This window comes from Myodes glareolus, chromosome 27, assembly GCF_982192425.1.
Source record: "Myodes glareolus chromosome 27, mMyoGla1.1, whole genome shotgun sequence".
In the NCBI taxonomy this organism is placed as follows: Eukaryota; Metazoa; Chordata; class Mammalia; order Rodentia; family Cricetidae; genus Myodes; species Myodes glareolus.
Window position 1 is genome coordinate 32,854,604 of NC_142052.1, and position 72,089 is coordinate 32,926,692.

General features: G+C 37.2%; 1 non-coding gene across 1 annotated transcript; it reads right to left on the reverse strand.

Annotated features, from left to right (window-relative positions):
• Positions 1-22,696: 22,696 nt before the first annotated feature.
• Positions 22,697-22,861, reverse strand: LOC125414251 (U1 spliceosomal RNA). The gene has a single exon (XR_007236208.1). It is a non-coding gene; the product is annotated as a U1 spliceosomal RNA (small nuclear RNA).
• Between the last annotated feature and the right edge of the window lie 49,228 nt (positions 22,862-72,089).

Below are 72,089 nucleotides of genomic sequence, written 5' to 3' on the forward strand. Positions count from 1 at the left end.
TCCAGCTCCACCTGTGTGGGCTCTGTGGGACGGGTAGGTGAGTGCAAATGGGAGGGAGTTCCTTGGTTTTAATAGCCTGCCTGCAGCAAGGTAAGACTGCAGGCAGGGAGATTTCTGACCAGCAAGTGGCACTGATCCTGTAGCAGAAGATACAATGGAGGGGTAAGTGTGTTCCTGACCCGCCACACAAGCCAGGTAAGGGAACGCACAATTTTCCCGCCATCCTTATCTCCCTGGGTATTCGGAAGGGGAGGCTTCCCCCAGCTAAACCCTCTCTCCTCCTACCCCATCCCCGCTTTCAGCCAGGAACCCTTTCCCTTCCTCTCTCCCTTTTTCGGAGCATAAAATCCTCCAACTCCGCCTGTGTGGGCATTGTGTGGGGCGGTTAGTGCAAATGGGAGGGAGTTCCTTTGTTATAATAGTCCGCCTGCAGCAAGGTAGGACTGCAGGCAAAGTGATTCCTGGCCAGCAAGGGGCACTAATCCTGTAGCAGAAGACCCAGCAGAGTGAAGAGCCATTGGAGAGCATCTGAAGGAAGAGATGGGTAGGCGACAAGGCAAGAATTCCTCCAACAATCTGAAGAACAACATGAAAACACCAGATCCCAGCGATCTTACTACAGAAGGACTTGAACACCCAATTCCAGAAGAAGTCGAAAACAGTGTCATTATGAAAGCAAGAGAGACTCTTAAACAGGTTATGAATAACTCACTTAAAGAAATAGAAGAGAAATATAACAAAAGGATTGAAGAAATGAGTAAAGAAATGGAAGAGAAATATAACAAAAAGTTTGAAGATATGAGTAAATTCATAAACGATACCCTGGGAAACCAAGAAAACACAATCAAACAGGTAATGGAATCAGTTCAAGAATTGAAAACTGAAATGGAGGCAATGAAGAAAACACAAACCGAGGGCCAGCTGGATATGGAAAATCTAGGTAAACAAACAGAGACTTTAGGAACAAGCATAACAAATAGAATACAAGAGATAGAAGAACGAATCTCAGATTATGAAGGCAACATAGAGAGAATAAACGCTCTGACCAAAGAAAACAGCAAATCCAACAAATTCTCATCACAAAACATTCAGGAAATTTGGGACATAATAAAATAACCAAATCTAAGAATAATAGGGGTAGAAGACTGAGAAGAATTGCAGATCAAAGGTCCAGAAAAAATATTCAACAAAATTATAGAAGAAAACTTTCCCAACCTAAAGAACGATATTCCTATGAAGGTTCAAGAAGCATACAGAACACTGAATAGACTGGATCAGAAAAAAACATCCCCTCGCCATATAATAATCAAAACACAAAGCATTCAGATTAAAGAAAGGATATTAAGAGCTGCAAAGGAAAAAGGTCAAGTAACCTATAAAGGTAAACCTATCAGACTTACACCATACTTCTCTATGGAAACCATGAAAGCCAGAAGGTTCTGGATAGAGGTACTGCAGAAACTAAGAGACCATGGATGCAAGCCCAGACTACTATACCCAGCCAAGCTATTGTTCACTATCAACGGAGAAAACAAAATATTCCAGGATAAAAACAAATTTAAACAATACATAGCTACAAATTCAGCCTTACAGAGAATATTAGAAGGAAAATCACAACCCAAGGAATCCAACATTCCCAACATGGCCTACAATAACTCAGACATCTAGCGACCCTTCACAAGCACAACTCAAAGAAGGGAAACATACACTCTACTACCCCCCCCCCAAAAAAATGACCGGAGTCAACAACCACTGGTCATTAATATCACTTAATATCAATGGACTCAATTCACCTATAAAAAGGCACAGACTTAGAGATTGGATATGAAAACAGGATCCAACATTCTGCTGTTTACAAGAAACACACCTCAACCACAAAGACAGACACCTACTCAGAGTAAAGGGTTGGGAAAAGGTTTTCCAAGCAAATGGACCTAAGAAACAAGAGGGTGTGGTCATATTAATATCTAACAAAATCGACTTCAAACTAAAATCAGTCAGAAGAGATGGAGATGGACATTTCATACTCATAAAAGGAACAATTCATCAGGAAGAAGTCTCAATCCTGAATATCTATACCTCTAATATAAAGGCACCCAAATATGTAAAAGAAACTCTTCTAAAACTCAAGGCAGTCATAAAACCACACACACTAATAGTAAGAGACTTCAACACACCTCTCTGATCAATGGACAGGTCAATCAGACAGAAACCTAACAGAGAAATAAGAGAATTATTGGAGCTATTGAATCAAATGGACTTAACAGAAATCTATAGAACATTCCACCCAAATTCTTCTCTGCAGCTCATGGAACCTTCTCGAAAATTGACCACATACTCGGTATCAAAGCAAACTTCCACAGATACAAAAAAATATTAGTAACCACCTGTGTCTTGTCAGATCACCATGGATTAAAGTTAGAATTCAACAACAATGCTACCCCCAGGAAGCCAACAAACTCATGGAAGCAGAACAGTCAACTACGGAATCACCCCTGGGTCAAGGAAGAAATAAATAAAGAAATTAAAGTCTTCCTTGAAAATAATGAAAATAAAGACACAACATACTCAAACCTATGGAACACTTTTAAAGCAGTGTCAAGAGGAAATTTCATGGAACTAAGTGCCCAATTAAAGAAAATGGAGAAATCACACATTGGAGACTTAACAGCACACTTGAAAGCTCTAGAAAAAAAAGAAGTTGATTCACCCAGGAGGAGTAGAAGACTGGAAATAACCAAACTGAAGTCTGAAATCAACAAAATAGAAACACAGAAAACAATCCAAAGAATCAATGAAACAAAAAGCTGGTTCTTGGAGAAAATCAAAAAGATCGACAAACCCCTCTCCAAACTAATCAAACGGCAGAGAGAGAACATGCAAATTAATAAAATCAGAAATGAAAAGGGGAACATAACCACAGACACAGAGGAAATTCATAGAATCATTAGATCTTACTACAAAAGTTTATATGCCACAAAGTTGGAAAATGTAAAAGAAATGGACATTTTTTTAGATAAGTACCATATACCAAAGTTGAACCAAGAACAGGTGAACAATCTAAATAGAGCTTTCAGTCATGAAGAATTAGAAGCTGTTATCAAAAATCTCCCTACCAAAAACAGCCCAGGACCAGATGGTTTCAATGCAGAATTCTACCAGAACTTCCAGGAAGAGCTAATACCTATACTCCTTAATGTATTCCACAATATAGAAACAGAAGAGTCATTGCCAAACTCCTTTTATTAAGCTACAGTTACTCTGATACCAAAACCACACAAAGACACAACCAAGAAAGAGAATTACAGGCCAATCTCACTCATGAACATCGACGTTAAAATTCTCAATAAAATACTGGCAAACCAAAACCAAGAACACATTAGAAAAATTATCCATTATGTTCAAGTGGGCTTCATCCCAGAGATGCAGGGCTGGTTCAACATACGCAAATCTATCAATGTAATCCATCGATAAATAAACTGAATGAAAAAAACCATATGATCATTTCACTGGATGCTGAAAAAGCATTTGACAAAATTCAACACCCATTTATGATAAAGGTGTTGGAGAGACTGGGGATACAAGGATCATACCTAAATATAATAAAAGCAATATACAGCAAGCCAACAGCTAACATCAAATTGAATGGAGAGAAACTCAAAGCCTTTCCACTAAAATCAGGAACACGACAAGGCTGTCCACTCTCTCCATACCTCTTCAATATAGTGCTGGAAGTTCTAGCAATAGCAATAAGACAACATAAAGGGATCAAGAGGATTCGAATTGGAAAGGATGAAGTTAAACTTTCATTATTTGCTGACGATATGATAGTGTACATAAGCGACCCCAAAAACTCTATCAAAGAAATCCTACAGCTGATAAACACCTTTAGTAATGTGACAGGATACAAGATCAACTCCAAAAAATCAGTTGCTCTCCTATACACAAAAGATAAAGAAGCAGAGAGGGAAATCAGAGAAACTTCATCTTTCACGATAGCCACAAATAGCATAAAATATCTTGGGGTTACTCTAACCAAGGAAGTGAAAGACCTATTTGACAAGAACTTGAAGTCTTTGAAGAAAGAAATTGAGGAGGATACCAGACAATGGAAAGATCTTCCTTGCTCTTGGATTGGGAGGATCAACATAGTAAAAATGGCAATTCTACCAAGAGCAATCTATAGATTCAATGCAATCTCCATCAAAAATCCCATCAAACTTCTTTACAGACCTTGAGAGAATAATAATTAATTTTATATGGAAAAACAAAAAACTCAGGATAGCCAAAACAATCTTATACAATAAAGGAACTTCTGGAGGCATTACCATCCCTGACTTCAATTAACAGCTTTAGTTTTATGAATGTGCTGCATCTGTATATGGGTAATTCATTTCAAATTTGCTTGCTTATGACAGATTTTGGTGTGAAATTTATTAATTGCTATAATCATGTGTGCCATACTTTTGTGATGTTTATTTCTTCCAATCAATTTTAATTATCTTTTAAAATCAATTTTAGAGCATGACAGTCTAATTTATGACAATTCTATCATCAATTAATAATTCAAACACTAATAAAATTTCAGACACTGGAAAAAAAAGAAATTGTTAGGAGTTGATGCAACACTATGCATGTCAGCAAAATGAATAGTAGTAGATCTTATTCTAGACTCTAGAGTCTATGACATGGAAATAACTGTACCAGGAATAGATTCCATCTTTCTGATAAGGACTTAAATCCAATCCGAAAGTGGTTGGCTACTCACATGACATTCATGACATTATTACACCCATGGGCATATTTTGTCAAACAGGTCAAACTTATAGCTCACAGGGATCACAGCTGGATAAGATTGAGGATTACTTTCTTCCCCTGTTATTATGAAAAGGACCTGCTAGCCCAAAGGAAAGTAGTCTTCTCAATAGGGATGAAGTTTCCAGGAAGGTGCCAGAATAATTTTTTAGATTTGCCTTGATTCAAATATGTGGTATTTTCAGCAGTAAAATCATGCAAAAATAGCATGTGCTCTTAGCTAGACCATAAGTTTGAATTTCTAGAAAATCCAACTTTTAGAAATACTTAAAAGAAAGAAAGGAAGGGAGAATGGAAGAAAATATTTAATATTTATAATGCTCTTTTGTTTATAAATGATAGAACATTTATACTATTACTGTTATTTTTAATTTTTCTATATTTCTTTTACTGAAAATGGATGTTTTAAAATAACACATTCTGATTAGGGTTTACCCTTCCTCAACTCCTCCAAGGTTCTCCCTTTGACATGTTCCCTGCTCCAGACAAAGTGTGTACAACTATTAAGTGAAAAACAGCTGAGCCTTCACTTTGTCCCGAGATGAAATCCTGGAGATCCTGCTGAAATCCTAAAGACTTTCAATTATGATGCAGGATAAAGCAGATATTTCTTTAGTGGTGTTAGCCAGCTGGCTATCAGCTAGTGAGCCTGGAGCAACTGTTCTCTTATTTTCTTGTCACTGCAGGTTTCTGTATAATTTGTCCTCAGCTGAAATCATACTGTTTAAGTCTTTTTTTCTGTTTCACTAGCCAACTTCCAAATAATGACATGGAAAATTCCTATTAATTAGGAAATCTTGACCCATAACTTAGACTTGTCCCTTACTAGCTCTTAATTGAAATTAATCCACTTATGTTAATCTACAGTCTATCATGTAGCATTATCTCTCTCCCATCTTGCACCTCCTCGTTCTTTTTTACGTCTCCTGGCTCCTCCTGTGCCTAGACACCTTCTCCTCTTCCTCTCTCTGCCTGAAAATTGCACTTATATCTTCTACCAAACTATTGGCCATTCATCTCTTTATTGCACCAATCATAGCAACGTATCTTCACATAGTGTACAAGTGGTCCACAACCCTGACCACCTGTGAATAAGCCCAGCTTATTACTGTCAACATGAGTACTTTCTCGAGTGTTAAAACTGGAAACATTGCCTCCTTCCTTGATGTTTCCAACACTTCATTCACACTTTAATCTCATTCATACTACTCAAGGTAATTGCGTACCTTATATTTCTGCTCATCCTGAGGTGAGGAAGGCAGGAATGGCTTTTAAAACTTGATACTTTTGTTCAGTAATAGCTCAGTAGCTAAAGACACTTGTTTTCCAAGCCTAGTAATCTGCATTCATTCTCCAAACCAAAAAGGCAGAAAGACAACCAGCTTCACAAAGTTTTACATGTATATGGTGGAACACGTTTGCATGCACGCGCGCGCGCACACACACACACACACACACACACACATACACTCAAATTAAAAACAACAATAGTAATAACGTTGATGCTTGTATCCATTTAGTGTAACACTTAAACTATTTCAAAGAGACTAATGCTAGAATACATTCATTAAGTATTTAGACTCACTTAAATTCTAACAGTATGGTAGATGTTAAGTGTGCATGTGTGTGTGTTGCAAGATCTCACTATGTTGCTCTAATTGGCCTGAAATGCACTAAGTAGAGTTCTGAGACTGATCTCATAATCACAAAAATCCACCTGCCTCTGCTTCCTGGGTTCTAGTATTAAGGTTGTGTGTCACCTTACTGAAAAATAGAAGCGTTTTAATTTCAAATTTCAAAAACACAACTACATTATTATATACTTTACACATTAATATTCATCTGAATTATAAGAATAAAGCTTGCAGCCAGTACATATGTGCTCATATGCAGAGAGAAATTTACGTTTAAACTATTTGTAACAGTTGTTGGTAATAATTTTAAAAATAACTATTAAATTAATACTTATACAATGTAATGCCCAGAAGGAAAACGAAACCATATCCTTCAAAGTCTAAACTTGAAATAACACAAATGTTTTGCATGATCTTTAATTCAAAAGCCACGACTTTATAAAACTTGACTATTTGCATGCAAATATCATCAAATTAGCTCATTACTTTCCTGTGAGTTGTTTGATATTGACCTTCAGTTAGACAGTGGCACTCATCCATTTCTTGAGCTCTGACTAATTCAAAAGCTTTATTGAACTAAAATTTTACCTCTGTCCTTTCTCATTGTGCTACATTTTAAACACAAGGGAAAGAATAAAAATTAAGGTGAGATAATAAGTATTAAAATCACCTGCATGGAGTATGCAGTGTGGTTTACAATAATTTCTAGTTTAATAAATAAGATTCATAGCAACAGGATATATTTTTACATACCTATGGAGTTCATTTATGTAAAATATTGTCTCTATGAACTCACGGGAAAGAACACCACAACAAACTATAAATACTAACACAACACATTCTTTAAAAATGTACATTTTAAGCCAGTTGTAATATAATAGAATTATAAAATTCTAAGAAAATATTTATTTACCATAGTATCTCTATACATGTATTTCTCATAAGCTCTCTCCTTTGATAACGTACTGCAGAGACAATCAATCTGGCAGAAGGAAAAAAGAAGCTAAAGAGCTAGCTAAGAGGCAATCTGCAGTCAGCAAAACATCACAACTACGTGTGCAGAAAGGTCAAAGCAAGAGCAAAGTGTCGCGTAACTTTGGCCAGCAAAGAAAATGCAACACCGGACTCTTCTCAATTGCAGTTTAATCAGGAAACCTTGAATAATCTTCTGACCCTGGGGAAAGCCAGCCCACATCTAAAATAGCCCCTGTGTAGCCAACTCCAGCAAGCCATGTGGGGAATACGGATAGGCCCAGGTACACAGAAACAAGCCAGATTCTTAGTTTTAGCCATGTATGGAGTTATTTACAGTTGAAAGCACATTCCACCCAGGGGGGTGGAGAGCAGCGGTCAGCACCATCTTTAAGGTGCGGCACTAAGCAGCTCACTACAGCAAAGAAAAATAGAGAACGGTATACACAAGGTATATGCAAAGAGGCTGAAGAGGCTAGATTCCATAATAAAGCATCAGACAGGTAGCTGCCAGATATGCTTCTCCGATTGGGATGATTAAAGATCGGCAAGGTCAATTATTAACAAAACCAGGGAAGTAATGCAAAGATAGAGACAATACTTTTATACCCTATAAAATGACCCTAATGCTGTCAATGTAGACTACAATGAGAAACACTTCGACAGTTACTTGAACAATGGAGATGATGAGGAAATATTAAATATTGATAAAGCGAGATAGAGGAAGCTATCAAGAGAGCAAAATGCAGGAAGGTACCAAGGGTGGATGACATCATACTGGAGGGGCTGGAGGTGGTTACCATAGGCTCAGGGGCTGACACACTACTCAGACTCTTCAGAGAGAGATGGGAACATGAAACATTTCCCACAGAACGGAAGCACTCAGTCATAACTCCCATACACAAGAAGAACAAGCTGGACTATGAAAATTACAGGGGCATTAGTTTGTTGGGCCAAAACAGTAAGATCTTCTCCTCTATTTTCCTGCAAAGGATCAAGGGCAGAAATCCTTGCAGAGCCCCAGTGCAGATTCAGAGCTAAGAGGAGCACTATTGACCAGATCTTCACTTTGAGGCAACTAGCAGAAAAATACATATATTGACTTATATGTCTGTTACATTGACTTTAGGAAGGCATCTGACAGCATTTAGAGAAAAGAACATGGGATTACAATGAGAACCCAGAGAAAATCATAGGAATACTATAAAATGCCTATAAAGATGCCATTGCATCAGTCAAAGCCTGTGGAGAACCAAGAGATTAGTTTAAGATTATCATAGTAGTGTTACAGGGATGTGTCCTCTCACCACAACTCTTTAATACATTCCTGGAATTAATAATAGCAACAACCCTGGAGGATGAGGAGATAGGAATGCAGAGAGGTGGTATGCAAATCAATAACTTGCACTTCAGCGACAAAATAGCACTACTTGTTAAAAGTCTAAATGATTGCAGGCCATGTTAAATAGAATGGTGGAAGTAAGTGAAAACCTTGCTATTAAAGTAAACATCAAGAAGAGTGAGATACAACACGTGGGAAGGCACATCAGGATTTTAACGTTATAATAAAGAAGCATCACCTCAAGCAAATAGTCAATTTTGTCTACCTGGGATGAGACTTCAGTTCAAAGTAGGGAACTATTTCAGACATCTAGAGTTGGATAGGGATAGTGAGAGCTGCATTCCAGGTACTAGGAAAGGACTGGTCAGCAAGAAGCATAACAACAGCAAAATTGCAAATATATGCCTTGAGCTGTCTCCTATACAACTCTGAATCCTGGACAATGAAACAGAACAGTGACTGAATGTGTTTGAGATGGTATGTCTCAGAAAGATTCTAGGTGTCACACGAAGAGATAGATTGAACAAAGAATACATGAAGAAACATTTCCATCCACAGAAGGAAGTAAACTACAGGATACAGCAACAATACTTGAGATACTTTGAACACATTGTGAGAATGAATGACGGCAGATACCCTAAGACAGCACTGCTTGAAGGAGTGAACGGGATAAGGCGAAGAGGAAGAACCCCAAAACACTGGATAAACAGCATAAAGGAAGACTGTGGAACCTTGGGTATGACAATAACACAAACATAGAGGACTGTCCAGGATAGGAACAACTGGAGACCTGCCATAAAAAGATTGCCCATGCATGTTCAAGCATTGCTGGGGCGAAAATGAATGATGATCTCCTTTGAGAAACACAATTTTGCTCACAAGAACAGGTAAACCTGAAAGTCATGCTAGAATGGAGAAGCAATTAGAAACTCTTAGGTAGCCTGCAGCAATTTAACTATTGGCAAGCCATCAGGGCAGAGCTTGGAGCCCAGAGCTTATGACAACACCTCTCCATCTTCCAGTTTGTTATATGTTTAGTGCCCTGTCATAGACTGTATTAATGTATCTTTTTAACAAAAAGATTAGTTTAGCTAGTCTCTATTATATGAGTTATGAAATAATTTTACTTAAATTACTATGGAGACAATAAAATTAACTTCTGTGTTAGAGGACCTAGAGAATTCATTTGTTAATATTTTCTTGCTGTTAACTGTATTTCTTTTCCAAAAACTCAGTGTTTCTAGGGAGAGAGGGTATTCTGGGGAAGCTGTATCTTCCATTCTCTACTTTTAAAGGAGCTACTGGGTGATGCAGAAATTAATTTCTTCCTTTATGGTGAGTCTAAATGGAAAAAAAATGTAAAAATCATTCCTGGAGGCTCTTTTCATCATGCGAGGGACCAAGAGTATGCCTTTCTAGTGATAGACGTGTCTTTTCTAATATACCTAGAATAAAGCTATTCTGTATGTATTAGCTAGAATACTTGTCATTAATTAGTTTTGGTCACCACCAAGGACAAATGAGGCAATCTTTGAAGATAAATCAGAGAAAAATATCACTAAGTAGTGATAGCACTGAGCTACAGGGCCAGGTACTTCCGGCTCTAACTACATGAACCTGTAAACACTTCAAGCACAGTGAAATCTCCTTTTCAATTATTGGTAGCTAAAAACATTTCTCAAATCTAAACTGAAATTAGTTCCTGTTATGCTCAGTAATTTACATTTAATTTTAGAGGCACCGCTGTCAGAGATGTGACCCATAGTTCTCATGCTATTATGAACACATTGTGTTACTCTACAATTCTACAGCTGCCTACTCTTACATAAGCTTTTCCTGGTGAATTCTCAATAGGCTCCCAATGCTTTGATCTCACCGTTGTGGAAAGAATCCATATCACTTCTTAATTTATTCTATGAGTGAATTCCTACAATTAAATGCTTTCAATCTCATGCATCCTTTTCTTAGGAAATATTTTCAGGTCTTTATTTGCTCTTTTAGGTCAACCTCAATCTTGTTCTTATTGTGGGTACATTACTCTTAAGTAGTTCCTAGAAGTGAATTAAATGCTAATATTATACTGAGGAAAATATTTCAGAAAAAAGAAACTTGAAAAATGTGTACATTTTCAAAAATAAACTTTTCTAGAAATGAAATATGCTTTCTAAATATGTTATATAAAATATTTTCCATCTGCTTATTTCATAGACCATTTCTTAAAATTAGTGTCTGTCTAAAATATTTATAAATTGTTCTTAAATTATGATATTGCTTACTTGTTTCAAATGTTTCCCCCCTACAATTTATAAAATGACATGAATTACCAAATATTTTCAAAGAGTGATCATAAGATACTAATGGCAATCACTTTCATTGTTACAAAATAAAGCAGTTTTGAGAAATATTAAATAATTAGAAATATTTTATAAAACTATTCATGGTATATCAATGAGTACTTGTCATTTTCCTGGAAATGCAGGGCTATTTCTAGGAACAATTAACACTAATGCCTACCATCTCTTATTGAAAAATTTATAATGAGTCAAACCTTTTTCTAAATGCTTTGACTAATAATTCACTTAATAGTTAATTACTGGTCTGATACATGTTATCTTTTAATATATTTCATGGAGAAGAAACCAAAATATTTTAAATGTCTGGTGAGACTTATTGAAAATCCTGAAGGCCATGCCAGGACTCAAGCCTGGCTTTGGAGCAGAATGGAATGACTTGCAGAACTGAGACAACTAAATAAATGGAAACACCAGCAATAGGCACAGAACAAAGCTCATAGTTTAAGTTCCAATTTCTTGAAAGAAATCCCCAGAATTAATCCACCTTCTAAATAAGGCTTAGAGTGGAAGATATTGGGAAAGTATATATCTCAAGCTTGACTTAGAGAGCCCACCTATGGAACAGCTTTCCTGAGTTCCCCATCTCAGATGATTGATGACTCTTAAGTGCCTTGTACAGCCCAGCTATTGTTACATGGATTTGAGAAGGAATAGAAACCTTTAAGTTTATTCTGCTTGTTCTAGAATTCAACATAATTATTTTTTGCTGAAATTTACCACAAATAGCTTTTTACTGGATTGTTTAGAAATGTCATTGATGATGGTAATTGCATGGCTCTATTACAATGTTATTCACCTTCTTGGCCTTGGATGCTGAAAAGACTTAACAGGAAAATAAATGATTTAATGCAGAGCAAAATCCAGTTTATCTTGCCAATAATAAAGGTGCTATCTTTTTTTTTTATAACTCTTGGAATTCCATTATCATTAAGTGTAATCTGGGAACTGTTTTTAACATCTAGAAAGCAATGAATATGAATCTCCTTCATATTCCTACTGAGATTACCATTAATATGACTGTCCATTTAAGTAATTTACAATCATTTGTTATTTCAATACTTTATCATACAAATTCCAAAAATGAAAAAGGAGTTAATGTTAGATTACAGTTTCAACTGTTCAAATCAAGTGGAATGATAGTCAATTAGAAGCAGTCAAAGGGTTACCTTGACTTACATCAGCCTGTACTTGGACAAGACAACATATCTAGAGAGATAATAGAAAGCTAGCCAAGGAAAACCCTTACTAAAAACTCTTCAGATGAGAGCCCAGGTTTCCATGGACTTGGAGCAAGGCGGCCTCCATTCCTCAACCATGATTCTGGGTGGGATGACGTAGACAAAGCTCATCTAAGTCCTGGCTCCAGCTGACTAGCCCTGTAGTGATACCATGTGCTGTGTCCAGCAGATTGTGGGATGCTCTTGGCCATTCCCATCAACATGAGGTGAAATTGAAGAAATTTGCAATAAGAGAGAATTTGGTAAAGTAGCAAACAAAGCACCTTTCCCAAAAGAAAATTTTGAGTAATGGAAGTTCTAGATAAGCAACATACTTTGACAAGGATGTCTCTATAGTTGAAGATACAGTACAGAGACATGCTTTAGAAGCCATGAGGAAAAACCTATGGGCAGACTCCTTTCAACTGTTTCACACAGCCCAAACCAATCAAGTAAATCAGTTATCTGGACACAGATGGTACCAGGCACTACAGTTGATGCTCTCTGTGAATAAAGCATTGGTGAGCTTCGCAACCAGACATCCAGGAAGAGTGTCCCTTTTGCACAGTTAGCCTTCATGAGCATCACCATGGGTGTGCCTTGGATTAAAGAGATCATCAGTGCTATCAAGGCCATCAGCTCTTCAAATATCACAGTGTGGCTAAACAAGGATGAAGATCTGATTCCAGGTACTTGCCGAAAGACAAAGAGTTGAGGAAACCCTCTAGCGGAGATAACTCTGGGCCTGCTGCTCGACCTTAGTGGAAACTGAATATTTGACAGTGGGCCACCAAGTTACCATGTGACTTGAATTGTCTATCATGAGCTGGGCACTCTCTGACCCACCCCGTCATAAAATAGGACATGCGCAGCAGCAACCTACGATCAAATGGAAGTGGCATGCATATGATAGGGCCTGAACACATCCTGAAGGTCCAAGCAAGTTACGTGAAAAAGTTGTCAAATGCCTATGGTTTCTGCTCCTACTAAAAAGACCTGTGCTGCCAAGCACACACGTAGAGTCTCATTGGGTATATCCCATCATTAGATTACTGAGGAAGAGAAGTCTATAGCCTGGTTTACTGATGGTTTTGTGTGCTATTTAGGCACCACCTAGAAGTAGACAGCTGCAGCATTACAACCTCTTTCTCAGAAAACTCTGAAAGACACCCACAAAAGGAAATTTCCCCAGGGAGTAGAACTTCATTTAGTACACATCGCCATACATGTTGTTGCGAAGAAGAAGAAATGGCCAGATGTGTAGCTATTCCCTGATTCATGAATTGTAGATAATGAATTGGCTGAATGGTCAGAGATTCGGAAACAGCTTAATTGGAAAATCGGTGAGAAAAACATCTGGGAAAGGAGCATCTCTTAAGATGCTTAAAGACTATGAAGACATCTGTGTCCAAAAGAAGCATCTCTTAAGATGCTCAAAGACTATGAAGACATCTGTGTCTCATGTAAATGTTCATCCAGAGGTGACTTCAGTTGAGGAGGTATTCAGTAATCATGTAGATAGGATGACCTATTTTGTGGACAGCCAGTTTCTTTCTCTGGACATGTATGTTATTGCACAGAGGGGCCCATGAACTAAGTGGCCCTGATGGCAGAGATGGGGTTATACACGGGCTCAAAAATATAGACTTTACCAAGACTTGACATGGCTTCACCTGCTGCTGAATGACAGATATTCCAACAGCGAACATAAATACTGAGGCTACATATGACTCCACTCCCCAGGGTAACCAACCAGCAACCTGGTGGCAGATTGACTACATTGGACCACTTTCTCCGTATATAGAACAATCTTTCTCCTTTACTGGAATAGCTATTTATTCTGGTTATGGGGCTGCATTTCCTCCAGGAAAAGACCAGAATCTGCTGAGATTTCTGTCAAGGGTGGAGGTAATACAAAATGGATAGTAGGGTCCAGTGGTTATAAATACCAGTTAAGGCCATGTGACCAGTTGCAGAAAAGAGGATTATAACTGACGTCAATGTTTCTGTCATACTTTGTGAAGAATGTGTTTGTATGGATATTTGAGTTTTCTTTCCTCAATTTCTTTCTCATGTGATGTAAATCAATTAAGATAATATCAATAGGAGGAACTGAATTCAATTCCTAGAATCCACATGCAGCTTACAACTGCCTATAACTTCAGCTCCAAAAGATTCTACACCCTCACAGAGACACACAAGGTAAAACACCAATGCACATTAACTAATTTATTAATTGATTAATTAATTAAAGATAATTTGTAGGATCTACAGAACTAAATAACCTGGGCTTATCGGGGTTTACAGATACTGAACCAAGAACCAGAGAGCCCACGTGAGACTGACCGAGGCCCTCTGCATATTTGTTAGAGTTGTGTAGCTTCATCTTCATATGGGACCCCAAACAGTGGGAGCACATGCTGTCTTTGACTCTGTTATCGGCTTTTGGGATCCATTCCTACTACCAAATTCCTGCATCCAGTCTTGATAGGAAGAGAGGTGCCTAGTCTCACTGCAACTTGAGATAACATGGCTGGTTGACGTACATTGGAGTCCCACCCTTTTCTGAAGCGAAACAGAAGAGGAGGAGTGGATGCTGGTAGGAAGAGGCAAAGTCGGCTTGGGCGGGTACTAGGAGAGGAGAAGGGAGCGGAAACTTTGGTTGGGATCTAAAAACAAACAAATAAATAAATAGAAATGTATGAAAAACCCTTCAGATGAGAAATTTCATTTGCTTACATTTCCTTCCCACTTAAAATTACTATTGTCAAGAAACTGTTTTCTTTGAATTCAAGAATGTTTTATTCCTACATACTTTGATTATCTGCTATAATATAGTAACTACCATTATGTGCAGAAGCTTGGGAATTTTATAGACCTCAATCAGTGTCATATCTAGAAATAGATTAATCAAACACACATCAATAGCAGATCTTCTTTATGACACTAGTCTGTTTATAACAGAATTTTAGATTAAAAGGAAATTCAATCAGGAAAGACAAAGGGTTTTAAACTCTAGACATCCAGAGTTTAAAATAAAAGAGGAAAGGGAAGTTACAGTTTTTGTACAAAGTCTTGTCAAAGACATTTAATTGTGACCTTAACTTCACCTTCACAGCATACCAGCTCAACTCAGGCTCTGGATACACTGGTGTTAAATGCCAGCCCGAGAAGCAGGACTTTTGTGCCCATGACTTGGAGTCAGGCACTATACTTTGCTCCAAGATCCTACCTTAGACCCTTGTGTTCTTCTGGAAGGTGTAAGGTAAGTATCGGGTCCTGAGTTCTGCTCCCTTAAAGAACTGCCTTGTTCAGAGACATATAGAAAAGAGGTCACTGAAGTTTTCAGTAGGTATAAAAGAGACAGCAGTAGATTTTATATCTCGAGGAACATAACAAATAGTTTGTCCCTCCTCCTCTAAAACCAATGGCATTTGTATCCTTGACTCAGAAACAGAGCTGTGAAAGTATCAGAGTCTGGTAAAGAGATGGCGAGCAACATGCTGGGCACAAACATGGCAAGAAATCCTGGGAACAGCCCCAAATGTCAGCAAAGAAGATAAGTATCTTCAAGAAGAAACACAAACAGTAGCAGAGGGAACTTGGGGACTTAAAGGAGAGGTGGCATTATGAAATCTGCCAAACAGTGAGCTGGTCCTGGTCCCTGAAATGTTGATGGTTTTCCAATTTCAGCATCTAGATCCATTTCCTCTAGCTAGAATGAAGTGTTCTCTTGCACAGTATAATACACTTTGCTTTGACAAGAAGGGGAGGAAGAGAAGGTAACACCGGATGCTACTACTCTCCTTGGTGTGCTACTAAATATCCTCTACCTACATCTGGGAAGCTCACGCTAGGTCCTCTAGGTGCCTGGTTGAATGTGACAAATGAAGCTGTTCTGGGAGCAAGATTTTTCCAGTACGGTATCTAGATTGCCTTAAATGTTCTAATTAGGTCATAGGTATTGCAAGGGCACCTTTACCTTAGTTTCTCAGGAAACTAAGATTCATGAAATGTGTTTTTCCACACTTTCAGTGTTTGATTGTAAAAATGGAAGCCGGTCCACATCACTAACTGTCTTTTAGGTAGGGATGCACTCTTAGAGTCCACGGAACATTGCACAGATGTTTTCAGTATCATTTCCGCCTTAAACAGAATATTATGGTGGCTTAACTAGTTCTGCTGGGACTGCTGAAAAATGCTAAGTCTATTTATTACTGAGAAATTTTTCTCATCAACAAGGTGTAGTTGAATCAAAAACTAAAAGTGCTTCAAGAAAGACTACCTCCGAGCAAGATATGGAATGCATATGTTGTTTCTTTTACTTTGTCACTGTTCTTTTATAATAGGGAAGCCAATAACCTTTACAAAGTAAAATGAACGGGAGATCTCGAATTTACCTATAATAGTACAAAATTAGACATTTCTTAAGGAGCTATTAATTGCTGTTGCATCATTTTATAAGTTAGGTCCTACTTAGACCTCCTTAAAGAGAGATAATTATCATAGGATAAAATTTTAACACTTAAACTAATTTTCAAAAGATTTTAAGCAACAGCAACACTAATCAGCTTAAATTCATTCTGTCGTCATTGATGCCCAGTGAAATCTCCAGAATCAGTCTCTAGAAATAATGGTCAGATTCTCTTCAAATCTTGAGAGCTGCAGCAGTGTATGTCAGGTAAACAGTTCCCTCTGACCAATGATGCTGAGAAGTTGGAACTCCATTTTTTGGTGTGTGTCTTTGAAGTCCAGAAATCTCACTTACTGTAAAATTTGCTTTCTCTGAAGACTAAAAACATAATTAAACAAAGGATCTTTGCACTTTATCATTCCCATCATTCTTAAATTATTCTAGCAGCTTTTAAATATCAATTAGACTATATCTAATTTTTATAAAAAAAATAAATCTTTATGTTCCATTTTACAAAATTTTTCCATGTTACATATCATCTCTAGTTAATATGTAAGTTTATTTTTCAATTACTTACATTACTTTCAATGACTTACATTGTAAGTCATTCAGCTTACTGACTTTATTACAAGTAAATAGTTTAGAAACTATGGTCCACCCATTTCTAACTTCTCTCTCATTTTATAAAATTGCTTGTAAAGGATAAGTTTATGGTGTGCTCATTGATATTGTGATGGCTTTATAAATAGACTCTCACTGTGTGCCTGCACGCGCAGGCTCTATCTCTATCATCTATCTGTCTGTCTGTCTGTCTGTCTGTCTGTCTATCTTTCTTTCTATCTATCTATCTATCTATCTATCTATCTATCTATCTATCTATCTATCTATCTATCTAATCTACACACACAAACACACACACACACACATATTGCTAAGGAGATGGTGAGTTGACTTACTCAGCAGGTGAAGCACTTGCTGCCAAGCTGACAGCCTGAGTTTGATTCCCCAGGTCTTACAGAGTAAAAGGAGAAAAGCTTGTACCATAGCATTACCCGAAAGCACAATCTCATAAGCTTCTTGCAAATAGAATGTCCTTAAGTTATGGCATAGTGCATGAACTCATACATTCTTAATTACATACATTAGGAGTTGCTTATTTGCTTAAATATCTAAGTAATTTCAAAATTACTTTGATTAGTATTCTATAGCAAGTAGACAAAAAAGTATTATATGTCAGAGAATTTGGTTTATTATCAAACTAAGATTCATTAGTTAAAACAAACATGCAATTATTAGCTGTTAGAAAAGAACAGTTTAGTTCAATAAAGAAGGATTAAATTGCATTTTTGAAAGAATGAAGAAACCCTTCATTAGTACTAAATCACACTTGTCAAAAAGTTAACTATAACCATGAATATTGAGTAGGTTTATATAATTTATAACCTATGTCTACTAAGTAGACCTCCTCAGAAAAGGGTTGTAGGGTATACATCTCTAAAAGTCAATGGACACCAGAGTGATCAAATTATAATAGGATAACTTTGGGAGGCAGCTGAGAGTCCGGGGCATGACCACAGTTCATGGAATATTTCAGCATATGTTCTACTACTGAACAGCACTCCCTGCCTGAAGTCTTAAAAAGAAGACCATGTCAAATCAAGTTCTTTGATAAAATATGAGGAAGTTTATTGACCTGTCCAAGGATGTATGAAGGAGGAAGAGAAAAAGGAGGGTGACAGGTGAATGTGATTCAGTACAATATATATGAATTATAATAAATTCAGAGTTAATTCATTATTTTTTATAAATAATATACATTAATTTTCAAAACTGGAGAAAATTTTTCCAAAGTAGTTGACATTTCAAAAAACTCTCTTTAGAAAATAAAATGCAGTTCTGCTGTAGCTCAATTATCTTTGACAATGAAATGACTCTATCACTTGGTTAAAGATATTTATAACTGGGGGCTGGAGAGATGGCTCAGTGGTTAAGAGCACTGACTGCTCTTCCAGAGGTCATGAGTTCAATTCCCAGCAACCACATGGTGGCTCACAACCATCTGTAATGAGATCTGGTGCCCTCTTCTGACGTGTGGGCATACCTGGAGGCAGAATGTTGTATACACAATAAATAAATAAATAATCTTCAAAAAAAGATATTTATAACTACTGTTACCCGCTCTGTATTATATATTAAATTATCATTCTGAAAATGTCTATAATATCCATTTTAAATGTTAACAGCATTTTTGACCCGTGTCATTTTTGAGTATCACTTGTAAGTTTATTACACAAGTATGAACATGCAATGTATAAGCTTATTTATTTTGTGTCTTGTTACTTATTTAAAGGATTTGACTTCCCAGGACTAAATTGTGAAAGGAAAGAACATACTTAAAATGATTTCCCAAGTCTTTCTGTGAACTGTGAGATCCACGAGCCCCTTTCCTGAGCCTCTTTTTTATCCCATGGAAACCAGACCCCCTCCACATCCCTGGGGTCACTACAATCTTATTCCTCAATTGCTTGTAGTTTTCCCTCCCTCCAAGGCTTTCTTGAGATGTGGTAGGAAGAGAAAAGTTACAAACTTAAATGATCATCTTTAGATCATTTAAATATAAACTATTACAGGTCACTTTAGATCTATTTCCAAGTTAGTCATGGTCAGAGCACAGAAATCCCGTGAATGTCTTTCCTCAGTCGGCTCATATTTCACGGTGACTTCATCATTGCAGATAATGTCAGCATCATCACCGTTGCCATAGCACCCATCATGCCCAAGCAAGGACAACCACACTGTCTCTGACTCTTCAGCACCTGAGTTACCCTACAGAAAACACTGCGCTCCTGTAATATCTGTCCCTCCCATGGGGAGTAGTTCTCAATTCAGATTCAGATTACCTATTAATCAGAATACCCCAATTAGCAAGCTACATCATTGCCAAAGAAAATTGATGTCTCTAGACTAGTTATATAGTATATAAGGGAAAAAACAAAAGTGTGTATATGTATACATATACACACATGCAAATATAAATCTTTGTACATATTTATATATCATATAATACATATAATTATATATAATAATATACACATTATATATGATATATAATATATATTTTATAGAACACGTCTGACCTGGAACTAGGAATTCTCCTGAACAGCCTCCTCAACACTGGGATTAAACCACTCCTGGCTCTCCTTTACTTATTAGAAATAATTTCATTTACGGAGCTGGAGAGAAAACTTGGTAAACAAAGTATTTTCTGCACAAGTTCGAGTTTTGATCCGTAACAGAACCATGAAGAGCCAGGTAGAGAATGTGGCTGAAAGCTCAGCACTGAAATGATGAAGAAAGTACATCCAAAACTGGTGAATTTTAGATTCAGTGCCTAGAATAATAAAAAAAATGACTGATGATCGTTTACAATGTTGACCTCTGCTCTTGACTTGCACACATACACATGTGAACATACACACAAACACAGCCATGACATGACAATACCACACACAGTTTTTTACAGTGATGTAAATCCAGTCTCAATAATCTGTTTTAATTGCCTGGAAATATGTGAAAATTAAGTTCTAAGGAAATTTGTAGAGCACCTATAAGACAAAAACTGAACAGTATCTTTTTGTTATTATTGTTTGAGGTCCTGGGTATTAAATTCAAGACCTCTTGCATGCTAGCCCTGAGCAATGTCTTAAATATATATTCTAAAATTGCAGTATGCTTTTATCTTTTACTATTGTGGCCTTTTCCTGATATATATATATATCTGAATGAGAGAAAATTTAATATTCAGTCAGTTATCTCTGTACTCAGTAGACATCTGAATTCTAATTTTGTTTGAGGCTTTATTCTAATCACAAAAAATACCAATCCACTTGGGAAGGTGCAAATATCTTTGTAATCAACAAAGTACCATGAAAGAAGAACTATAAAGTGTTTCAAATGAAAAAGGTATTATGATTAATAATCTAGTAAATATATGTATACACATTATCCAGCTTTAATATATCAACATTTTCATATGTTTATTTCACACTATTTTTGAAATGAAGTATTACTGAGGGGAATGGATGTGGCTTGAGAGGAAAAGGCAGGAGAATGGGGAGTTTAAGGCTAAGCTAACCTTGGGTACATAGAGTGTTTAAGTCTAGCTTGGACTACAAGTCTAGCTTGGACTACATAAGACCTTATCTCCAAAAATATTAACAAAGAGGCCTTAGAAGATAGTTTTAGTAAGAGTAATTTCTAAGACATGAGGATCTGAGATTATATTTTCTGAACCCACATGAGAAAAAAATAAAAGTTGGACACCTGTGCTCCTGGTGCTGGGGATTGGAGGCATGGAAAGGAGGAAGGGGAATCACAGGTGCTCCCTGTCCACCAGTCTAAACTCAATACCTAATAACCTCCTCTGGCCTCTGGGAATGCATACTTACATTCTCATACACACATGCACGCACACTATACACACAGTACACACACTGACGTACACACATACATAAATACTAAGAGTAATCAATAACAATAAAAAGGATTACCAATGCAATTGACGCTTTCTGTACAAACCTCTTGGGTTTTCCTCCTCTATATTCCCCAGAAGTAACCAACTCCCTAAATGTCTGCTCCATGACTTCCTTTTATTTATACTTTCAAGATATCTGGATCCCAGAATGAAGTATAGTACTAATTTGTGTGCTTTTGTAAACAGTATCTTGCTTCTTGCATCTCTACTTAAGTTTTTATCCATATTGGAATTATACATGTGGGATTTGTGCATGTTCAATAATTTCCTAATAAAAGCATTAATATTGTGAGCAATTGTTTGCATATTTCATTGTTGTCTTGTTTGTACAAGCCTCTCTAAGATGTGTTCCTAGAAATGTAATTGCTTCATAGCATATAAGATAAATTTATTGTATCCTCCACAGTGCCAATAATTACATTACATTTTATGGAATTTTTTTGCATCTTTGCCAACTATCTTGGTTTTGCACTTTATATTTTTCCAAACTGATGAAAGTGGAAAAATATTAAATATAAAAATAGTACTTTTTATTTTGATTAAGAGAGAAATGAGTTCCTCTTCTTAGGTTTATCAACTCCTCAAATTACTTTTGTGTGTATTTCCAGATTATATTTATGGACTGCTTTTCGCTGAAGCTGTCTGTCTGATTTTTAACAGACCCTGTGTGTTTTAAAGCTAAAAGTCTAAAACCATGGGTGGATATTCGTATCAAGTGGACCATCACAGTGATTACATCATACCTTTCAAAGTCTTTATGGCTGATTTTACAACTAAATCATCTAAACTATAAAGAATTTATGGATGACATGTTCACAATAACACTAGCCACTATCATCAGTTTGTTGTCTTTATTATTAAAATTATATCCTATTGACACGCATGATTACACTAATTCCAAACTATGTATTTAATTAGCAAATATTCATTTTGTTTACTAAATGATTTGAATATTTTCTATTCCCTTACTCCTGCAACTTTATGCGATCCTCTCTTGCATGTGTGCTGTATATGCAGCACACAGTGATTTTTCTAAATGTGTTTGTTTCTTAGTAGGCAAGGAAAATCCATTTACACTCACGTGATTACTAAAGCAGGTAATTGAATTCTCTCACTTTTCTTCATACACCTTTGTGACACATTTTGACTATTTCTGGTCCTCTTGTCTACACTTGACCTCATAGTTTTCTATGTACCTCTGTTTCATCTGTGATGTTTAGAAGATGGTTTCTGTGTTTTCTTTATCTGTGTCTGCTTTAAGAAAATTTATATTCCTTCCTTCCTTCCTTCCTTCCTTCCTTCCTTTCTTCCTTCCTTCCTTCCTTCCTTCCTTCCTTCCTCCTTTCCTCTCTCTCTCTCTCTCTCTCTCTCTCTCTCTCTCTCTCTCTCTCTCTCTCTCTCTTTCTCTGTCTCGTAGGGCAGAGTGTGAACACAGTCCCCTGCTACCATAAATTATACAATCAATTTTTTTTTCATTAGGGGAAATCATTAGGGAAAACAACATCAGGACTGTAATTGACAAGCCTCACTTGGGGAAACTACCTACATGATTGTGGTTGCTTTCCTGTCAGGTGAGTATACATTTTATATACACTTGACTACAAATATTTTTGTTATGTTTGAACCTTAGCATTAGTTTTATTTCCTTCCTGAACACTACAAAGAAATAGGCATGCTTTAATTGGTCATTGTCTATCCATTCAATCTTGACATATCATTTAAAAATTTTCAGTTCAAATTGTTTGCAGTTAGAGATTGCTGATTTGTGTTTTTTCTTTTCATTCTTGATCTCTCTCTCTCTCTCTCTCTCTCTCTCTCTCTGTGTGTGTGTGTGTGTGTGTGTGTGCAAATGGTAGAGGTTCAGTTGTCTTTATCTCTGAAAGTTTTAGTTCACAACTATTCCTAAACATGTTGTGAGCCTCACACCTTGATGACCTTGATAATGTCGCATATTTAATCTGCAAAAGTGGTCATTGCTTGATTTATGGAACAAAAGATAAATATTTTCTTTCACTCTCCAAACTGAACCTGTCTCTCCAGATGGAGTTCCCCAGATTGGAGTCACTAGAATGTTTTTGCAATTTAGTTTACAAGTGAAACGCTTCAAGCTACCCATGCTTAAGCTGCAAACAATAGGCGAGTTCTGATCACCACAATCCTCATGTCTTGATAGTCTTTTAAAATTCAGTCTCTCCAAAGGACCAAAGTGATAAATTCTGATATTGGCTTTAAATTCAGAACCTTCAGTTCAATGGTATCAATCTTACCGATTCATCTGCATTTCAGCAAGGTTGTGTTACTTTTTTTTTTTTGAAACACTTGCTTTTTATTGTTGGAAGAAGTCGCTTGTTCATTCCCAGCCGCCCGGCTAGCTCTAATCCAAAATAATGACACAGAAACTATATTAACTAAAACACTGCTTGACTGATTTGCTCTAACTTCTTATTGGTTAACTCTTACATCTGAATTTAACCCATTTCTATTAATCTGTATATTGCCACGTGGTAGTGGCTTACCGGCTAAAGTTTTGGCATGTCTGTCTCCAGCAGCTCCGTGGTGTCCCTCCGACTCTGCCCTTCTTTCTGCCAGCATTCAGTCCAGTTCTCCCCGCTACCTAAGTTCTGCCCTATCACCAGGCCAAGGCAGTTTCTTTATTCATTAATGGCAATCACAGCACACAGAGGGGACTCCCACATCATTTTATAATGGTGAAAAAGTGAAATTTTTCACAATGATGCAAGTGTTTACATGAAGGTAAATATTTTCTTTTCATGTATCAAATAAAATAAATCATAACTTTTGATAAATAAAATACTTACCTCATATTGACTTGTTACAGGCTGAGAGTTGCTTAGAAAACCCTTTGGGAAACAGGATATAATAATAATTAGATGAAACAAAAGAAAACTGTTGTTTCCCCTTCTGAAAATGTCACAACTACATGAACCATACCATACCCATCCCATTTTAGTCTAGAATGTATATTTACATTCTCTTATTTTCAAAAATCAGAAAAAATTTCTTCTTTTAAAATGCTTTTATACAATTAACACAAATTTAAATAAATTCAATTGCCTTCAAAATCCAAATTGCCATCATATTTTGAGGTACAAATCAAGCTCTTGTTAAGAGGAGGGTTCTAAAAAACTGCTTTTCAATGTTTTCATAAAACCTATATTATACATACATTGATTATGGTCATGAATTTTTTTTAACTATTACATCTCACACTTGGAAACCACAACCTTTATTAACTTCTGTAGAGCTAGGCAGTACTGCTAAATTCAGAAGTTACTTACTAGTGTATTACATGCTTCATTGTTTCTAAGAACATGAGAGCAGAAACTACTTCAGTGGATTCTCAAAGTTTGAGAGATGCAAAATATGAGCACATCTCTTCAAAGTTTATAAACTAAGTTTAGCATGCTATTACTTGTCTGCCCACCTAAGATAATGATGAAAAATAACACCCTGATATGATGATTTTAAATGTTTCTGTTCAGAAGTGAGAAAATGTTAAAAACATAAATGAGTAAACCTTTGAAAACTACAGTGGATAGGAATAAGAAACAATTACAATAAATATCATTTCAATGCAGTGACAATTGAAAGATGCAAAAATAGGAAGATAAACCTACTGTTCCTGCCTGTTTAGATAATTTCAGACAATGACAGTTAGTAGACGTCTGAAAATTCACCTTGTAAGAGGCTTAAATGCATCTTTGCAAGGTCAATTGCTTTTAAATATTTTCATTTATTTATTACAGTGGGAGGGCCACACCTGCATCTGTGCACATATGGAAATCAGGAGAAAACTTGTAGTCTCTGTCCACTGTGTTGGACTCAAGAATTGAACTCAGGCATCAAGCTTGGTGACAAGCACTTTACCTGCTGGACCATGTTACTGGCCCAATATTATTTATTTTTGTTACTATGTTAAAAATAATTGAGCAACACACATGATTTAAATGACTTTGGTACACTTAAATAATTTTATCATATTTCTATAACTTTGTTAGAGACCGCCTTCCAGTGGATATCCACACCCGACCCAGGCGCGCGCCTTCCCGAACTCGGGCCCACCAGAATGGACGATTGTCCTGAGGGTTAAAAACAGACACACACAAAAAAGAGACCTTTGCTCATTTACCAAGAGTAAATGGCCACTTTATTAAACTCAAGTCGGGTATTTATACCAGTGGGCAACCAGGATCAAAAGGGGCAAGGCCTCTTCCCAACAGAAGCAGGAAGGAGAATAAAGGCCCCAGTAAAGGAAAACTCCTCCCACCCAGAGAGGGCTGGGGAAACTGGCCTCTGTGGGAGTTTTTCCCCAGGCAGGTGGTCGAGGGTTCAAGGCAATGTCAGACAGGTTAGATGGGCCTTGGCGCCTGAGCTTCTTTGAGGCAGGTTGAGAAATTACCATTTTAAAGTAAAATATATCCATCAGGCTGATGTACCAGGCTGTAGCAGAACCAAGGATGGAACTAGCAGGAAGCTTAGCTGGTTAGTGTAAACATTATTTGCATCCAGTATTTTGGTCTCAAGGATCAGGGAGGACAGGGTCCCACATAACTTCTGTTTCCTATTTTATTTCTGTACTCATAGTTAATCTTATAAGTCATACATGAATTTTCCTGTAATTAATTTGTCCATTTTTATTGTTGTATTGATTAAATGTAAAAAGCTTCAGGTAATAAGATTTTTTATGTATAATATGCCTGAAGACATAATATTGAAAAATCTCTGCTATTACTATCATTAGAATAACAATGCTATTTTTAACTAATAGGCTTACCAGAAAATGAGAGATTAATATGTTGATCCCATAAGATTTCTATAGAAGACAACTATTAATGGTCTCTTGGACTCTATTAAAATTTAGATTACAGTTTTCAAGACTATCTTAAAATCAGGAATATTATTGCAAACTACCCAAAATGAATATCATTTCTTAACAAGCTTAAATCCTGTAGTGAAGAAAACATATAGTTCAACTATATATCATTTGTTTTTCAAGTAATAGCCATGCTTATTTTATAATAAATGTTCAGGACAGCTCTTCTTGAAGAGGCTGGGCATAAGTAGGCCCACGTTTGCCTCAATCAACAAAAACAAATGTAGCTATTTTTATATCTCTTATCTTCACATTTGAGAAAAAATAAAAATAATCATTAAAAGATATCACAAAGTTTTATGACTAAAAGGGTGTTATCAACCTTTAAAACATCATTAGTGTGCCAGATTCCAATCTGAAAAGCCTTATAACCATCCTTTCCTGTCCACTAAGCTGTAGACAGAAATAATGAAATCATAAGACAAATGAAAACCATTGATACATATCTCTAAACAACATGGTAAATGCCAGAGCATTCTGAAGAGACAGGCAAGAGCGGTTTAGACAATAAATATTGAGGAAGCCTTGAAGCAAAACTGAAGGTTTTAGACTATTAAAAATCCAAAGGGTAAGCTTTAAAAGGGAACTACTTCTATATATTAGAAGATATAAATGTCAAATACAATAATAATTTGGTCATGTTAGTACTCATGAAGGATAATAAAACACATAAAGTGTATTTAACATGAATATCTCATTTAAAGGCATAGGTAGAAAACACATGTGCTCTTTTACCTATGGAAACATGTATTAATCAATACTTCCAGCATGTACATTTTCTCAAAATGCTTATTTAGACTCTAAGGATTCTGAAATTAAAACAGTTTGTTTCTAATTTTCAGTATCTAGTAATCATGAAAGCAGTGCAGTTTCCCAACTCCTATAGTCAGAGATGAGTCAAATGTTCCTCATTAGCTACACTTTAGGAAGAATGTGGTTCTAACAGAAGCTGCTGCTCATTATTCAGTTCTGGAATTTTCTTTCTTGCTTTCTGATTGGGTTGTTGATTGACTAACTGTGAGACAGTGCTGTGGGATGATGCTCAATCACACTGCAAAGACATGTCACCTGTATTGGTTTAATAAAATGTGATTGACCAATAGGCAGGAAATACAGACAGAGTGACCAGATGAGGACAGTTCTGAGAAGAAGAAGGCAGAGATGCAATCACCAGCCAGATGCAGAGGAATCTAGATGAGAATGCCTGATTGATAAAAGGTACCAGGATAAACAACTAAACATAGATAAGAATTATAAGTTAATTTAAGTTGTAAAAGCTTGGTAATAATAAGCCTGAGCTAATCGGTGAAACAGTTTATAATTAATATCAGCCTGTGTGTTTCTTTGTGACTGAATGACTGTGGGACCAAGCAAGGCAGAAACTTCTGTCTACAAATGGCACCAAAACATTCAGCAGTAGTTTCCACATCAAACTCAAGAAAACTTTAAAAAGAGAAAAAAAAATTCTAGACAGAGAAGAACCCAATCAGGCATGGCTTCTTGGTGGGAGCATTGTCTTAGATGGATTCTGCTGGAGGTGAGCAAAGGTATGACTCCTTTAAGAGGGACTTCTTGACTCAACATTAGTGACAAATACCTTGAAACTCTTTTAAGAGGCTAGACCACCAAACATTTAAATGATGTTTGTGAGCAGCCAGAATCAGGTTTCTTGGTGGTGACATGGACCTAGAAATGCCACGGAGTTATAATAATAAATCTGGTTCCTGCTATAAAGCTCTACCATAAAGCTAGACTCTCAAAACACTAAGGAATGATGTGGAGTTAGTTGCCAAATCCGCAGTCTTAATCCCAGCCATATCACTTAGCAGATTAAAAGCTCATGTGATCAGCAAAAGATATATACAGATATACAGTAAACACAGATTCATTTTAAAAAATCTCTAAATTGTTTACAGTGTGTTTAAAAATATATGTAGGCATGGGAGAGAAAGGAGAAAGGATAGAGAAAGTCCTTAAAAGAAATGGAGTACCTGGGGTTGGCACACACCTTTAATTCCAGCACTTGGGAGTTAGAGGCAGGCAGATCTCTGTGAGTTCAAGGCCAGCCTAATCTTCACAGAGAGATACAGGACAGTCAAAGATACATAGAGAAACCATGTTCAGAAAACCAAAAATAAAAATTAAAACAAAAGAAACAGAGAAAGAAAAAAAGCCACATAAAAATGGAAACTATACAGAGCGTCTGGATACTGTATATTATTGTGTTGTGTTTAAATTATTTTACTGCTGAGGAAGAAACAACAACTGCTAAAAGACATTTAATTATAAATGCTGCTGGATTAATCCAACCTATATAGTTTGAAAATGCCTTAACTAAAAATTTAAGTTAAAAGATATGTTACTTTGGAGAAGAGGTTTTGCTTTTGTTTCCACAGGAAATAAAAGGATGTGGATTTATTTTGGGTTAGGAACAATATGGTTTGGTTAAGAAAGACTTCCTGAAAAATCTCCAATGGGAATAAGTGGCCTAGATGATCCAACATTTCAGAGCACCTCTGTTTCAGTTTCCTCTGAGTTATACATTCAGAACAGTCTCAAGACTGCTGGCTGAGATGATCAAGTATCACAGAATATTTTAGTCAGGATTTGAGTATAATCCTAAATTTTCTTTGGGTCCCCATAAGATTATCAGCATCTTCAATCAGCCAAAAGTAGTCTAGAAAACTATGCCCATGTTCCCTAAAAATGTATTATAGATGTTTGTCTTTGTTTAGAGTGTTGGTTACAAGCTGTTATGGATAATTATCAGGAAAAAAGATAAACAATGGAGATTAGATTCAGGGTTCTTATTTTGAAACAATGGGAATGCTGTGGGCTAATGCTCTTGTGCACTAAGATTTGTCAATAGTACTGATTTAATAAAACATTGATTGACCAATAGCCAGGCAAGAAGTATAGGCAGGGCAACCAGACAAGGAGAACTCTCGAAGAGGAAGACAGAGATGCAGTCATCAGCCAGATGCAGAGGAAGCAAGATGAGAATGCCTCACTGATAAAAGGTACCAGGCCACACGGCTAAGCATAGACAAGAATTAAAAAATTATGGGTTAATCAAAGTTGTAAGAGGTAGTTAATAGAAAGCCTGAGTTAATAGGTGAAACAGTTTATAATTAATATCAGCCAATGTGTGTTTCTTTGGGACGGAGTGGCTGCAGGACCAGATGGGTCAGGAACTTCCATCTACAAGACATCTTGAACATCCTGTTTCTTCAAGCTCTCCTCCTCTCTCCCCTTCTCCTCCCTCCTTTCTTTCTGCCTTTTCTTCTACAAGCTGTGTTAATATGCTACATATAAAGAAGGTTAATTGTCAAGTGGGTTTTGAAAAATACCACATTTATTTACTCTGAGAATTGCTAGTATCTTTTACTAGATCCATGAATATCTCAAAGAAGTGTTATTATATACTTAGCTATTTATAAGTTCTTTGGGCAAGGGCAGTGGAATATGCCTTCAGGCCCTTATAACTGGAAGACTAAACAAGGGAAATCACGAGTCCAGGGCTTTGCTGGGTACACTGTAAGATTTTTATCTTAAAAAAATTACTTTTAGCTTTTTGAGAATTCTACACACTGATCTGCAGAGTAGATGCACCCATTTGTAATGTCGTTGACTGCTAATGAGAGCTCCGGAAAGATCCTCTCTTAAGATACATTTCTTAAGTATTTCAGCGCAATTTTCTTTTCCACTTTTGAAAATTATCTGTTCAACAATACGTAGCTACAAATCTAGCCTTACAGAGAATATTAAAAGGAAAATCACAACCCAAGGAATCCAACATTCCCAGCACTGCCTAAAATAACTCAGACAGCTAGCAACCCTTCACAAGCACAACTCAAAGAAGGGAAACACATACACTCTACTACCCCCCCCCCCCCAAAAATAACCGGAGTCAAGAACCACTGGTCATTAATATCACTTAATATCAATGGACTCAACTCACCTATAGAAAGGCACAGACATAGAGATTGGATATGAAAACAGGATCCAACATTCTGCTGTTTACAGGAAACACACCTCAACCACAAAGACAGACACCTACTCAGGGTAAAAGGTTGGGAAAAGTTTTTCCAAGCAAATAGACCTAAGAAACAAGCAGGTGTGGCCATTCTAATATCTAACAAAATCGACTTTAAACTAAAATCAAACAGAAGAGATGGAGATGGACATTTCATGCTCATAAAAGGAACAATCCATCAGGAAGAAGTCTCAATCCTGAATATCTATGCCCCTAATATAAAAACACCTACTTATTTAAAAGAAACACTTCTAGAACTCAAGGCAGTCATCAAACCACACACACTAATACTAGGAGACTTCAACACACCTCTCTCACCAATGGACAGGTCAATCAGACAGAAACCTAACAGAGAAATAAGAGAATTATTGGAGCTATTGAATCAAATGGACTTAACAGACATCTATAGAACATTCCACCCAAATAGGGAAGAATATACCTTCTTCTCTGCAGCTCATGGAACCTTCTCGAAAATTGACCACATACTTGGTATCAAAGCAAACTTCCACAGATACAAAAAAATATTAGTAACCACCTGTGTCTTGTCAGGTCACCATGGATTAAAGTTAGAATTCAACAACAATGCTACCCCCAGGAAGCCAACAAACTCGTGGAAGTTGAACAGTCAACTACTAAATCACCCCTGGGTCAAGGACGAAATTAAGAAAGAAATTAAAGTCTTCCTTGAATTTAATGAAAATAAAGACACAACATACTCAAACCTATGGGACACTATGAAAGCAGTGCTAAGAGGAAAGTTCAAAGCACTAAGTGTCCAATTAAAGAAAACGGAGAAAGCACACATTGGAGACTTAACAGCACACTTGAAAGCTCTCGAAAAAAAAAAAAGAAGCACATTCACCCAGGAGGAGTAGAAGACAGGAAATAATCAAACTGAGGGCTGAAATCAACAAAAGAAAAACACAGAAAACAATCCAAAGAATCAATGAAGCAAAAAGCTGGTTCTTGGAGAAAATCAACAAGATTGACAAACCCCTCTCCAAACTAATCAAACGGCAGAGAGAGAACATGCAAATTAATAAGATCAGAAATGAAAAGGGGGACATAATCACAGACACAGAGGAAATTCATAGAATCATTAGATCTTACTACAAAAGTTTATATGCCACAAAATTGGAAAACGTAAAAGAAATGGACATGTTTGTAGATAAGTACCATATACCAAAATTGAACCAAGACCAGGTGAACAATCTAAATAGACCTGTCAGTCGTGAAGAATTAGAAGCTGTTATCAAAAATCTCCCTACCAAAAAAAGCCCAGGACCAGATGGTTTCAATGCAGAATTCTACCAGAACTTCCAGGAAGAGCTAATACCTCTAATCCTTAATGTATTTCACAATATAGAAACAGAAGAGTCATTGTCAAACTCTTTTTATGAAGCTACAGTTACCCTGATACCAAAACCACACAAAGACACAACCAAGAAAGAGAATTACAGACTAATCTCACTCATGAACATCGGCGCAAAAATTCTCAATAAAATACTGGCAAACCGAATCCAAGAACACAAGAGAAAAATCATCCATTATGATCAAGTGGGCTTCATTCCAGAGATGCAGGGCTGGTTCAACATATGCAAATCTATCAATGTAATCCATCATATAAATAAACTGAACGAAAAAAACCATATGATCATCTCATTAGATGTTGAAAAAGCATTTGACAAAATCCAACATCCCTTTATGATAAAGGTGTTGGAGAGATGGGGGATACAAGGATCATACCTAAATATAATAAAAGCAATATATAGCAAGCCAACAGCTAACATCAAACTGAACGGAGAGAAACTCAAAGCCATTCCATTGAAATCAGGAACAAGACACGGCTGTCCACTCTCCCCATACCTCTTCAATATAGTGCTAGAAGTTCTAGCAATAGCAATACGACAACATAAGGGGATCAAGGGGATTCGAATTGGAAAGGAAGAAGTTAAACTTTCGTTATTTGCAGACGATATAATAGTATACATGAGCGACCCCAAAAACTCTACCAAAGAACTCCTACAGCTGATAAACACCTTTAGTAATGTGGCAGGATACAAGATCAACTCCAAAAAATCAGTTGCCCTCCTATACACAAAGGATAAAGAAGCAGGGAGGGAAATCAGAGAAACTTCACCTTTCACGATAGCCACAAATAGCATAAAATATCTTGGGATAACTCTGACCAAGGAAGTGAAAGACCTATTTGACAAGAACTTTAAGTCTTTGAAGAAAGAAATTGAGGAGGATACCAGAAAATGGAAAGATCTTCCTTGCTCTTGGATTGGGAGGATCAACATAGTAAAAATGGCAATTCTACCAAGAGCAATCTATAGAGTCAATGCAATCCCCATCAAAATCCCATCAAACTTCTTCACAAACTTTGAGAGAATAATAATTAATTTTATATGGAAAAACAAAAAACCCAGGATAGCCAAAACAATCTTATATAATAACGGAACGTCTGGAGGTATAACCATCCCTGATTTCAAACTCTATTACACACCTACAGTATTGAAAACAGCTTGGTACTGGCATAAGAACAGAGAAGTCGACCTATGGAATTGAATAGAAGATACTAACCCACAAACCTATGAACACCTGATTTTCGACAAGGGGGCTAAATGTATGCAATGGAAGAAGGAAAACATCTTTAACAAATGGTGCTGGCATAACTGGATGTCAACCTGTAGAAGAATGAAAGTAGATCCATATCTATCACCATGCACAAAAATCAAGTCCAAATGGATTAAAGACCTCAACATTAATCTGACCACTTTGAACCAGATAGAAGAGAAAGTGGGAAGTAGTCTACAAGACATAGGCACAGGAGACCACTTCCTAGGTAGAATCCCAGTAGCACAGACAATAAGAGAATCAATGAATAAATGGGACCTCCTGAAACTGAGAAGCTTCTGTAAAGCAAAGGACACTGTCAGTAAGACAAAAAGGCTACCTTCTGTCTGGGAGAAGATCTTCACCAACCCCTCATCAGATAAGGCCTGATCTCCAAAATATACAAAGAACTCAAGAAACTACACACAAAAACTCTAATTAACCCAATGAAAAAAATGGGGTGCTGATCTGAACAGAGAATTATCAACAGAAGAAATTTGAATGGCCAAAAGACACTTAAGGTCATGCTCAACATCCTTAGCGATCAGGGAAATGCAAATCAAAACAACTATGAGATACCATCTTACACCTGTCAGAATAGCTAAACTCAAAAACACCAATGATAGCCTTTGCTGGAGAGGATGTGGAGAGAGGGGAACTCTCTTCCATTGTTTGTGGGAATGCAAACTTGTACAGCCACTCTGGAAATCAGTGTGGCGGTTTCTCAGGAAACTGGGAGTCAACCTCCCTCAGGACCCAGCAATTCCACTCTTGGGAATATACCCAAGAGATGCCCTATCATACTACAAAAGCATTTGTTCAACTATGTTCATAGCAGCACTATTTGTGATAGCCAGAACCTGGAAACAACCTAGGTGCCCCTCAGTAGAAAAATGGTTAAAGAAGGTGTGGAACATATATACACTAGAGTTTTACTCAGCGGTAAAAAACAATGACATCTTGAATTTTGCATGCAATTGGATGAAAATGAAAATGCTTTACTGAGTGAGGTAAGCCAGACCCAAAAAGAGGAACATGGTATGTATTCACTCATAAGTGGATTCTAGCCATAATTAAAGGTCTATGAGCCTATTATTCGAGATTCAAGAGAAGCTAAATAAGAAGGTGAACCTGAACAAAATCATGTACTTACCCTTCTGGAGATAGGAAATAGACAAGAGTCCCAGGTAACCTCGGGTGCATGGGGGCGTGGGTGGGAGGGTTGTTGGAAGGGGAGAGGGTTAGAGAGAAGGGAGTAGAAGAGGAATGGGGAAAACTCGGGGGACTGAGATGGGGGGAGGGAGGAAGGATGGATATGGGATCAGGGAAGAATATATCTCAACTAAGGGAGTCATTTTAGGGTTTACAAGAGACTTGATTATAAATGGGATCCCAGGTCCAAGGAGAGATCCCCAGACTGTTCTCTAGACAGAGGAGAGGGTGCCTGAACCGGCCTTGGCCTATGATATATATATATATATATACTGATGAAGATTTTGCTTATCACCATAGATCCTTCATCCAACGATGGATGGCGATACAGACGGAGACCCACATTGGAGCACCGGACTGAGCCCCCCATGGTCCAAATGAGGGGCAGAAGGAGGAAGAACATGAATAAAAACTCAGGACCGCGAGGGGTGCGATCACCCACTGATACAAGGGGACTGATCTAATGAGAGTTCACCAAGGCCAGTTGGACTGGGACTGAACGAGCATGTGATCCAACAAGATTTTCTGAATGTGGCCGGATTCTCTGAATGTGGCTGGCCCAGAGCCTTTCTGAAAAGCCACTGACAATGACACTGGGATTTGTTTCCTCTGCATATACTGGATTTTTGGGATCCAGTCTGTTTGGATACTCACCTTCCTGGACCTGGAGGGAGGGGGGAGGAACTTGAACTTCCCACAGGGCTGGAAGCCCTGACTGCTCTTAGGGATGGAGAAGGAAGAGGAGGGGGAGGGGGGTAGCGGGAGGGTGTTGGGAGGAGGGGCGGAAATGGAAAATTTCATAATTTAATAAACTTTGAAAAAAAAGAATAAGTAGATGCATAAAAGGAAAAAAAAGGAAAAATCATCCATTATGAACAAGTGGGCTTCATCCCAGAGATGCAGGGCTGGTTCAACATACGCAAATCTATCAATGTAATCCATCATATAAATAAACTGAAAGAAAAAACCATATGATCATTTCATTGGTTGCTGAAAAAGCATTTGACAAAATTCAACACCCCTTTATGATAAGGGTGTTGGAGAGACTGGGGATACGAGGATCATACCTAAATATAATAAAAGCAATATACAGCAAGCCAACAGCTAACATCAAATTGAATGGAGAGAAACTCAAAGCCTTTCCACTAAAATCAGGAACACGGCAAGGCTGTCCACTCTCTCCATACCTCTTCAACATAGTGCTTGAAGTTCTAGCAATAGCAATAAGACAACATCAGGGGACCAAGGGGATTCAAATTGGAAAGGATGAAGTTAAACTTTTGTTATTTGCAGACAATATGATAGTGTACATAAGTGACCCCAAAAACTCTACCAAAGAACTCCTACAGCTGATAAACACCTTTAGTAATGTGACAGGATACAAGATCAACTCCAAAAAATCAGTTGCCCTCATATACACAAAGGATAAAGAAGCAGAGAGGGAAATCAGAGAAACATCACCTTTCATGATAGCCACAAATAACATAAAATATCTTGGGGTAACTCTAACCAAGGAAGTGAAAGACCTATTTGACAAGAACTTTAAGTCTTTGAAGAAAGAAATTGAGGAGGATACCAGAAAATGGAAAGATCTCTCCTGCTCTTGGATTGGGAGAATCAACATAGTAAAAATGGCAATTCTACCAAAACCAATCTATAGTTTCAATGCAATCCCCATCAAAATCCCATCAAACTTCTTCACAGACCTTGAGAGAACAATAATCAAGTTTATATTGCAAAACAAAAAACCCAGGATAGCCATAACAATCTTATACAATAAAGGAACTTCTGGAGGCATTACCATCCCTGACTTCAAACTCTATTACACAGCTACGGTATTGAAAACAGCTTGGTACTGGCATAAGAACAGAGAAGTCGACCTATGGAATCAAATAGAAGACCCGGATATTAACCCACAAACCTATGAACACCTGATTTTTGACAAGGGAGCTAAAGGTATACAATGGAAGAAGGAAAGCATCTTTAACAAATGGTGCTGGCATAACTGGATGTCAACCTGTAGAAGAATGAAAGTAGATCCATACCTATCACCATGCACAAAACTCAAGTCCAAATGGATTAAAGACATCAACACTAATCTGATCACTTTGAACATGATAGAAGAGAAAGTGGGAAGTAGTCTACAAGATATAGGCACAGGAGACCACTTCCTAGGCAGAACCCCAGTAGCACAGACAATAAGAGAATCAATGAATAAATGGGACCTCCTGAAACTGAGAAGCTTCTGTAAAGCAAATGACACTGTCAGTAAGACAAAAAGGCTACCTTCTGTCTGGGAGAAGATCTTCACCAACTCCTCACCAGACAAAGGTCTGATCTCCAAAATATATAAAGGTCTGATCTCCAAAATATACAAAGAACTCAAGAAACTAGACACTGAAACTCTAATTAACCCAATTAAAAAATGGGGTACTGAACTGAACAGAGAATTAACAACAGATGAACTTTGAATTGTCAAAAGACACTTAAGGTCATGCTCAACATCCTTAGCGATCAGAGAAATGCAAATCAAAACAACTTTGAGATGCCATCTTACACCTGTCAGAATAGCTAAACTCAAAAACACCAATGATAGCCTTTGCTGGAGAGGATGTGGAGTGAGGGGAACTCTCATCCATTGTTGGTGGGAATGCAAACTTGTGCAGCCACTGTGGAAATCAGTGTGGTGGTTTCTCAGGAAACTGGGAGTCAACCTCCCTCAATTCCACTCTTGGGAATATACCTAAAATATGCCCTATCATACTACAAAAGCATTTGTTCAACTATGTTCATAGCAGCACTATTTGTAATAGCCAGAACCTGGAAACAACCTAGGTGCCCCTCAATAGAAGAATGGTTAAAAAAGGTGTGGAGCATATACACATTAGAGTTTTACTCAGCGGTAAAAAACAATGACATCTTAAATTTTGCATGTAAATGGATGGAAATAGAAAACGCTTTACTGAGTGAGGTAACCCAGACCCAAAAAGAGGAATATGGTATGTACTCACTCAAAAGTGGATTCTAGACATAGTTAAAGGTCTTTGAGCCTATAATTCGTGATCCTAGAGAAGCTAAATAAGAAGGTGAACCTGAAGAAAATCGTATAGTTATCTTCCTGTATATTAGAAGTAGACAAGATTGCCAGGCAAACAGGGAGTAAGGGGTTGGGGGGTGGAAGTAAGGGGAGATAGGTAGAGAGAAGTGAGATTGGGAGGATAGGGGATGGCTTGGGGGAATGGGAAGGGGGAGGGAGGACGGATGGATATGGGAGCAGGGAAATATATATCTCAACTAAGGGAGCCATTTTAAGGGTTTGCAGGAGACTTGATTCTGGAGGGGTTCCCAGGCCCAAGGAGAGGTCACCAGATTGTTCCCTGGGCAGCAGAGAAGAGGGTGCCTGAACTGGCCTTGGCCCATAACCATACTGATGAATATTTTGCATATCACCATAGAACCTTCATCTGGCGATGGATGGAGATAGAGACAGAGACACATATTGGAACACTGGACTTAACTCCCTAGGTCCATATGAGAAGCAGAAGGAGGGAGAACATGAGCAATAAAGGCAGGACCAGAGGGAACCTTCATATGACGATAGATGAAGATAGAGACGGAGACACACATTGGAGCACTGGATTGAGCCCCCAAGGTCCAAATGAGGAGCAGAAGGAGGGAGACCATGAAAAAGGAAATCAGGACCGCGAGGGGTGCGTTCACGCTCTGATACAAGGGGACTGATCGAATGAGAGCTCACCAAGGCCAGCTGGACTGGGACTGAACAAGCATGTGATCAAACCGGAGTCTCTGAATGTGGCTGACATGGGGGCTGACTGAGAAGCCATTGACAATGGCACTGGGGTCTTGTTTTGTCTGCATGTACTGGCTTTTTGGAGTCCTAGTCTGGTTGGATACTCACCTTCCTAGACCTGGAGGGAGAGGGGGAGGAATTTGAACTTCCCACAGGGCAGGAAACCCTGACTGCTCTTAGGACTGGAGAGGGAGGAGGAGAGGGAGTGGGGTGGAGGAGAAGAGGGAGTGGGGGGAATGGGAGGGTATGGGGAGGAATTGGAAATTTTTATAAACAAATAAATAAATAAGTTTGGAAAAAAAAGAAAATTATCTGTTTATGTCCCAGAACATGTTTTCGAAAAGTTTTCTTCCCAAGATGAACAGGATGGGAGCATGGTTTGGTGCAATGCAATCCTAACAAGTCTCATTAAATAAAAACCTGGAGTCAGATATTAGGGGGTAAAAGCTGAAAGATAGAGAAGCAGAGCAGACATCCACAAGAGTTCTTATCTCTGAATGCTCAGATCTGAAATGGTGATCCTGTCTCCAACAATCCTCAGACTGAATGCAATGAGCTCCTGTATCCTCCAGTCTTATATTCTTCTCTCTGCCCAGTCATATCCCTCCTTGTCTCCACTTTCCTAGTGCTGGAATTCAAGACATGTGACTCTCAAATACTGGGATAAAAGGTGAGAAAACATATATGCAAGTAAATATATATAGTAATTATACATATGTATGAGAAAGAGACTGAGCATGCTGTATTTTTATATCTAGAAATAAATGTGCTCATACATTTACACATATACATGTAACAATAATTAATGAAGAAATAGAGGAAACCCTGAAGCTCATAGAGACCTAGGTAGGGATGTAGAAGATGGTTTGAAGAAAGAAAAGAGAAGAGGTAAATGATGTTATTGTAATCTCAATAAATAAAAGAAAAAATTTAAAGAACAATTATCAAGTAGTATAAGAGGGTATGTACTCAATGTGTTCATTAGGATGATTAAGTATAGAAGGTATATATATATATATGTTAATTAGCTAGATTTAACTATTTCACAGTATATAAATATCTCAAAACATCATGTTGTCTATGATAAATATGTACTGTTTATTTATGGACTTTTAAAACATTTTAAACAATAGATTATTGGTGTTCCAGGTCATTTAAATTCTCGTACAAAGTTTCACATAGACTACAAAAAGGCATCCCTAGATGGAATGTTCTATTGCCTTTGCCGTCTCACAGACACCATACTCCTAGCCAAATATTTCAAAACTCTAGACAACTCCTTCTTCACCAGCTTTAAAAGGTTAGTCAAATTTTCTTAATTGAGACATATTGTTATTTCTATGAATATTATACTCTGTTAATAGTCTACACATAGTGTAAAAATTAAGGATAAGGACTAAAGTGTCCAATTATGTGTTCCTAGAAATCAGAATAATACATTGACAAAGAAATATAGTAAAAAAAAGAGCAAGAGAACAGATAGATTGACAAGATAAGTAGTTTGTGGGAGCTGAGGGGGACAGGTCTGGGTGGGGGTCACTTTCTGATCCATATTTAATGATATCACATTTACCTTGCTGAAAGTCATGCTGTCCTAATTCTATAAGGAATATTGGATTCTTATTCTCTTGTATTGCAATAGACATCCTGTGCTTCCTGTCTTATGTTTCATCGTCTATCAGATGATTCTTCTATTTGGAAGGTCTCAATGACTCCTGATGATTTAATCGCTGATGGATGATAGCCAAATAGAAGCAGACATTCTTTCAACTTCTTTCCTGAGCCATGAGAATACATATTACTTGGAATACAATGAGTCCTCCTCCTTAGTTCTCTTTTTTGAAAATCTCTTTTACGTTAGTTCTCTTTGTTCTCTAAACATTTTTTTTTGACAAGCTTTACCACATGTTTACTCTCCGTCCATGACCATTAAGGCTTATTCAGAATCTTTCTGTAAGACAGTAGTTGAGCTTCAACTAGTATTTCATCATTGAGCTTTTTTTTTATGCATTTCTTAGTTTAAACTTATAAAGAAACTCCATTAACTTACCTTGGATGTTTTCACAAAAACATAAAATGTTATCTCTAGATTATTTCTTCATTTTACTTTTAGAGCATGAAAGAGTACAATGAGTTCAATAGTTAAATATTACTTGTAATATTTACCCCTTTCTTCATCAGGATGGTGAGTCAACTAGTTTAGCCAAGAACCAATTGTAAAATAAATAAATAGATAGATAAATAGATAAATAAATAAGTAAATAAAATAGCTGTAGCTAGAGCACATGGCCTACTGTTGCCACCTGTGTGTGCTTGCTGCATCATGATTATTTTATTCTTTATATTGAGGATTGCAATATGAGCAAACATATTAATAGTTCTGAGCCTTGACCATGTATGTAATATTTTCTGGTTAGCATAAGCCTAGCACACAATAAGTACAATAATGTGTTACAGTATTAATTAATAATATTAACTTTCTCAAGGCCCTTATCAAATGAAATGTCAAATTTAAAAGGGCCCACTATTCACTGCTCACTGAACAACTAAAGCATAATCATAATTCCTTATCTTCTGGAATTGACCCTTTCTCTGTGTTATGGGATCTACACTTTCTTTCTCAACCATATTCTCATTTGATTCTTCCATTGAAGAAAATACATTCCAAATATATGCTTGATAAACTTTTTTTTTCAGGACCACTCTCAGCCTTTACTTATGAAATATCCGGATATATTTCAAAGTTCTCAGGAAGTGTGATCAAAATTTTCAATTCTTTGTTTCCTTCATCTTGCAAATTGTTGTTCTAACTTGGAATTTCATCCTATAAGCATAGATATTTAACTCCCTCTTGTCAGAATAGTTAGTATTCTTTCTGAATTTACTTATTTAACAAAGATAGGGTTAGTACCTACAACAAATGTTGGGAAGTTCTGATATTCCAGTTGTCAATTTCCCTAGTTATGAGCAATCATTTTTTAAATACTTGCTCTTATTTTAACGTGAAAAATAATTGAAATAAAATGTCCAACTTCCTAGTTAAATTTATCAATTCCTTGAATACAAAGGACTGACCGTAATATAGTTGTTTACAAATGAGTTTGCATTAAATGCATATAATAAAAAGGAGAATTAATAAGAATCATGAGATACAGAAGTCAGTGATAAAACTGATGAAAATTAACATTGTGACGTCCATCAAGATTCTTTCAAATATGATAGTTTTATCAATTGGTCAAATCAGTGGCTTCTTAGCATTAAAATTAACACCAGACAATAGCCATTAAAAGCACAGCTCTAACTACAGATAAGCTAAACAGGAAAGTAGAAATACCAAGGAAATGAAATTAATAGCACCGCTGGAATAAAATATGGTGGCAGGAGCCAAGAAACAAATTGCAAAGCAATTGGATATTTTTCAGATGAACGGAATGTAAAAACTGTGCCAATGCACAGCTGGACACTCAAAGTCATCCCATCAGCTTCTCTACTAAATACAGCTTGGGAGTATAAAAAATAATCTCTGATTGCCTTCTACCACATCATCCTTAGATGAACCATTTTCACCATAGATCTCTCCATTTCCAGCATTGAATTTCATGTGTTGAAAATTCAGGATTATGTTATGCATATAATAAATATTTTATATTATTGTATTATTATACAAAGAATTTCCATAGTTTTCTACAGATTTTAAAGTAGGTGTTATAGTTTTAAAAAGACAATGTGGCTCTGCCTGAAAAAAGGTAAGTAGTCTTCATTTTCCTTCCCATCTTTCAATTCCCATTACCCATTCTCATCCCCAGCCCTGTAGCAGATCATGTACAGGGGCTTGTCTTTCCTCTCTTCCTCCATTCCCTGGTGACCTGGCATACCCAGCTTTCTTACTTGCTGTGTACAATCTCACCCCATGCTTATAAGCCCATCCTTACTCTTCTTGTTAGCCCCTATTACTCAGAAATACATTTACTCAAGAACTCCAATGGCAACACTTGGTAGGTACTTAGAAGTATGTCCTGCCAGGAAATTCACAGCTACTATATGCTTTTAAGATAAAGACAGGGGAACAAAAATTAAGGAATCAAAAAAAAATCTACCCAACAGAGACAAGATCAGATATCATCTAGAATCACAATCATTCAAGAAACTAAGTACTTAGACACTAGAACAAAACCACAATCATTAGCACCCAAGACAGAAAATTCTCTACCAGAGCCAGAAAACCTACCTGAGACCACAAGAAATGCAATATACTTGAAGCAAAAGACAAGGACTCCCAAATAGTTATTTTAAATATGTCTAAGCACCTTGAAGATGAAATGAATAAATTCACTAATTAAATCCATGAAAATACAATGGAGTGAAATGAAGAACATTGTTCAAAACATGAAAGTAGAAATAAAATCACTAAAGAAAACCCAAAACTGAGGTAAAAACTGGATGTGAAAAATTAGAATCTTAAAGAGAAACCACAGAAGTATACCTCACAAAGAGAATACAGGAGTTAGAAGAGAATCTCAGGCAGTGAAGACAAGAAAGAAAAAAATAAGTACGTCAGCCAGAGAAAATGTCAAATCTAAAGAAATCTAGGCACAAAATATCCACAAATTCCTGGACACTATTAAAAGACCAAATCTAAGAATAACAGGTATAGAGCAAAGAGAAAAAAGCCAGGTGAAAGGTACATAAAATATTTTTTTTAAAAAAATCATCAAAGAAAATTTCTCTAACCCAAAGGAGTTACCAATTAATGTACACTGTTCAGACAGAACACCCAACATACTGAACTGGAAAAGAAATATTCAAAACACTAAATATACAGAATAAAGAAAGACTATTGCAAGAGCAAAATACCAGTATAAATTCGGTCAGAGCTATTAGAATTATACCTGAATTTTCAATGAAGGAATTAAAAGTCAGAAGAGCCTGGACATACTATAAACTCTAAGACAACATAGATATCAGTCCAGACTTCTATATCCAATGTAAGTTTCAGTAACAATAAATGGCAAAGAAGAAACATATCCCACAATAAAAACAAAATTTTAGCAACATCTGTCTAAAATCTAGCCCTACAGAAGGCACCAGAAAGAAAATTTTAACCTGAAGTCATTAATCATAACCATGAAAGCACAAGGAATAATTAATCTCAAACTGGAATATCAAAAGGGGAATGAGAACACCAACACAATAGAATAATAAGAATAAACAAATATTTCTTATCAGTCACTTTCAACATCAAGGGTCCCAATCCTGCCCCACTTCACCAAAAAAAAAATATGGATTATCAGTGGGTTCAAAAACAGAATTGAACCTTCAACTGTATCCAAGAAACACACCCTCCTATGGCCCTGGCCACCCATGTTATAGTTCCCCTTTTTGGTTACTATTGATGAGCAACAAGGGGTTGAGAGGGGTGTTGTTATCATTAGACTACTTCTTGTTGAATGGGGGTGTCCTTGGGTCAAACTTGACCTTTACTGTGAATCTACAATCTGGAGTTGAGGGCCTCTGACTACATAGCTAGGGACTGGTAATCCTGTAAATCATATGATTAAAATTCTGGTTGGAAATCTTTTGGATCTGTTCTTGAGGAAATCTTAACTAGAAGTTTATAAGGCAGGTTGTAACTAGTAGGCTTATGAAAAGGAGGAGAAGGGTAGTTTGGAAGGTTAACATCCAATTCCACATTCATTGGACTATCAATGATTCACTGGCCAGAAGCGTCAAGATGTTTCTTATGTCTTTAAAGATCTGTCTGGAATTGTTGAATCCTATCTTTTACTATACACGATTGGTTGACATAAAAGCGACATTCCTCTTTGAGAAAGAAACAAGACCACCTCTCTCTGCTATTAGTAAATCTAATATGCATTGATAATATAGTACTATGGCAGTCAGTGAGTCTACTTGGCCCTGGAGGTGATGGTGGAGATCCTGAATTAACTGACACGAAAACTGACAGTAAATAGCTAGGAAAGTAGTCAGTACTGCCACTGAGATTGCTATACCCAGGACTTCAAGGAAGACATCAACCACTTCTTTGTCACGCTGTACTGCTCTAAACCATGTGATAGGAATCAGCAAGGGTTCTCCACCAGGTCCCTTTTCTAATTTTGGAAAAAGGAATACCAGAGCAAGACTTCCATACCATCCACCAGGTAGGCAGCAGTAAACCTGAGGGCCACACAGGATCAAAATATTGTGAATGTTTGGAAACAAGGGCTGGGTGGCAGTGCTCAGTCAGAGTCAATACACTTTCTGAATTACACAAATCACAGCAATAGACCTTCCCACAGTATGTAAATATCCCACAACAAGCAACAATAAAAATCAAAGACATAGAGGCCATTAGTTTGAGAGGAAGGGAAGATGGCATGGTTGGGATTGGAGAGAGGAAATAGAAAGGAAAAAGCAATGTATTTTTATTTTAATTTAGATTTTTAGATAAAATTAGTGTTCTCAGTCTCATCGAGTGATATAATGTCTATATAAATATATGAATGATTGATTTTCTTATTCATGAACATAGAAGAAAATAAACATTTTTGCTCTAAGGTATCAGATCATGCCTATTATGAAAATCAAAGTACAGACAAAATGGAAAAGTTCAGAGGAGAATAAAATTGTTGATGAAATTTTTAGATCAGCTTTGATAGGACCAGGAAGGAAATAAAATTAAAGATTTCCAAAAAAAAAAGATCAGAATATTTTTCCATCTTTAGCTCCTGTTTCTTGACATTAAAGAAAAGCCTGCTCCTTCTTCATGAACTGAGTGACCTAGCAGACATCCAAAGTAACTTCTGCTGGACATTTTGTATTCTCCCAGATGAAACTTAGAGCTCTCACTTCTACTTTTAAAATCTTTGTCCTACTTTTTAAAAAATGTAACACATTTATATTTGATTGCCCAGACTTTGATGTCTCAAATTTGGATACTGCCTCATAAGATGTAAGATGTGATTATGGAAAAGTTATACTGGTCTAAACAGTTTCAACATTTGTCTACAGTATAAACTGCAAAAAGGAAAACATGGAAGAGGAATACAGCTAATACAAAGCAAGACAGATTAGAACTTCTTATAGTGTTGAACCTTTTGCTTTTAAATAAATCCTATTAAAGGTTTCCGCTTTGTTTCCAATTGCAATATTCTTCACATTGTTCCAAGGAGTAGTAACATCAAAAATGATGGCAATATCTTACCCCTGCTTTATAACTATTACTTTAAATACTATATAATGCATAACAAAGTAAAAAAATTCCCCTCATTCTCCATCCTTCACTTTCTAGATATTTGCTGTGCTCTGCATTTGAGACATTCTAAATGACTTAATCACAGAATTTAGAATATTATGTTTTGACTCTATTTTTTGTATATTTGTGTGAAATTTTTTATTCTTTCCCCACCCTATGAAATTTTGCCTACAGTACAAATTTTATCATAGAATATGTTATATTTTTGCTGATTCTCAAACCTGGTCTAAATAATCTTTTGTACTGTCTCCCATAAATGCTAGAACTTTCATGATCTTGGTACGTATAATGTTATAAGGTTGCTGAGAGTGTACCTATTATTTTCTATTAAAGAGAAGAACCCGGGCTATCCATCTACACTTGTATGAGAGAGAGAGAGAGAGAGAGGAGAGACAGAAGGACAGACAAAAAATTCCACCCTACTCACCTTCTTCTTTGGGATTATATACTATTTTAAGACTCTTTTCTACAGAAGATGAATATTGTTCAAAATTTATAGTGAGTTAATTCATCCAAATGGCAGTTTCTGAATATTTACTATCATCGTAGTGAAGATGTTAGTGTGGAGGGCCGGACCACATTCTCCATTGCTTCTAGGAACAAAGGTAGAGATTGACCTCTGTGACCTCAAGGTGTGGCGGTACACGCCTTTAGTCCTGATGCCTGGGCGGCAGAGGCAGATTGACCTCTGCAACCTCAAGGCGTGGTAGTACACGCCTTTGGTCCCGATGCCTGGGAGGCAGAGACAGGCAGACCTCTGTGAGTTCAAGGTGATGTAGCACACGCCTTTAATCCCAGCGCACGTGCTTGGTAACTCTCTACCGCTGCGTCCCTGCCTACTTCCGAGGCATCACCTGGGATAATGGGCAGCGGACCAATCCAAGAGTGACACGTCAGAAGCGAGGACTGTTTCCTTTATAAGGGCTGGGTTCCCCTCATTCTGGGTCTCCACCATGTTGGCTGATGCTTGCTCTCCCAAGGGGCATTAAAGCTTTACTGCAGAAGTATCCTAAGTGCCCCGCGTCGTTCTTGCTGGCAAGATGGTAGCGCGGGGCATGTTAGGACCTCATCTATTGTAAGATGCTGTGCTATTACTTCTTTGAGAATAACTTTCCTTTTCTTTGGGAACAGAATGGAGAGGAGAAGGAAGAACCATTCTCCTTCATCCCACGGCAGTTATGCAAGGAGGATTTCTTTGAACAAAGCAAAATTAAAAATTACATTGTAAGGTACTTCCTGGCCTCCCTGTTCCTTCAAACAGTACTGATGACTTAAAACTTTCAGTGCTTAGAGTCAAATGACTGGAAAACAGTATGAAAGCAGCATTTCAAGCAAGGGTCTGGAATACACGGAAAATGTTTTCACAAGCATCTGGCTTGGAAATGTGGTAGAAAACGATGTGGTGCTGTACTTGGATAAAACTCTCTGTGATACTTGGAATAACCCTTTATGAAAATTTGCAAGGTTGCCTTTATTCACTTATTTTCTGGAGTGTTAAAATTGAAAATTAATTTTGAACCTGGGAAAGAGAATGACTTGCATTCATTAAACAATACTTCCCTTTGCCCTCATGTAATGGATTATTTGAATTGAGCATTCTTAATCAAATTCTTTTTCTATGGACTTGACGGAATGGTGCTTTAGTACAAATAAACTGATCTCTAAAGATTAAAAAAAATGCTGTGATCACTTCCCACACTGAGAGCCATTCTGTGTTTTGCATTGAAAACAAGCACACAACTAACATACAGACTGAGCAGGTAGCACATACATATAATGGAATATATGCATACACATATACATATACATGTGAATACACACACTCACACGTCTTACACCCTTTTGAACTTGGTTTTTCATCCCCAATCTCCTTTATTCTAGCTTTTGCTATCGAAACTTAAGCCATGCTATATTTTTTATGCTTCCTTAGATATCAATATTTCCTACAGACTCAGAATAAGAGCCCTGCCTCTCTTCTCTTGCCCCATGTTGTTTGATAGCTCATACTAAATACAAATAGTTTGTGGAAGAGTTTAATGCCATGATTGACCAACATATGTATATGTCTGTGGTGGTTTCAGTAAGAATAGTCCCCAAAAGCTCACCAAGGCCAGCTGGACTGGGAGTGATGGAGCATGTGATCAAACTGGACACTCTGAATGTGGCTGGCAATGAAGGCTGACTGAGAAGCCAAGGACAATGGCACTGGGTTTTGATTCTACTGCATGGACTGACTTTGTGGGAGCCTGGTTTGTTCGCATGCTCACCTTTATAGACCTGGATGGAGGGGGGAGGACCTTGGGCTTCCCACGGGGCAGGGAACCCTGACTGCTCTTAAGACTAGAGAGGGATGGGGAGGTGAGGAGGGGGAGGGAAAAGGGAGGTGGGAAGAAGGTGGAAATTTTTAATAAATAAATTAAAAAAGAAAAAAAGGAAAAAAAACCAAAACCAAAACAAAACAAAAAACAAAACCAAAACAAACAAAACAAAAACAAAAAAAGAAGAGCCCCCAAAGGCTCATATATTTGATTGCTTGGTTTCTAGTTAGTTTAGAAAGGATTACAAGGTGTGGCATGTTTGGAGGAGGTGTGTCCCTGGGAGTGGCCTTGAGGTTTCAAAAGCACTTCCCAGACTTGCTCTCTCTTCTCTTTCTCTCCCTCTTTCTCTTCTCTCTCTCTCTCTCTCTCTCTCTCTCTCTCTCTCTCTCTCTCCTCTTTCTTTTCTCGTTCTCAGTCTAAAGATCAGGATGTACATTCTTTCCACCATCCATCCCACCATGATTATTATAGTCAGACCTTCTGAATCTATAAGCAAGCCCTGAATTCAATGTTCTAATATGTAACTTGCTTTGGTCATTGTGTTTTGTCACAACAATAGAACAGCAACTAAGACAAAAGTTGGCACTAGGGAGGGAGCATGTTCCTGTGATAGAACTCATCAGACTGCTTGTTGATGGAATGTGGATTTGGGGACTTTGGATTAGGAGAGCCGTTGATTGCTGTAAGTGGGGATTGATGGGACATACTAGTAGGTGCACAGAAGAAAGTGGTACTGAGGGAAATGTAGACTATGGAGGACCAGCTCAGGAGGTTTCAGAGGAGGTAGGATTGTTAGGAACTACTCTTATATGTAGGCAAAGAAGTTAACCGTTTTTTACCCTTGTCCAAAAAAATCTGCCAGAGGCTAAATTAAAGAGTTTGGGGCTAATATCATTGGCAGACGAAATTTCAAGACATCCTAATGTGGATTGGCAAGTAGTTATTAGTGGTCATTTTTATGCCAATCTACAATTTAAAAAGGCAGAGCAAAAAATGTAAAAATGCACGATTTGAGGAGAAAGAAGCATCAGGAAATTAAGTGATTGGGCCAAGTCGTATGCTCAAAGAGATAGACTTATGGATGGGGTAAGACAAAATGAATTAAAGAGAGTGGTGCGCTCAGGTCAGGACCCCCACCCAGCCAATCATATAACCAGTGAGAAAAATTAGTGCTAGAGACCACCTCCACTCATAAAGCAATAGCAATCAAAGTTTATGCAAATGTATTTCAAGAAAATGGGCAGTTTCCAGCCTCACAGGTAGTAAAATTTGGCAGCTTTGGTTATGTGGCTATTGGTTTATCCAGAAAGATTCAGGATTAAAGGAGCTGTGGAATCTTCCTCCAAGATTAAGGAAAGCCACAGTGTAGGTAGGTGGTGGGAAAGTCCCTTCATGGAGGCCTGGAGAGTGTGTTACATGAAGCTGTAAGGATGAAACCTAGAATTTGTTGAATATCACTAGATATTCAATAGGGCTCTAGATATCTCTCCAGATAGCTCTGGACTGGGTTTTGGTCTTGTTTTGATTCAGGATTTTCTTACTATGCCCCCTTTCTTCCCTTTTGTAAAGATAATATACATTCCTTGTCATATGTGTGTGTGTTGGAAATAATTTGTCATGTAATTTTATAGGAAATTACAGTTAAGAGATTGTACTGAGTCTCAGAAAAGACATCAGACTTTTATAAAGTCGTGAAATTTGGGAAACGTTTGAAGATGGAAATGGTACCCTGAAAATTAAAAGCTCATGTATAGTAAATTTAGTCTCTACCTCATTGAGTGATAAGATCTGAGTTCATCAATGGGACAAGCCATTCATGGAGTCATGATTGGATGGTTTTATTGAAAGGACATAAAAAGTTGGATTTGAAGCCTAGTTGGGAAAGGATCAGGATGCATGTGAACTAGAATGGCATATCCTGTTCCTAATGCCTTCCTCTCCCCATCTCTCTGTTGACCATCCTGAATGTGTGCACGAACTAAAATTAAATGTCTTTTCTCCAGCACCTTCTTCTTCCCTTGTCTCTGTCTCTATCCATCTTCACCCACATCTGTTGCCCTGTCAACTATGGGGTGATCAATTTACTTCTGTTCATCTACTCATGACAATGTTGTGTTTCATTACAACCAGGAAACAAGGAATCCAAGGGACCATGGATTAAAATCTCTAATACTGTGAACCAAAGTCAACTTTGCCTTCTTTAAGTTGCTTTTCTATGATATTTTTCACAGTCAAGAAGTTGACCTATTAGAAACCCATGAGTCTTGGATGTTAGAGATAGATCAGCAATTAAGTGTTTGCTGCTCTTGCAGAGGCCCTAAGTTCAGTTTCCAACACTCACATCAGATAGTTTAGAACTAACTTTAACCTAATAAAATCTTTGTGGAATCTGACACCCTCTTCTGTCACCTGTGGGCAGGCACACACACACACACACACACACACACACACACACATTAAAATGTATCTTTTAAAAAAGAAACTCATTTGTGTTAAAATAATAAAATAGATAATCTACATAGGAACAGCAATGGAAGAATTTGTAACTTTAGACAAAGTAATAAGGGAAGAACTAACTGAGCCAATATTTGAGAAATGAAGGAAGCATTTTGAAGAAAACTATTGGCTATCTCTTAGAAAGAGGTAAAGAATTTAAATGTGTATTCAAGAGTGTACTTGATTTCTATTGTGACCGTGACAAATTTAGCAGTTCAAATACAGTGCGCAAAGGTAGCATCTCACAGTTCTGTTATCAAAGTCTGACACTGGCTGCTCTAGATCAGAATCAATGTTAGCAAGGTACATTGGTTTTTTGAAGATTTTAGGGAAGAAACTATTTGTGTACATTTTCTGAGCCTTGTCAGGTAACTTATATCCTTGGTTCCTGGTCCCCTTCCTCTATCGTCAAGCCCAGGTATTGATTTGCATATCTAGCCCTATTTTTCTATATTCTACAGCCAGAAAATCTTGATCTTCAAAAATATGGTCTTATCATTTCATTCTAATGGGCAACTAGAAAGAACAGCAATAACCTGTGTTTGTCTGTGGGCTCTAGTGACCAATAGCTCACAGGAGGTCTTGCACACTTAGCATTAAGATAATCATTCACTAACCATTTTCTTCTAACAAGGAAGCATTGTCCATGCATACAGGGTAGCTGTGTTCAATTTCTTTTTATATAAAAATACATATTTTAATTAGCTTATAACATACTAATTCTTAATAAGCCTTTTCCATGCCTCCTTTGTTACACACACCCATTCTTTACTTCTTCCCTCTCCTATCCTCCCACTTCTATTCCTGCTTAAGTCTTGCACTCCCAGAATTCTTCCTTTCTACTTTCCAATTATATGCATATAAATATTAGGACACTTGATGTGCTTCGTGAGATCAAGGATATAAAATATCTATACTTTGCCCTAACCTATCTCGCTAACCCGTTCTGCAAGGCTTCACCTACTTAATTTTAGGCTAATGTTAAAAATTATTTTATCCTGTAGCTTATAAATAGGAACCTATTCACAATAGTAATATGTCTCCATGTTTACAATACAGATTTTCATTTTTCATTTCTCTGTACTTGAACATAAACTTTTCTATGCAATTGCCAGACATTTCTATATGCTCCATTTTCTCTCTTCAGTGCAGTTATAGAAACCACTGTGTCCATCTACTCAGCAAGAGATACAGCTTAAACAACTATCAGCTGATCTGTAATTTCCCAGGTTTTTTATTACAATGACCCTGATTTATATGGCCTAGTAAATTTTTCTTGTGTCCTGTGGATGTCAAAAATGAAAAAAAATCAATCATCTTGAGTCACAGTACTATACATAAAATTTTACAAAACTTAGGGTGTAAGAATTTTTTTTTGAAAACATGTACCAAACACTATATATTCTTCTCTGTACCAATTCTCCATTGCAACTCTCAGTTCACATCTCATGTTGATTTTAGCAGAGAAGTAAGCTACAATTTAGCAACAAATCCGTGGTTATTCATGCAACAGGTCATCTGTTTCTGTCTCTGGGATGTAAATAGCAAACACTAATGACATTATTTTAACTTAGATGAACCAAGAACCAAGGGCCTACTGAGAGAGTAAACAGAAACATGTACTTAGTCAAAGACTTACAGACTAACTTTCCATAGATCAAAGGATAATGACTTTATTCCTAAGTTTGCACTTTGAGATGCTCCTAATAACTTTGCGAAGAAGTGTGGAGAAAGCTGAGTTGGCTGCTACTCAAGTTCGCAAGCCATCTGGGTACCGCCACCTGGTACTGGGCCATGCTGAGCGTTTCCTCCAGTCTTGCATGAGATACGGACACTGGGGTGCCTTTGGCACATCTGATGTAGGGTTTCAGTATCTCAGGAAAGGTCATTCTCTTCATTAATTCACTTGATATAAGATTCCATTGCACTTGAAATTCTTTTTTTTTATTATTTTTTTTTATTAAATTATAAAAGTTTCCATTTCAGCCCCTCCTCCCAACACCCTCCCACTCCCCCCACTCCCTCTCCTCCTCCCTCTCCATCCCTTAGAGCAGTCAGGGTTTCCTGCCCTGTGGGAAGTTCAAGTTCCTCCCCCCTCCCTCCAGGTCCAGGAAAGGTGAGAGTCCAAACAGACTGGAGCACCAAAATCCAGTATATGCAGAGGAAGCAAGTCCCAGTGTCATTGTCAATGGCTTTTCAAAAAGGCTCCGGGCCAGCCACATTCAGAGAATCTGGTTGGATCACGTCCTCGTTCAGTCCCAGTCCAACAGGCCTTGGTGAACTCCCATTATATCAGTCCCCTTGTATCAGTGGGTGCTCGCATCCCTCGCAGTCCTGATTACTTTTTTACTTGAAATTCTTGTCTTAGAAATATAGCTTATCCATGCCATAAAAAAGAAACTACAGATTAAAGACAGGGTTTACCTAATTTTATGTCATTTGTTCAGCTAACAATGTGTGTTCTGGATCTTACTTTTTAAAACTTTTCTGTGTTCCTTACTACTCTTACCCAGAAAAATAAGCCATAAAATGTTTTCATTGTTACAAATGGGTACTTAGAATTATGCTAGAATTAGGGCACCCGGTGTGGGACTTGAACATCAACTCTGTAAAAGGTCTGTGGATGCTTGTGATGGGCATCTAGCATTGAGAACCATGCAATGCTGTTCCTCAAGGAAACGTGTTTGCCTCGCATCATCTTGATCTGAACTGACATAGAATTTAATCTGCCCCCCATTACTAAAGAATGGCACAGAAAGAAGCATGCGTTTTTATACGCAAAATACTAAAACACAGAGAATGATGGGCTCTTGCCCTTGTTTAAATAATACATTAGAGTAGGAGCAGGAATTGAACCTACATTGTTGGACTAGATGTCCAAACCGAAGGGAGGAGTTGCTGCAGACACCACTCACACAGCCACAATTGATGCAAAAGCAAGAGGATTTTTATTCTGTCATGACAGGGCCCTTCAGGTTCAGGATATGAAGGACCCCCGATAGCTGTTACAGTCCATCTTTTAAAGCAAAAAGCCACAGACACAAGGGGGTAATCTGTAGGTTGTTTTCCAACTTATTGGAGTGGCTTATTTAAAAGGTCACTAGCAGTGATTGGTCTATTCCAGGGCAGGAGAATAACTGTGTGGTCAGGTTAGATAAGGGGAGCATCTGTGGTCTTCCTGACCTTGTTCTAGTGACTAAATCAATACGTCAGGAACTGAGTCAACATCTGTGGGTTGTATTTGCCTTAATTCCCAGAATGGAGTTACGTTTGAAGATTATTCATAAGGACACAGGAGGATGAGCAGGGCAGCATGTGTGTGTGTGGATGACTGTCCCGTTTCCAAGAGAGAGTGAGTGTAAGGTTTTAGAAAAATGTCTTAGGGTAGAGGGGGCTTACAAATGCATTTAGAGTCTTTCAACATCTCCTTTAAAGAATTTAGAATTTATTACTTTCCATGTCACTCAAACAGCATATTTCCATTCCTCCTCTTTAGATAGCATACAAATTTTAAATATGCTAAAGAATAGCTAGGAAGCTTAAAAATTATAATTAAAATTCAAGTCATTTCCTCTATATGAGGTGTGCATACCTACATAAAGGGTGTGAATAAGCGAACTGAGAATAATATTAATACTATGTGATAGCCATAAAGTCTGTTCACAGAAAACAAAGAATGAAATGCAGAAAAAATTGCTACCACACCTCAAGCCCTATACAGGAAATATTTGACTTAGAGTGTACAGAGAAAAACTGGTAAGGAAAATCTTACAGCAAAATGATTAAGACAGTCTCTACTACTGTTGCTTTAGCCTCATCACACACATACACATCCTGCTGAGGCTTGACCAACTTCAAAAAGTTGCAATGCTTTTAAGTTCCACTGCAATCTGTGTGAGGAAATGTGTTAATAACGGAGGGTTTATCAGAAGATGTGGCAGCTCTTTCTACTTAATTCTTTCAAAGCTGCATTATTAATCTACATGCCATCTTCTTTGAGAACATAAACCCGAGGAATAAAGAGCCAATATTAAATAGTAAAAAGAAGCCAGAGATTAGAGAATCTGTCATTTTCCCTGTGAGTTATATTTTTTCAGTTAGCATACAAAATACTGAGTCTTATTAAAACTTTTCATACATGTATATCATTTACCTTACTCTTGTCTGCCTCACCACTGCCATCTCCCATCCTTTCTCCAACTTTCTGGTGGTACTCTTCCTTTTTTTCTGCAAATAGTCTTTCTGCTTTCTTCTTTTAAAGTTGAAAATATGTTTTTTTTCTTATAACCAGAGACTCTCATTTTTTAAGCAGTGTATATAAGGTGCATGATTTTGAAGATCTTGAGCCTTCTGGAGTTGAAGAGAAGTATCTGCTCTGATGTAGAAGCAAAGTACAAAATTGATTTGTCACTTAGCTAAAACTTACCCTCTGGGTGTCACCTTTCTCTGGCTTTCCTGACACAGCTGTTTTCAGTGCACTGATTTACCACATGAGCAAGTGATCTTTTATACTCTGTTATTGACAGAATGGTGATCTGTAAAAGGACACGGAAGCTGCTATTCCACGGGACAGATAGTCCCCATGTTGAAGTTATAGAACATTTTGTCTTGTATATGGAGATTTCTTTTCAGTGTCAGTGAGTCCCCCTCAACTTGGTCAATCCTGAAGGGTAGTCCACAAAACAATTACTCCACTCTATGTGCCCCATGACTCAGGTGCCCCTCCCAGGTTCTTTTAGCTCCTCATACTTATTATCATAAAATCAGTATGGACAATTCCTTTTCAGGTCAGGCGTTATGAACAGATGTGACCTTTTTAAAGCAAGAGAAAAATGTATATAAGAAATGTATTCCATTGTCTCTTTTAAATGAACATGTTAAATGTTCTCTAAACTTCAGATTCATTCTTCAGTTTGAGTTTCTTTATGCACACTTCCTTTCAAGAAAGCTGATAGCTTCTGAGTGGGAAAGATGCAGAATTTACTGTCTTTGTTTCTCTAGAACCTGGGAGACTGGTCTGGCATACAATATCTGTTAGATAAATGTTCAACAGTGAAATAGTTCATAACATAAGTGATTTAAGTTCCTGAGAGCAACAATCTACTCTTCAGTACAGAGCTCATCACTCTTAACAGGATCTCTGAGCACTCATTATCAAAGCAAAGAGCATTGATTGCCTATTACATATGCTCCAATTTAGATAATGAGCAAGTATATGCTCTCTAAACTAGAGCACCATTTTATTAACACTCTTAAAAGCTGAGGTATCTTTCTCATAGTTTGTTAATAAACCAGCAAAGGAGAAAGATACAAGAGACAGTGAAGAGGAAGGAATCTAGTTCTTACCTTTATTCTAGTGCTCTGGTTTAAACATAGAAGTCAAAATTTTACAGAGGGGTGGCTCAATTATTAAGAATACTTGCTCCAGCTTACAAAAAGGAATCTACAGATTCAATGAGATATTCATCAAAATCCCACCAAAATTCTTCATAGATCTCAAAAGAAATATATTATGCTTCATATGGAAAAGCAAAAGACCCAGGATAGCCAAAAATACTGTACATTAAAGGAACTTCTGAAGGCAGCACAATCCCTGACATCAAACTCTACTACGGAGCTACAGTAATGAAAACAGCCTGGTATTGGCATAAAAAACAGAGAGGAGAACCAATGGAATTGAATCAAAGACCCAGATACTCATACTTATGAAGACCTAATTTTTGACAAAGAAGCTAAAAATATAAAACAGAAAAAAGAAAGTATAGCCAACAAATGGTGCTGATATAACTGGATACCAAAATGTAGAAGAATTAAATTAGACTCATATCTATTGTCATGCATAAAGCTCAAGTCCAAATGGATTTCCAGTACCCATATTGTGGCTCTCAACCATCTATAACTCCAGCTTCAGGGGGTCGAACTCCATCTTCTGAATTCCATGGATACAAGACATACAGGCAGGTAAAATATTCAGACACTAAAATAAAATAAATTTAAATTTAAACTTGTATGATTCCCTGATCAAAAAAATCAAACTTCAACGTTTGTCATTAAAAAATATTGTCATTTTCATTACTCTTGAAGCTAAATACACTCTGAATCAATGTTGACTCTTCCTTGTAACATCTGTGAAATAGTCTAACATAAAAGAGCCATTATCACATGGTAAGATTTCATCCAAATGCCATTAAAATGTCAGACTATTGAAACCAAACAGGTGTTTTCCTTGTAGATATTTGTGACAACCATAAAGATAATTTCTCTTACATTCAAGTGAATGATTGCAATAATTAGGAAGATAGTACTTTAAAAATAGTTAAGCTTCATCTTTCAGTGCAACTTTCCAATCACTTTTAAATGAGACGAATGGTTGATTACGTGCTCACTGACCTAGAAGTTTACCATCTAGCTCTTAAATATCTGAATCTTCTCATACTCTGAAATAGTCTGCTTTTTGTCTATGTCATCATAAACTTATCATCACTAAACTTTCCTAAGTGCCATATATCCGGGCTGGCTTTATAGTCTAGAGCAGGTGTCTCCACTTGTGGATCACAACCTGTTTGGGGATCGAATGATCCTGTCAACAGGGGTCACCAAAGTCTATTCGAAAACACATGCTTACATTATAATTCATACTAGCAGCAAATTTACAGTTATGAAGTAGCAACTAAAATAATATTATGGTTGGGAATAATCAGATCATGAGGAACTGTACTAAAGTGTTACAACATTAGGAGGGTTGAGAATCACTGTTCTAGAGAGATATAAATGTATGTTTTATAATTCTGCAAGAACTGATTACTGAACCATTTGGCTTACCGTGAAAAGAATTACTACTTTTATGACAGAACAGCCATTGGGAAACATAAAAATATCAGAATACATAGGCATTTGGTTGTTGTTTTTTAAAGAATTTCAGCTCTACATTTTAAATCCTCAGTAGAAAGTGCACATAAGCTACAACTGTTATTTTCTACAACAATACATCATGTCTATCCAATCCTGCAGCCCTCCCCGCAAAGGCGTCTAAAAGGGTAGTCAAACTTTTCAGTGGCTCCTATCTTTAAACAACAAAGATGGTAGCACTAGGGATAATGAGACATCTCCAGACCAGGTTTACACTAGAGTTCCTATTGGATGATTGAAGCTGGTTTAACCCACAAAGCAAGTTTGCACCTAGCTCAACACACAAGGGCATCAGATGGTTGCCAGTCAGTTCCCCTACCTGCTTGGCTCAGTTTAAAAACCCCAGCTCAAAATCTCAGCGGGAACAGTGAGTGGGAAAGTACAGTCTGGCACCCTTTGGCTCAGACAACGACTATTGCCAACGAGAATTCAAGGACATGGTGGTCTGTTCTGAGTCATATCACATCCCCAAAATAAAATCCCTGGCACTTCTTGCTTAAATTGCTCAAATCAATATACTAAAGGGGAAATTCTAGCTATAATTTTAAGGCTAACTACAATACCTCAATTTAATTTTGTCTGGTGGTTCCTTTGACTTCAACAAGATTTGTTATACATATGTTTAATGCAAGATATCATGGTAGCTGTTCATTCACATGAGGGAAGCAAACGTAGGAAGTAAGACAACAAAAAAGGCAGAAATGGTAATTTCAAAGTGGCTACAATACAGCAGTTTCCTGAATATGGATGACCACAGAAAAGTAATTTGTATATTTATACACCTGGACAATTATTTGGGTTTATTGTTAACAATTGCTAAAAAAACAGAGTGTGTTAATCTGCAATAGATATTGAGGAAATTCATAAGTTATTGTAATAACTGACTGAGTTTAGCTCAGCTCGAACGTTTCATTACGTTTATTTACAGGAGGTGTAAACATACCATCACAGGCATGCAGAAGGCACTTCTCTCCTCTTTCCATGTATATCCTGAGCACCAAGCTCAGGTCATTGGACTTGGCAGCAAGTCCTTTCATCTGTGGAGCCATCTTGCCCACCACAAGTTAGAATTTTAAACGACTGTGGGGAACCAGCTTATACTTCAGTTAGTAGGGTACTTGCATGGCATACATGAGGCCAGTGTTTAATCTCTAGTACAGAAATAAATAAGGAGGGCATATATCAAGCCAGGAAAAATACCAGGACAGCACCACTATGCCCACATTAGCCGGGGCACAATTTCCGCAAAGAAGAATTGGAGGAAGAAATATGAAGAAAAAGGAAGGAGATGGATCATGAAAAGACTTCAGTCTACTACAAGTGCGGCTACAAACAACTAGCAGTTGTGACCTTAGGAGTATAAAATTATCAGCAACATACATTAGAGAAAAGAACCACATGGTGTTCTCCAGTGAAGTATTGGGAACTAAAAAGAATTCTGACCACATGAAACAAGTTCTGAGTTGATATGAGGATAACAAAGAGAAATAAAAAGGAGTAATATCGGGAAAAATTATTTTCACTTTGAAACCTTGGAAGAAAACACTATTGCTGTGCCACCTTCTAAAAGGGAAAGTGAACTGCTAATAACTTTCTACAATAAAATCTCCTGATGTGTACTAAAATAATTGGCTTCTAGTAAAAAAAAAATGAACTCTTTGTGTAAGGAAAAAATACTCTGAGTGATTAAAAAATTTGGAAACTTAAAAAAGTATTTTATAGTTAAGCATAAGAACACTCGACATTTCATAACTGTTGTCTTTCAAAGCTGTTTTGAAGTGATAACTTCAGGTTCTGAACTGGTAGAGACACGCATGTGAGACAAACTGTCTCCCGTAAAGAGGGAACTCAGTACTAAAGATAGGGCTAATTTAAATGAAGAGAAACAGACGTAAAGATAATGAACAGACACCTGAATGTTGTATTTATATGGGAGAAAGAAGGACCCTTATTTAATTGTTTATAATTTTATGCCTTGGCTATAGCCTGGGTAAGATATTGGTAGAAAAAATATGGCCCCCTTGCAGTATTAATCAGAGAATCAATTCTCTGGTATAATGATAACTAAAGGTTTTGATACTAAAATATTTGTAAAGTGGGATATAATATACCAAGATTTAGAAGACGCTTCCAACTAATTAATTTATTAAATAAATCTGTACTATGAATAAAATGTATAAACAATAACATTGCTTAGATCATTCTTTAAAGTAGTGACAACTTGGTCACTATGAAAATTCTTAATCATTTTCATTTTTAAATATGTACTCTAGTTTCATATTAATTGTAGCTTTGAATATTGCAAAGGTCTGTTTGTTGATATTAAGTAATATTTACTAAATTTATAAAAACAGGTTAAATGCTGGTATAGTATAGTATTTATACATACATGTATATAAAGGATATATATGTACATAGATGAATACACATTATATGTAAACACATACTATACATACATATGTAATTAAAATATGAAAGGGATCTTCACAATTAATGTTCTGAATAAGATACTTCACTGATTATATATATATTATGCATTAATAAATGTAATTTTCAGTCAGAAACAAAAAAAGAAATATTCTGCACTTAAGCCTGTTGCACAGTGGTAGAAATGCAAAAATATATTTATACTATGCTATAATTGTGTCATTTTATCCCCTTCCCCTTTCATTTATTATGAACACCTTCCATGTACCCCCCTACTCTGTCTCCCAAATTCATAATTTGCTTTTCTTTAAACGATGATATATCTATACATATTCTTAAATTCACAAGTACAATATAATCTGTATAATGCTATCTATATGGATCTGATCTCTGTGTTGATCACTTGGTGTTAGATAACCAACTGGGGGTGGAATTTTTGCCTAAGGAAGTACACCTTTTCTCTCACACTCAGTTGCCCACAGTTCTGTTTCTACAGGTTGAGGCCCCATGAGCATAGGAAGTTTACTCTTCCCTGTTAGAATGCCTATTGGTGTTGGCATTAAGTTGTTGTTCAGGTCTTGTTTAGGCAGCAATGTTGATGAGACTTTATGGGTATAGTCTCTGAGATGTCACGTTTGTGTCTTTTAAACTCCCCTTTTAAGATTATCTGTTGACATTTGTGTGAGGTCCTTTTGGTTTGACTCTTCACCACACTCTTGAGTGATAATAACATTAAATTTCTTAGCCTTTGGGCTAAGAAACACAAACATAAGACCTTCTACTCTGTTAATTCAGTAAAAAGTTTCCTGGACTTAGGAGAATGACTGAAGCGTATTTAGAAATCATGTCTCTGCCCAGTCGCTGCTCCACTGGGCAAGGTGCCACCATGTTTTCAGGATGTCACATGATCTGTGTCTGACTCGAGTAATAAGTAACTAATCTGAAATTCAGGTGGGCAAATGGGTTCCTAAGCCAGTCGTGTGCAAATGCGTCACATCAAGCAGCTACTCAGCCACTGTTCCTGTAACTACAATAATCTTCAACCAAGTTTGATCTCCTTACCCAAACCCTTACTCTTTTTTAACATGTAGAAAAGAAGGAATGGTAATTGTAGACACCTCAGTAACTCTGACAAACAGAAAACTATTTTGAGCCAGGCAATCAGAAGTAGGAGGAACACTGTAAGTCTGAGCTACCAATTGGGAGTCATCTCAACAGAAAGGAAACTGGAAAAGAATCCTCCTTTGGTGTCCTCAGCTTTGAACTTCTCACACATTACGTAGTTCATGCAGTAGAGAATGAAGAACGTCTATATAAACAAATGGTTTGAAACTCCAGCTTAGTTGTTAGATTGTAGAGTCATTTGAAAATCACATCAACTTAATATTTACTTTTCTCCTTTGTTTTTCATATAAAAGTATAGGGTAGCAACATTTCACAAAATTTCATGCCACAACAGGAATTTCAAATCAATTGACATAATTTCGTGTTACTAAGAAATGTGTATGGGTCTTTTATAAGCTTGTTTACCCAATTCTCTATTTCCTCTCTGTCCTTTTATAAACTTGTTTGTTCAGTACATTAAGCTACCAAATAAAGAGGTTTGGCTTTTTATTAATTGTTTATAATATTGCTATTACTTTATTTCATTAAAATTCTAAAAAATTGTTCTTTATAGGACTTTGTGTACTTTATTTCTCTATATATGGCTAATGGTTACTTCTCCAAACACAGTCCAAAGCAATTTTTATGTGAAACTGCATTTTATTATTGTCATACAGATAAAAATTTTTATAACTTATGACTGTTTTTGATGACTAGTGGTTTGGTTTAAAGTTATCCTAATGTTTATGTCTTTGACATGACTCTGCATTTTTATACTTATCTGTGGGTTTCATAATTCTATAGCACATTTTATTGAAATTTTATGACTAATAAAATCAGTATTTGACATCTTGAAACACATTTTGAAGAAAGCATGTTGGTTTACAAGGAGTTCCACAATGTCCTGGAATGGAGTATAATAAAGGTTTATTTATTTGGGGATAAGTTCACAGAAAGAATAGCAATCTACAGTCCTCTGCATGTGCTGAGAACTGGAACTGAATGCAGCAGTGAAGAGACCCACACACACTTTTCGTCTGCACTTATAGTACAGGAGAACATGCCCAAAGTGGGATGGTCTCTCAAAGGCTATAGGTTGAAGGAGTTCCCACAGCACCTCCCCCTTTTGTCTAAATAAGAGAGTTCTAAACCTAATACAAAACTACACACAATAACAACACATATCAAGTATTGTCCAGGGAAAAGAAGAGACAAAACATACATAAAAAATAGAGTCACAACCAGCATTAACAACATCAAACAAGAAATATATGCTAAATATTTCTACAGTTATTCTATCCTAAAGAGTCTAAGTCTTATATTAGTCTTATATTAGTCTTATATAAGTCTTATATTAAAAACGACTTGGCTAAACCATGAGAAAAAAGTAACTATGACTACCTAGTCTTCAACTTCATCAAAGACCTGGGAAAAGAGATAATATTACTTGAGTAAACAGGAAGTGCGATCAAGCAACTTCCAAAAGATGCAAGAAATGATGGAGACAACTGGCTGCCTGAGCATTCACCAAAAATCTCATTTGCAATATTGGGGCAGCCAACTTTGGCTAAGGTCTAGAGTATATGATAGAGCATTTTCAAAGGCAGAAAAATTGGAAAATCATCTTAACCTGTCTTGGCAAGGTTTGGCAATCATTTTTGCTTAAATCTTGCTTGTCAAGTCTGGATCCTATGCATTTTGTCAGTGTTCAAGACAGAGGCAATTATTTTCCCAAAGCCCAGTTTTGCCAAAAAGAAAACGAGCTCTAAGTGGAGTGTTTTTGGTGCCCAACATTCTCTCAGGAATAAATTGGTAGTGCCAGGAGCAATCATGTCTCCTGTCAACAGACTCCTAAGTTATTTATTTGCCATATTCTACAGTTTTTGAAGTGTCTGAAGATTACTTATCTATATGGAATACAATCTATGCATTGAAGAAACCTGATCAGTCTAACTGTAAGTATGACAAACATGGATGACTATTGACCTGTAATTCTTAATACCTATATAGCATAAAGATTAAGGTTTCATGCTAAAAATTAAACAATTTTTAAACAAATGTACAGCACATGAAGACAATGACTTCAAAATGTAAACAATAAATATGTATCTTGATCAGAGGTAGAAATGTATAGTACAATAGGAGCTCAGTAATGGAACAGGCTTCATTCAAGAGAAAGTGTGGCCTGTTAGGAGCATCTTAGTAGGATTTCAGTTCCCCTTTGTGGGAAGGGACTCTATCCCTGTGCAGGGCTCCCTTCCACTCACTCCCCACACCCTCTGATGGGTGTACACATGGTACTGCAGCCTAGGCGGTTATCAGGCTCACAGAGAAGGAACCAGGTCCAGAGAGGAGCACCAGTAGCCAAGGTCACTTGGCTGCCAAGTTTCCTCAAGGTCATCTCCTTTCCCCATGTTGCCCTTCCTCTGCCAGGGCAAGGATGTCTTAGAGGAGAGGAGAGAATAAATCTCTTGAAGCAGGGTCCCCCAGCACTGTGGTGCCCCAGAAACCTTAGAAACAAAGAGGACCAGTGTTTACAGTGGTTCCAAGGATCTTATCAGGGTTAGCAATCCCCATCAGCAACCTTGAAGCTCTACTTAAACTCTTAAAATGTAGAGGCAGGATCAAGGATCTAAGAGAGGATGCCTGGAGTTTCCTAGAGATACTGGAGTGATCTGTAGCCTTGTCAGACAGCAGCAACAAAATAGCCAAGACAATCTGCCAATTTACAAAGAAAAAGGGCCTCTAGTCTGATCAGTGGTCAGGAGGTACATGGCTCTGGTCTCTGTTGAGGCAACTCATGATAGGGAAAACTCTGTGAGACAGTAGCCTTCCTAAAAGTCCCCAGCCCCTCTCAACTGTACCATCAAATTGTTGCTCAAGGCTTTGATAGTTTAATAAAGAGCCGTGATTAGTTTAATAAAGAGCTGACTGGCCAATAGCTGGACAGGTAGAGGTTAGCTGGGACTTGCAGATAAAAAGAGAGCACAAAGAAAAAGGGGAGGGGTCTTGGGAATCACAAGGAGATATTTGCTATGCTGAGAAAAGGGATTGAGTCATGTAGCAGAGCATAGATAATAAATATGGGTTAATTTAAAATGTAAGAGTTAACTAGTAACAAACCTAAACTATTGGCCAAGCATTTATAATTTAAAAAAATCCCAAAATTGAATCAATATACAAAATATCTTAAGCAGAGGTATAAAAATGCATGCATACAATATGACAAAATAACTTTGCATAGATGCACAAATATTGTAACCAGAAATAAGAGGATATTAAATATAACAACAAAAATTTGAATCTGTATCAATATGCAAGAATCTATACCAATGTAAATTTTCTATAAATTATAGCTCATAAGTGATCTCACTATTACTGACAATTATTATTAGTGTTAGTAAGCTCACATTAATCTACCAATTATCCCATCCCATTCATCCTCCTTTACTTTTATTTTCAAGAGAGTTCCCTAAACCTACTTCATTTCCACCCCAAACCCTATACGAATTATAACAAACCCCTAATAAATACCCCTAACCCCGAGGAAAAACTGTTCGAAGAGGGGATATCATTTTCTAGAATTACTTCCAGCTTTCGTGGGGGAGATGTTATTTCTATGGGATCTTGCAAAAACTAAAATAATGATTAAGTTTCAGGATTATTGTTTGGTATAATTACAGATAGTCTCTGAGTAGTCGGCAGGCTAGTGGGAAATTGCCAAGTCACCGCAGCAAGCCAGCTGAGCTAAACTGTGTGTAGCTGCAGACTCAGGACCTACTGGGCACCAATTTGTTGGTATACAAAAGGGTTCCATGATAGCCGGAAATGGAGTATAACAAAAGTTTATTTATTTGAAGATAAACTCACAGTTTTCTGCATGTGCTTGAAACTGGAACCAAATCCAGCATCCAAGAGACCCATGCATGCTTTTTGTATGCATTTAAAATACGTGAGACCATGCCAAAAGTGGACCGGCATCTTAAAGGCTGAAGGAGTTCCCATGGCAAAAGCATTTTTCTTTTATGCTTTTGTTTGAATTTTAAGTATTTCCCTAGAATTATGGAATTTCACTTTCTGAGCACATTTTTCTCAACAAAAGACAAACCGCTGGAAACATCAATGAGATATCTCAATGAGAAATAAGCTACAAAATTTCACAGACATAATCAGAAAGCACAAATTCAATTTAATCTGTGTTCTTCAGATACAAGATTCTTCCACATTTCATATTTTATTTTCAGATCACATAAAATTCTTTTCTTAGTTGAAGAAATGCATCAGAAAATATGTAATCCTCTGTGGACAAGCAGGCCTAGAGCAAAATATTTCATTAAATATCCCAAAGTAAGCCTACTGGAATTTTTTAAGACTACAAGAGTTAAGCCCACCTAATTAGAAGTGGATTTAGCAAGAATTTTTTCAGGAATTAAAGGTTATGAAATTTTAAAATGACTACAACTTGTAAGAAAGCTTGCAGATGAAGCTGTTCTCTCATTCTGAAAAAGAGGTTATAACTTTTCCTTAGTTTTTATACATTTAATGACAAAAGACATTCACTGTGGCCAAAACTGACTTACAGCAAAATTATCTAGACATATTGACCTACATTCAGCTACTTCACTTAGGACTAAATATATACTCGGGATGGGCTGTAGAATCCTTGAGATCTCAAGTTGAGATGTGTCATATGGGATTAAGGAATTGAGTGTGTAGGTTATAAAAGTCATGAGTATTACAACTCTTTAACAAATATAAAATGGTACATTATGACCATATACAAATACCAGAAATTTAACATCTTTCAGAATTTAAGTCTTTTATTTGTAAAACCAGCAACATCCAACACTGTATACAATTGTTTCAAATTATTTTGAAATTTGAAAAATGAGAAACATGATGCATAATCTTCTCATCATGTGTTTCCCAAAACATCTACTGGTCTCTTTCTCTTTTCTTTCCTTTTCTTTTATTTCCTCCTTCTCTTTTATCTCTCTAAGCCCTCCCAAATACACTTCCATTCACTCTTTCAAATTCATGGTCACTTTTTTTCACTAATGGTTATGCACATCCATACCCCCTCTGTGTGTGTGTATGTGTGTGTGTGTGTGTGTGTGTGTGTATTGTGTGTGTGTGTATTGTGTGTGTGTGTGTTAGCAGCTGAAGTAAAGCATCTACTGAAGGATGAGAAAAAAAAATCTACATGATGCAGACAAAGAGAGAAAAAGACACTCAGTAGCCTAAAACTCCAATTTCTTCTCCGGAGCTGGGTTTTAAGTCTCTGAAGAATTTCCTTCCCCTAGAGTTAGTGAGTTTGAAGAAGGACAATATGACGATTGGCCCACAACTGTATGTAAACATGTCCTGATCAGTCTTGAATTGTAGCCAGTTCATCAATTGGAAGCCTACAACAGGAGAAAAGTCCTGCAAAGACTTTGTTTTTGTTAACTACCAGACTTTTATCTCAGATCAAGAGGTTAAGGAAGAATTCAGTTGGATATTTTCCATCTTTATTACCTTGTTATGACCCCTCTCCCTGTCTACCTCCCTAAAAGGAAGTTTGCCTAAACCTTAGTCCCTTATTACTTCCTCTCAATATCACCCTAGCTGTTATTAGGAGCTTGAGGGTATCAAACACTGAATCGTGTCTAGCTGACAAAAGGGAAGATCAGAAAAGAGTTATGGAGTAATCTTTTTGTGCACTGTGAAGAGGTGTCTTTGCCAAGGCACCTTCTGATGGGTTTAATTAAAGAGCTGACTGGCCATTAGCTAGACAGGAGGTATAGGCAGGACAGTATGACACAGAGGACATTGGGAAAAAGAAGGTTAGAGTCAGGGAGACAAGGAGAAGAAACAGGAGATGCAAGATGAAAGAGAGGTAACACCACATGGCAGATTGTAGATTAGTAGAAATGGGTTAAGCTACAAGAACTAGTAGTAATAAGCCTGGGCTATTGATGTATCATTTATAACTAATAACAAGTCTCTGAGTGGATATTTGGGAACAACTGTTGGGACACAGAGAAACTAGGCCCACAGGCAGGGGCAGCAGTCAGAGTCCCTTAGATGTGTTTTGATCAAAGGGGCCACATTAAAACTTAACAGGTGGGGAAGAGTCTGAACACAATAAACCAACTGGTGATGTCATGTACCATCGGATTATGTTATCTGAGTCAGGTAATCTGTAACATAGAAAGTGAAGCCCCTAATACTGCTGTAACTCCTACTATGAATGTAAGAAAGTAGGGCAATTTTGTCCTCATTAGAGGAAGAGAAAGGCAAGGAAAATCATCCAAAGACTCCTTAGCAGACTTTGTTGTAGGTATCAATGAGACTGATGCCACCATTATCCATTATAAAATGTACACCTTGGTGGAGGCCTTTCATCTGACTCGTGAGTTAAAGGAGCCTTTCTTCAGTAAAGTTCAGAAGTTGGTCACTGAGTTTCTTCTACTGTAACCTCATGGGAAACATTAAGAGATGAAATTAATGAGATTTTTTTCATTATTATTAATGTGAGTCCTGGTTATTGAAGTGAAGAATAATTGTGTAGCTGGCTGGACTGTGTAGCAGAACCTTGTAGAAGATATGTCAGAGAAATTGTTGTTTCTATAACTAAACGGACATAAATTGTATTTGATATATCAAACTCTAACTGTGCAAGCAGCTGTTTACTACACCAGACTCTTACATAAGGAGTGAATGCCTGGAGACTTTGTATGAGAAACAATTAAGGTAATTGTCTTATTGGTCTTTTGTTGCCTTGCCAGCAAGAGATGCCTCTGCCAGTGGAGGTAGACAATATGGGCCAAACCTGCATGAAATCCAGATTCACAACTGCATATTTGCATTTTACTGACAATATAAAAGATAAGGACGTTTTGAAATAAGATTGCCAAGCAATGTCCCAGGAACACGATTTGGGCATCCCGAATATTTTCCCAAACCTGTGTGTTTGACAGTAAGGTATCTGATATCTTTCTTTAATCAGGGAATAAAGTGGTTAGAACCAGGATACCACATTACAGCTGTGAAATATACTCTCCCAGAAACAGACCCCACAACTGGAAAATACAGTGTTTAAATTTGACCTCAGTGTTTAAGAAGATGGGGCTATTTTTCTCAGCTACAGATAGCCACTGCTGTGCTGAAATAAGCCAAGGTCTAGTCCTACCTCTGAGAAACATATGTGTTTATAAGGAAAAGAATTATTAAGGAAAAAGTTGTACAAATAACATCCCATATGATTAAGTATACTGTCTGAGTACCGTAGTCACTTGAATTATTAAAGAGTCATATTAATGTTAAACCCAGTTGGATTATCCTGGTAGATGATTAAAACCATGTAGATGGTCAAAATAAATTACTTTGCTTTACTCTTAAAGTCCGTTAAAGATCTGGTCCTTGGGGACTACTTTGGCTTGTGAGACCCTGTGGTTCTTCTAATCTTTCTTTTGTCTGTTTGTCCATGCATGTGATGATGCGTCAAAGACATTGTTTGACTAGTGTTTCATTAGCAAGTGGGGAAGGGATTTATCCTCTGGATAGAGTGTCTTCTTTGTATACTGGACACATGGTTAGAGCTCATTCAGTGGTGTTTCCATGGCTTCCTGAACAAAACAGCAGGTGACCCTACACACACACAAACACACACACGGTGGCAGGACATTTTGAAGGATGTCTCACAGTTCTCTGGGTCTTACTTGATATTGAAGGACAAGGAAGAAAATATTCTTAATTCCTCTGCTCACCTCAGTATAGGTCTCCCAGTGCGATCATTGAACAGAAGGTCGATTGCCCCAGTCTGGTATTTTAACTAATGTGTAATGTTTAGATAAAACTTGAGTAGAAATTAAGAATTATCAAATCTTAACACCTTATCATTTATTCTAATACCATACAGTATAGTAATACCAACAAAGAATTTTACCATCAATTGCTATGAGAATTAGAGTAGGAGTTAAGAAATGTCTCTCCTTCCTCATAAAGTTCCAGTAACAAAACAAAATTTTATGTGTATGTGTGTGTATTTATAATCATAAAAATATTCATAATTACATAAATACAGCCTGTTCTGGCTGTATAATGCTACTTGTATTATGTTTTTACAACTGAGAATTTGGAGAACCAATTTTATGGTCTTTCAATATCATTCCCTGGTCTTTAACACTGGAATCACTGGTACAGTCCTTGTGCTGTTGTTTGCCTGGCTTCCCTAGATGTCATCTACCAAGCAGCAGAAGACAGTTTGTTGCAAGAACTGTCTCAGGAGGAGGGGTTCTCAAGTCAACTGAAAGAGTTTTATTTTGGGGGGTCTTTTAACTTAGTATAACCCATCACATCCCTGACTGTTGACTGAGGAAATTTGTACCTTTCCCATTCACTGTTTCTATTTTCATGACTGATATAAAATTTCTGAGAAAGAAAAATCATTAGCTTTTTACCTACATTGCCACAGTTTTGATGGCCAATCAGTTGACTGGGTGATTTTAAGTAGTTGTGGACTCCCTGCTTGTTCAGCTATTGAATAACAGAGATTGTGTTGTTAACCCAATTCACCATCATTTAGACTGTAGATGGCAGCTGGGCGCTTTGGCTCAGATCTCCAGTCTCAGCTAGTCAGGAGGCTGAAGTGGGAGGATTTCAAGTTTAAGTTCAGTCTGTCATCAGATCTTATATTAAAAAAAAAAAGGTTTTGTCCAAAAAGCATGGAGTTCAGTGGTAGGATATGTATTTAGCATCCACAAAACCCTGGGTTCAATCCACAACATTAAAGTTAAAAGGATGCAGCTGGGATTTTTAATACCTTTGTAGTATAATGATAAAGAACTGGTAACTTTGATAAGGCTTAGAATTAGAAACAATTGGAACGTGAACATTATAACATTAACAATGACACTACTGTGTCAAAGTAGAATGGGTTACTAATTTCTAGAATTGTCAGATGCCACGGTATTTATTAACTCATTAAATATTGCACAACTTTATTTTGACCTGAATTTGGATAATTTCAGATATAAATGATCGTTGTTGTACATTTATAGGTGACTACTTATTCTGCATTTCTGATGCTGTTGTCATCAAAACACTGAGGTTACCAGACAGTATCAGCACATTTATATAATATATTGGTACTTTCAGGTTGAAAAACCCTGACAAGTGAAATAATTTAGCTTTTAAACCAAAACAAAGAAAAATGGGAGGGAAGTTGTAAACCCACAAGAAACCTAATCACAGTGTCTGTCTCCACAGAAGGGAAGTTTTAGTTGGAAGTTTGAAGTGAAGAGAAATGGAGCAGTGAATAAAGTATGGAGTCTTTTCATGGCTAATGTTTCTTACATAAAAACACAGTTTCAGAAAACATCTAGTTCAGCCTAATTTTAGATGCCATAATCCAAAGATTCTTGTCACCCAGCATCTTACTAAGCACATGGAAAGCTGAAGATGCTCAAGCCCTCAGTTATTGTTGGATAGCTGTACTATTAATTAGAAACATATTCACATTATTAAAAATCAAAGTGTCTTATGTAGAACACTACAGAAATAAAAAATAACCATAAGCGAATCAGACCAAATATAAATGGTACATATTAATTGCTCAGTCTGCCTTTGTAGGAAGAACTTTCCATCTACACATGTCTTACAATGAATAAACCATTGAACAAAATGAAACTATACACATTAAACTATTTATAACACAAATAATTAACAAAGGTATCAGTAGTGATGGAATGTCCTCTGTGTTTGAATCCCATTGTTCAAAAGAGTTTTAGCAAATTCACTTTATGGTGATAATTTTGCATGGAAAACAGAACATACCAAAGTCACACAAAAAAACCAAAGATTTCCAAAAAAATATGTATTCTTTATATTTCATTCACAGTCATGTAATGCATTACTTTACCCATTACCTGACCAAAAGCAAACTTGGGAGTGGGAACTTTGGCCGCTAGCTTTAACTGCATTCAGGTGAGCAGGGTAACATTTTAAAAACACTGAATTAATTCATGAACCTATGTGCAAATGATCTCCATTTCAGAAACATTTTAAATTATAATGCTGCCACTCACTTACCTGGGAGCCAAACCTTAGATACTATGGTGCCAAACTAGGTAAGAAATGAAACCAAGTAAACGACAATATAGATCTCTCTTTCCTGGCAGGAAGAGACGTTCGAACTCCACAGACAAATGTGTACATGGATGAAGATGGAAAAACTCAAAGGGCAAAATTGAAGGATGCCCAAGTACTCTGTCTTCATTCGGTCCTTCGTTCTTCCAGTGACAGGCCACTTATGTTTTGAAAACCTGGAGGAGATGAAGGCTTTCAGAAAAGGGAAGGACTTCAGAATGAGTGATGGGCAAAGGATGTGAGACTGTTACTCCCAGCTGTGACTCTTAAAATCAGCCAGGGGCCGAACAACCAATCAGACACCCTTCACGGTAAGTGGACTAGGTGACTCCACTAGACATCCAGGGATAAGAATTACCGCTGTGACAAGATTATGCAAGGCTAGTTGACAACAACTTGAAGCAAGTACAAGCTACAGTTCTCATCTCCGGGACTCTCATATTTTGTGTTAGCATGAAAGCAAGTTGAGACTGAATATTTCCTCGTCTATAAAAAGGCACAAAACCAGAGCGAGGTTAATGAAAATTAGACAGTTTTGGCTTTTCTGCACTTCCCACCCAGTTGAAATCTTTTTAAAACAGAATCTCATCCTATAGACATAACCAGCCCAAAACTTGACAGAAGGCTGCTTTGCCCCTTAGGTCTGAGGCCAATCCATCCTTAACAGACTTTAGTCCAAATCAAACCCCTATGGTTTGCAGCATAACCCTAGGATTGTTTATACATTTGGAAGAGAAAAACAGCCCTCTCACAAGGGTAGGGATGAGTTTTAAAGGAACTAGAACCAAGATATTATATTGATTCCTTTTTTCACTGTTGTGAAAAAATACCTAGCCAGCAATTAAGAGGAGCTGAGGTTTGTTTGGCTGGCAGTTTCAAAGGGTTCTGTCCATCGTGATAAGAAAGCAAGGTGGCCGGTGTGGCTGCTGGGGCTTCCAACACAGCTCTGTAAAGTCTTGGCAGCTCAGCGAGTCGGCAACTCTGAAATCCCCACGAAGTCCCACCTCCAGTGGCCCCATTCTTGCTTGCTAGATTCCGGGTTTCAGTGGTTGCATAACCATAGAGTGGTTCCACCACCACACCGTGCCACTAGCTGTAGGTAAATTGTTCAAACATGAACTTGTGGGAACATTTCACATCCAAATTCTGGCAAGTGCCCTAAAAAAACCCCACTAGCTTGCTAAGCTCCACAGATTTTCAGACTCCACTGATGACACAGGAACCTTTTTGTCAACCAGTCAATTCTCACTGAGGTAATGAAAACGTATTTTTGCCATGTCTTCTGTTAATTAACAAGTTCTCTTTTGTAGTCTTTGATAACACTAATTGAGTGGCTTTCTATACCTGTGGATGGAGTATGGGCTTTTGATTAAAGCCTTTCAACTGCTAATTAACCATCTTTGAATTATAAACAGCTTATTCTGTCACTTCAAATGCAGATACTCCAAGCAAATTGAATGAAGTTATTATCAGATAGCACCATATCTTTGTCTCTGTCTCAGTGGAAGAATGGCTTCTTGCTGGGTGTTTTTGGTTGTTACCAGCATGACTCACAAATGCATAGTGAAAAGCTCTTCAAATGTCAAAAACAACAT